Genomic DNA, 71721 nt, shown 5'->3' on the forward strand with positions numbered 1-71721 from the left:
CAGCTCAGTTAACCTGAAAGTGAAATAACTTTTTTAAAAGCTAAAATACACAGCAGAGAAATACAGGTTGAGAATGTCATTCTAATAATGACGGACAGCTGCGGCAGCAACTAACGCAGGTGTTCAGCGGTAAGTTAGCCACCTGTGTTAATTAGCCCGCTAGCTAGCTAACTTAGCCCCTTAGCTAGCTAACGCATCCAGACCAACTGCTCAACCACGACAAAACACAACTCTTCACAAGTCGCTGACTTAACGCACAACAAAACAACGCTATTGGTTAGAAGATTTATCTTCTTACCGTGTTTTACTCCAAGATCAACAGCAGCCAGAAATGCTACCAGTAGTGATGTCACTAGATGTGCCGAGGCTTCGAAGCGTCTGTGTGTGTGTGTGTGTGTGTGTGTGTGTGTGTGTGTGTGTGTGTGTGTGTGTGTGTGTGTGTGTGTGTGTGTGTGTGTGTGTGTGTGTGTGTGTGTGTGTGTGTGTGTGTGTGTGTGTGAGGGAGGGAGGGAGGGAGGGAGGGAGGGGGGGGGGCGTGTCGAGGCTTGCTTCATTTAGTGGCGGAGCCAAAAATGATGACGTACGAAGCCTCGCGAGCCGGTCGTACCGCGTGACTGGTTCAGGAAGTGGTTCGCAGGTTTGACGTGTAATTCAAAATATAAGGGGCAGCGAAACGCAATAGATTCCCCGTTCACATTTGTTGGATTTTTACCTGCTGTATCTTTGCATTCAATCGGTTTGAGACTCTTTTTTTTTAATATAAAACCAGCCAGAAAGAGAAGATTCTCCCCTGTCTGGGAACACTTTGACCTGATTTTTCCTAATAAAGTGGGCACATAACAAGTAAAGTGTATGGAAGCAAATCAGACTCATCAGATTCTGAATTTTAAAAGCTGCTGAATTTCTTACTTTGAATTTTTTTGCATCAAAATTTCGTATGTGAATTTTTTATGCCTGAATTTAGCTCCTCCGGTCATGTGACGCAGACGGTTCACCTCACAAGACCGGGGTCAACCACGGCTACGTGCATGAACGACGGCGCTTCAGTGAGTGTATTAATCCTTTTTGTCCTGTATGTGGTTTGTTTTTGTGAGAGTCAGTTAGCTGTAATGCCTGCCGTTAGCTGCGCTAGCACAGCGTTAGCCGCGCTAATACAGCGCTAGCACAGCGTTAGCCGTGCTAATACAACGCTAGCACAGCGCTATCACAGCGTTAGCCGCGCTAATACAACGCTAGCACAGCGCTATCACAGCGTTAGCCGCGCTAGCACAGTAATGAGGTCATACAGACAGCACGTTCTTCAGCTGGGTAGTTGAGTAACAATTTTATAAACGCACAAATGGGTGGAAGTGTGATTTATGCGCCCAAAAATGCAGTTAAGTCACAGAGCAGTAGGGTTGCCACCTTTCAGAAATGAAAATAAAGGACGCCCACCACGGCTCCTTGGGGCCACAGTTCAGTAAAATCGGAAAGATATTCACAGATTCAGAATTCCACCATCAATAACTCATTATAAACGATGCCTCTTTTCCATCGCTGTAAGGTAGACAATGTGCTACAAGCCTGGTTTTATCAACAGTAGCTGTCTTTCAAGCTGCAGAAACAACATTGGTGTCAACAGGAGCCAGTTGAAGGCTGCAGTGATTTTGGTGACACTACAGTGTATCAGAGAGAAGCTATTGAATATTTGTGTCTCTCTTTGCTGTTGCAGCAGTTTTGCAATTTGCACACGGTCCCTGTTCACTCCATAGACATCAATGGTATTCGTGCAGCTTGAAAGACAGCTACTGTTGATAAAACTGGGCTTGTAGCACATTGTCTACCTTACAACGGTGGGAAAGAGGCATCGTTTATGTTTTGACCAGTGTTGCCAACTCCTCAGTAAGGAAAGTAGCTATTGGCTGTCCTAAAAGTCACTAGAAGTCGCTAAATGATGTCATAGCCTAATTTGCATAATTTCCCGTTTGCATGTAATTGTAATCAACATTGTGGGAGAGACAAAAAGTGAGTTTAAAATACCCAAAATATGTTTCTGAACTAGAGGCTAAATGCAGTGATTTATTTTAGTGTGACAGTGAAGAAACATTTTCATTTCCATCCCGCTCTGTAAGCAGGACGGGATCTGCAGAGACTTTGATTCATCTGCCGTCTGGACATGGAGTGATGTGGGTCTCCTCTAATCAGAGAGTGGGATGCTGCAGGTCACTAGACTGACCGGCTGTGCTTTGGGAAGGGGAGGAGCTCACAGCGCCACCTGCTGCTTGTTGAGGACAGTAACTGCAGAACGATCCCAGCTTTCATGTCAGACAGGGGCGGATCCAGATTAATTTTAGTGGGGGGCGGGGGGCACGGGGGGTACAACAGATATTTTGGGGGGGGGGTTGTAAGTTTTAAAGCTGCTACCAATCTCTTGCTTTTACAAAGTTTTTTTTCATGTTTTTTTTTTTTTGGCTCTTTAACCCAATAGGAAAGCTGTATATGACCTTTTAATTTTGGACTGTTAACATTCAAATTATGATGGACTTGTTTCCTTGTTTATGTGAATTACAACATCATTAGGTTTTTTTCCCTGTTAAAAGGGTGTTTTCCTTGCCACTGTCGCCTTTTGGCTTGCTCTGGGGGTCAGGCATATGGGTTCTGTAAAGTGTCTCGAGACAATTTGACTGTAATTGGTGCTATATAAATAAAATTGAATTGAATTGAATTGAATTGAATTGAATTGAATTGAATTGAATTAGCTGCAACATCTGCCTGTTCTGTAAAACTGGTAGCTCAACGACAGCATCCTGAGGGCAATTAAGTGACAAATATTGTGCAAGAACAGCACTATTACAACCCTGACAATTTCCACTTCTTAGAATGTTTACTGCCAATTATCACACATAAAACAAGAAATAATATTCTGTACTAATACTTCTGTACTAGCCAATACACAGTGAATAAATATTATCTGAAAGTCGGGTTATTGTTTTTTATCAGCACAATACAAAAAGATTCATGTTAGACATATTCCAGTTAAGACTAGAATATCATGATTTATGTAAATTTACCTCAATAATATGAATATTTATTATGTAAGTTTAACTGATTAAATTTAATGACTGCACTACAATATTATTTATTATTTAGATTTACATCATTATTATAATATTTAGGGTCAGACTCTACAGTATTAAGATTAAGAAATCAAATATTCTATAAAATGTACATACACTGAACTCATTTGGATATATTTAAGTGAGACTCTACAATATTCTTTGACACAAATCTATCTAAATCAAAATTTTAATCATTTTTACTCCAAACATTTACTGATTTAAACATTAAAATCACTCCTTTCTAATCCTCTGCTGTACGTTCAAACCTGAGGCCTTAAATAGAAACACAAGTATCTGATGGAAGGAACTTCTGCAGAGTCCTGGTTCCAGAACATGATGATAGAATTATAGACAAACTTTAACAAAAGCTGCCTGAGAGTTTACAGGTTTTTATGTTGGATTTCTTCAGTAATTTAATGAGCGTTATCAGCAATAATCAAGTGTTCATTTGATGAACTTCATTTCCTAAAACATCCAGAATTGGAGCTTATATCTTTGGCAGCTGTAAAGTTTCTGCTCCTTCAAAGTTCACAACACAGTGAATGAATTCCTAAAACACTCTCAATGCTGGAGAGCGTTTGTGATGCTGAAGCAGTGATCAGTTTTTCTGTTTCTTCTCTGGAGATGCACAATGAGGGATGTCTGCAGTGACTGAGAAAGAGTCTCACCACATCCTGACATGAGGAAAAAGACTTTATTGAAGACTACAGTGAGAAAAACTATCAGACAGCAGACGGCTGCATTCAAGGTGAGCTCTGAACATTTGATCTGGAACAGGAATTCAGTCACAGCAGCATGAGCTTCATTTCAGTCTGTAGCTGCTGAATTCATGGATGAATCATCTGGCACTAGAGAGGAAGACCATCAAACATCCACGTCAGCTGATGGAGGTCCAAGAGTCTCACCAAACAAACAACCTACAGAGTGAAGACCTCGAATCTGATTGGACGGCCTCCTATTCAGCCACGTGTGAACAAATGCCTCTAAGTTGATTTGTTTTCTAAAATAAATCTAGTTTGAGTCCTAATCTATCCCTGTGTGTTTGCTTCTTTACACCGCTGTTAACAGTTTAGGCTGTTAGATTTTTCCAGATAAGACAAGTACAAGATTGTTCAGAGCCGTTCTACCACGAGCCTGACAGGAAGAACTCCAACAGCTACTGAATGTTCCTGTGGTCCCCTCAAGGCTACAGGAGGAGCCCTACGAGGACGAGCCGGTCCACCTGATGGCGGCCAGTCGCTGCTGTTCAAAGCCAACACCGACTACGTGGACTTCTACTGGACCACACGGAGGCCTTCAAACTGGACCAACAAGTTCACCGACTCCCCGACTCGTGGGTCTGAGGACGCCACCGAGCCTCGGTCCAGCCGGCCTCCTGTCTGTGGGTGTTTGAATGCTGAGAGGTTTGTGGATGCATGTGAACATGTCTGTGTTGAAACTGCAGCTTTGGACTCACTAACGCTGGGAAAAACCAAGAGCTCCTTTATTTGTGACTTCCACTAAAAAACTGATGAAAATAAGTTTGCCAGGGTTCTGACCAATGTTCCCTCTAATTTTTCATGAGTCTGAGCAAACACACAAACTCCCTGAGCGTCCCTTGGACCACTGTGAGCAACATCAGACGTGTGCACTGTGGTCACACCAGCATCACATCCATTCAAGTTACATGGTTCATTAAAAGAATCGAATTACAGCATTTACATTTCTGTTAAAACACTTTGTCAACAGGAGCCAGTTGAAGGCTGCAGTGATTTTAGTGACACTACAATGTATAAGAGTGAAGTTATTGAATATTTGTCTCTCTTTACTGTTGCAGAGGTTTTGCAAATTGCAGACGGACCCTGTTCACTCCATAGACACCAATGTTATTCCTGTAGCTTGAAAGACAGCTACTTTTGATAAAACTGGGCTTGTAGCACATTGTCTGCCTTGCAACAATGGGAAAGAGGCACCGTTTATGTTTTGACAACCTATATCTAATGAGTTATTGATGCTGGAAGTCCGAATCTGTGAATATCTTTCCAACTTTACTGAACTTGGGGCCACTACCACCTAAGGAGTGATATATTTAATTTTGAAAAAAGCATTTAGCCATACTTAAAGCTTTAAGTGCTTTATTAACACGGAACTAAAAATTTTGTATTGTTTTATTGTCACAGGTTCTGTCTGAAAAGAGGTGGCATCATTTTAAACAGTGAAATCAAACTAACAAAATGTAATGACCAACCAGTGAGCAATACTGGATTCTGCAAAAACATAAACAACTTTTTAAAAAATCTAAATCTTATCTTAACACAGTTAATGTATTAACTTATTTTTGTGTGTATGCATGTATTTATTGATTTATTTAGTACTGTTAACATATCAGAGTTCTGAGTGAATTTTTCTTAAGATAGGCAAAGGCCATGTATTGATTACATATAGGCTGTTAAATGTTTATTAAAAACTAAAAAGCATTTTAAATAAAACAATTCAATTAAATTTTATTTATGTAGCACCAATTACAGTCAAATTGTCTCGAGACGCTTTACAGAACCCATATGCCTGACCCCCAGAGCAAGCCAAAAGGTGACAGTGGCAGGGAAAACACCCTTTTAACAGGGAAAAAAAACCTCGAGCAGAACCCGGCTCTAATGTGGGGGGACCCATCTGCCTGCTGGCCGGGCAGGTTGACTTAGGCATTTATTGAGTCACTAAAATACTGTAGAGTACAGACCACATCAGCATGATTATAAGCATCCTCTGGTAAATTAACAACCAGATACTGATGTCTCTCACCATATGGACTTCAGGAGATGACTGGGGGATGATAAACTGTGACCTACTGGTTGGGTTCTCTCTGTTCTCATGTTTCTTACATGTTTGTCCCCTGACAGCCGGGTCCTAATGTTTTTTGAGCAACACACCATACTATGACGTTTTTACAATGATGGTTCTACTATGGAACCAGTTTGACATGTTCAGGCATTCTTTGTGTGAAAAATCTGAGATTTCAGGTATCAGAAGGTGGTTTTCAACTTTCTTTATTAACTTTCTGCTTCAACTTTAAATTAAATTTCCTTCACTAACCCCGCCCTCTGGACTTCCAGTAAGCTGTGTTCCTATTGGCTGTCCAGGTGGCTGCTTGGTGTTATCAGGAACACCTGAGCAGCTCAGTGTCTTCCTGCTTTATTTAGCTGCAGACAAACATTTCCTCTGCTTCCTTCACCAGTGAACTGGGTTTGGCTCCGTTGCTTCAGTTTGTTCTTTAGGCGTTGGCTTGCAGCTTCCAGCAGTAAAATCATCTTTAATGTGTTTCTTGGTGTGTTTTAGGGCTTTGTACTGGATAGTTGTCTTGGTAAATGTGGTTCTTTAGCCACAGTTAGCACATGGTGCTAATGTGTGCAGTGATTAGTGGATTTGGTGCAGCTGAGTTGTGTCTTTATCTTGGCTGTAGTGAGTCTTTAGAGGTTTTTGGTCAGACATATTCTGTATTCTTGTTTGAGAACCAACGTTGGTTGTCCAGAAGGTAAGAGTTCATGTCCTGATTCTCTGTTCTCAGAGGTTCTCTGGTAGGCTGTAGGAGACTTTAGCATTTGGGTTGTACTAGTTTGGTTTTTGTACGGTTTCATTTGGACGACTATCTTGAGGCCTCTCCATGTGGTTTAGTGAGGTTTTCTGCAACAGTTCTACAAAGCAGCCTGCAGCAGAAGAGACTTTGAGAGTTTTTAGGAAGTTCTGGAGACCAGACTTTAGAGCAGCAGAAACATTTGTCAGCAGTTTGAGCAGGAGAAGGTGAACTTCAGAGTAGAAATGAGACAGAAACCTTCTTGACCCGTGTGGTGAGGTCCTGTACCAAGAGTTTGAGCAGGTTGTGAAGAGTCTGTAGTTCTTTGGTCTGAAAGCACAAGAAGAGTCGACTCATTAAAGGAGAAAACAGGAGATATTGTTGGTTCTTCTGTCGCTCTGCAGTTTCCTTAGACTGAATATCAAGTTTATATTTTAAATGATTTACCATGTGAGCCCAAGAAGACTTCAATAAACTCCCTCCATCCCCTGGAAACAACATATTTTATTACCATGTTAAATCTTTTTATAAAAAATATGTTATTGAGTTTTAATCATAGTTTTAGCATAGTTTTTTCTCTTTGCTTGTTTAGTTTTGTCATCTGTGTAAAAGGTGCTAAACAAATAAAGTTGAATTGATAAACTGAATAACTGACTAACTCATGATTGTGGCAACAGAAGTATTTTCATTGTGATTTAAGGGTTTATTTCATTTTTAAGGTTGGGGTTAAAATCTTGACAGAAAAAGAAGATTAAAAAATAAACTACATAACAAAAAGCAATTATATCAAAGGAAAAAAAATTAATACAGTAGAACTTTTAAAAAGTTTTATTATTAAAAAGATTTAAGAAATTTAAGATGTAATTTCTAATTAAACATTTAATTTTTTAATTAAATGTTTTGTCTTTTTAAAGGTTTAATGATCCAATTAAATGTTTTGCATTTTTTAAAATGTTTAATATTCTTCTTGTTTAATTGTATTTTTTAAATGTTTAATTCTGGAAAATATTTTATCTGTAATTTTGAATATTTGTATTTTAAAAATTTTGTTTAATTTCATAATGACATGTATCTTGTTGAATTATCTAATTCAATATTTTGTCTGTTTAATAGAGTTAAACATTAAATACAGTTAAATTATATGTACATATACCACCTTTTAATGTTTAGTTTTCTTTTTAAATGCTTCATTGTATTTTCTGTTTAATTCCTATTTGAAGTTTTATTGTCTTTAAGATGTAATTTTCTAATTAAACATTTAATATTGTAATTAAATGTTTTGTCTTTTTAAAGGTTTAATAATCTAATTAAATGTTTTGTCTTTTTAAAGGTTTAATAATCTAATTAAATGTTTTGTCTTTTTAAAGGTTTAATGATCCAATTAAATGTTTTGCATTTTTTAAAAATGTTTAACATTCTTCTTGTTTAATTGTATTTTTTAAATGTTTAATTCTGGAAAATATTTTATCTGTAATTTTGAATATTTGTATTTTAAAAATTTTGTTTCATTTCATAATGACATGTATTGTATATTGCTGAATTATCTCATTCAATATTTTGTCTGTTTAATAGAGTTAAACATTAATTACAATTAAATTATATTAAACAGACAAAATATTGAATGAGATAATTCAGCAATATACAATACATGTCATTATGAAATGAAACAAAATTTTTAAAATACAAATATTCAAAATTACAGATAAAATATTTTCCAGAATTAAACATTTAAAAAATACAATTAAACAAGAAGAATGTTAAACATTTAAAAAAATGCAAAACATTTAATTGGATCATTAAACCTTTAAAAAGACATGACATGGGCACTTGTATAGCTCAACGGGTTAAGCGGGTGACCCGTGTACAGGCGCTGGTCTCTGATGCAGCGGCTTGGGTTCGAATCCCGCTCTTGACCCTTTGCTGCATGTCTTCCCCCTGATTCTTTTCCCCCGTTTCCTGTTTGTCTCTCACTACGCCTATCCAATAAAAAGCTAAAAAAAAAAAGGCCCCAAAAAAAAAAACAAAAGACAAAACATTTAATTAAAAAATTAAATGTTTAATTAGAAAATTACATCTTAAAGACAATAAAACTTCAAATAGGAATTACACAGAAAATACAATGAAGCATTTAAAAAGAAAATTAAACATTAAAAGGTGGTAAAACATTTAAAAAGAAAAACCTTAAAGATTTAATCGAAACATTAAATATTGGGAAAGAAAAAGAAACTCAAACAAGCCGATAAAGCATTTAAAAAAACAATTAAACATTAAAAAGACGAAACATTTGGAAATCAAATCAGACATTAGAAAAGAATAAAAGGTGAGAAAAGAGCAAAACTAAACGTTTAAGAAGAATCAAACTAAAGACGAAACATTTCAAAAGACACCAGTTAGACTTTAGAAGATCAAATTAAACAGAAGAGACAATAAAACGATCAAAAAGAGCAAAAACAGATAAAGTTCTTAAAGTGTTTTCTAGTCTGAAATGAAAACATCAAGTTGTTTCTTCAAACATTTCCTCTTTCTATGTTCTTGGTTTGATTGTGGACAGATTTACTAAGAACTCATTTCAGAAAACTGCTTTCCAGATAAAGTCTACTAGTAGTTGAAGGCATTTATCAAACTAATGTTACCTTCTGATCTCCACAAACTTTACTGTTCAGTGAAGACAATCAAAGTTTGTTGAGGATTTCTAAAAAACCCGCAGGTGAAGGTCTGAGAAGAACTCAGATTGATGGTCTAAATGTGAAATCAAGACTCATGGTCACAAGTTTTAAGGCTTCTGTTAACCAGAAAGTTCAAACTAACAGAGAAGTACTGAGAAACTTTTAAAATTTCAGTCCTCAGACTGTCTGAAGGTTCAAACTAACAGAGAAGTACTGAAGAACTTTTAGGTTTTCAGTCCTCAGACTGTCTGAAGGTTCAAACTAAAAGAGAACTACTCAGGAACTTAGAAGATTGTGAGCGAATAGCTTGAAATGAACTGCCCTAGACTGCTCTGTTCATAGCAGACCATTCTTTCACAGCTATATCAAGAGTTATTGTGCAATGATAGTGATAAATGCAGCCCATTTTTCAACCGTTTCCTGTTTAGTATGCGTAACCTCCTCTTAATTTGTTCTAAAAGAAATGTCTAATGAGGCAGTCTAGTCTTTCAGTCAGGTTAAGTCATTTTTCCCATTGGTGGTTTGCATTATATAGCGTTGTTTTCCTCTGTTCTAGGAACTATTGTTAATCATCTTTATGTGAGACTTTGTTCTCGTTTGGAGCATATTCTCGGACGCATGCCTCTGGATATGGACTTCTTAGAGTTCACTTGCACACAAGAACTTGTGTTTTTAAATGCTTTATCCAACCAAGTAGAAGTTTGCCCAGCTATTTTAAATGCACTGACACAGCTACACCATCTTATCAGCTCAGAAAAAGAAAACAGGAATCAGTGCATTGCAACTGTGCACTCAGAGAGAGGAGCAGCTGGGCGACAAAGAATGGTCACATCCCCAGAGCACCTGTACAACTTACTGGAACTTAATATGTCTGTCCCATGTATAGATAATGGTATCTGTGAAATATTAGCTGAGTATGTCAAATACTTTTAGATTTTTTTAAGTGGACCGTAGACCTAGTTTCAGTATTTTTTTTCTCACATTAAAATTTGATGCTATATATATTATATATATAATATCTCAAGAATAATTCGAGATAAAAGCCTGAAATTTTCATTTATTTGTCTTGCTAACATAAGTATATCCGATTGCTATTAAATACAGTGGTGGAAAAAAGTTTTTGGACATCTCATACATTTGTGAAATATTGCATTAAGAATCCCTCTGAGGTCTTCAAATGCCATTTCTATTAGTTCAGTCACAGCCATAATACGAAACAAATCCTAAAAAAGTCAATAAAAACTTGAAATTCATTGGTTCCTTAAAAATAAGAAATTTTGAGTACTGGGTCATTTTGGTAGAATTTAGTTTTGTTAGTCATGTAAACAATAAACAAAAAAAGCATAATTTGTGTCTGTCTAATGCAGTCACACCTTTTGAAACACAAAAGACTTTCCAACAAATATTTCACGATAATATTTGAGATTGTGGAAAATTTTAAAGGTGCCTGAAAACTTTTTTCCACCACTGTATCTGTCAAAGCATGAAAATTTGCCATTGGAAAAATGCCACTATATTCAGAAGGATATATGTGGTCATGGTTCCATTATGCCTATGTCATGGTAATGATTGGATGGAGGGCTAATTTACAAAGAAATTACACAAAACAACATGTCAGGTTTCGAAGACTGGACTTTTCATAGACCACTTCTTTTTTTTCATATTTCAACTCACCCATAATCTGAGATTATTTTCTCTACTTGTTCAGTATTATAGATTCTTCATCATTGTTCTGAGATAGTGTCATTCAAACAACCTCAAATTTCAATGTGCAAAAAAATGCCTGTTGAAGTAGGTTGACAGTGACAGGCAATTTAAAAATAGTATATATATATACACACACACACACACACACACACACACACACACACACACACACACACACACACACACACACACACACACACACACATATATATATATATATAGGCTGCTGTTTTGTAATATTGCAATGGATTTTCATCCCATTCACCAGTGAGAAAATAAAGTCAGTACAGTCCAGTTCATTTTTAACTCCTGCTTTAATGCTGTGATTGCATGTATTGTTCACCAGAAATATTCTTAACTTCAGATACTTTAAATGTATGGCAGAAACACGCATACTTGAGCCAGATAACCTGTCAGGTCAGTTGGGAGAACAGGTAGGGGAGGGAATCCAAAAGTGCACTTAGTTTTGTCAGTCAAGTAAAACTAACTAGAGAACAACACCTAACATATCTTGACTGGCAAGTGCAAATACAGGCCAGGATATCAGTCTTAAATGATGTGTAGTCCTTGTTATGTCCTGGGATGTGTAAGGTCTCATAGCAGGTGGAGGCTGTCAGGTATCTGCCATTCACTACTTCTGAGGAGAGAGTGCGTGGTAGAGTCTCCCATCCAGTCCAGAATTTCACCAGACTGGTCAGTTCAGACGGTGTTGCTATGGAGTGGATTAAAATTGATTAAATAAATGGCTACAACAAATGATCAAAAACAATCTAGGGTACGCATACTAAACAGGAAACAGATGAAAAAATGGGCTGCATTTATCACTATCATTGCACAATAACTCTTGATATAGCATGCTGTGGTCGGCTATGAACAGAGCAGTCTAGGGCAGTTCATTTCAAGCTATTCGCTCACAGTTGTAACTACTTTGACTGCACAGTTTAAAACCTTTCAAGATCAGGAGTAATTTAAAATGAATCAAACTAGGACCTTAACTTGAGCAGAAAACACACATAATAAACAGTGTTACCTGGACTAATTCAGTTTGCTGGGTGACCAGTTTCTTTACACTGCTCTGTGACTTAACTGCATTTTCGGGCGCATAAATCACACTTCCACCCATTTGTGCGTTTATAAAATTGTTACTCAACTACCCAGCTGCAGAACGTGCTGTCTGTGTGACCTTATTACTGTGCTAGCGCGGCTAGCGCTGTATTAGCGCGGCTCGCGCGGCTAGCGCTGTATTAGCGCGGCTAGCGCGGCTAGCGCTGTATTAGCGCGGCTAGCGCTGCTAAGGCTGTATTTGCTTCCATAAAAGTGTACTATGTATAACTGTGACAACACCACACACCGCTTGTTCTAATTTTTTTTTTCTGGTATTTTAAAAGGTGAAGTGTCTGTTGTGTTCCAAGGAGCTAGAGAAATATTTTCCAAAAAAAAGAATCCGCCTGTATCCCAGAACTGTGGAAAAATTTATATTTTTGAATAAAAACAAATAAAATGTTGTCCCTACGTTTGTTTTACAGGTTGTCATTGGTACCACACGCACAGTCACAAAACAAGTAGCAAAAGCACAATAAATTTATATAGCCCTTATTACAATTAAAAATATCAAAACACTTTACAGAAAGCCAGAACCTGAAATCAATCAAGCAGTCAAGCTACAAATCTCAAATCTCTCCCCAGTTTGTTTCCATTTCCCCCTCTGTCCCTGCTATCAGGAAAAGCAGACACTATATTAAGTATATTACTTGTTTATTGGCATTATCATTTAAGCACAATTCAAAGCTTCACCTAGCAAAGCTAGTGTGTCATTATAGGCACTATGTCTGTTTTACTTTTATTTGTCCAGCTGATGGCGCAGTAGAGCAAATGAAGCACCATGGAGCTTCGAACCATGAGTGAACCAATTGGATGGAAAGCATCAATGCTTCATGAAGCTTCATCTCACCATCACTAGCTACCAGACCTGCCGACCATAGATATACATAGACTAGATACGCTAGCGCGCTGTCTTCTATATATATCTCTATGGTCTGACCAATCCCTGCTCTCTGGCTCCGCCCTCTGAGAATCTTGCTGTCCTTTGGCTCCACACTTGCTGATGACCACTTCCGGTCTCAGAAAATTAAAAAAAACGGACTTTTTTTCGTTTCTGTCTCTTACTGATTTTATTTTTTTGTTATTCTAAATATAAAATGAAAATCAAAGCATTTTTTAAATTTCGTATATCCCTTTTTGATCATGAAAAGGAAAAATGCCTTGTATTTTAATTTTAATTTTTGTATTTTAAAACGAAAATCAAATAACCACTCGTTTTTTGTTTTTCAATACCCGTTTCAGAACGGAATATCCAATTACCAGATCCGTACACGGACCGATTTTACACAAATTGTTCTTGATATTATGTCCTATCTATTAAATGCATTTTCAGTTAAATTTTGTTGACAAAGACTAGGTGAACAGATCAAATTTTCAATACTAAGATGCCAGTGTGGGACTGAATTTTTTTTTTCATCTTGCTTTGTTCTGTTCATTCATTGATTCCCATTTATACAATCTGACATAAAACGAACACACTGTTCCTTGAGTTCCTAAAAAACAGCAATACAACTGTCTTATTTATGTGCCAAAACATTCCACTTAATAATAAGATTAAAGAAAATTTAATGTGCACATCCATACCTTTTTTGCAAATGATTTTATATTTTATTTATTTTTAGCAAGAACAGTCTGAAAGATAAAGATATGTCTGTTTTTCTTAAGAAATGCCTTCTTCGAGAAATTTTAGAGCGGCTTATCATTTTACACCCAAAATAAAGAAACAAAAAAACTGAGTTGGTAGGCTTGTTCTATCTTGTATGACCCAAATTAGCATCACTGGTCTCAGTTCAGTGTTAATTGTTGTTCCGCTCAAGTCTCTGATGAGTTTTCCGAGGGTAAACTGATTCCTGATCAGTGGCTGTAAATACTAATTAACGGTCTGTGCTCTCTCTCATCTCCCTCCTCCTCCAACGTCCAATCACTGACGGACTTAAATAAACTGACAGATGCATTAGCCAATCGGGCAGCTCTAAATAGAGTATGGGTGGGAACTCACAACATCAGGGAAGTAGACTGTTAAACTCAGCGGAGGCAAAGCAAAGGAATTATGTTTATGAAAGCCTCTTAAAGAAGCTAGTCGCGCTGCTCTGAAGTCCTGGTTGGGCTCCCAGGACTAGTATAAGTTGGCTAACCAGATGTTAACTCAACTCAAACGCCATTAGAATTGTAGGTACAGCGTTTCCAAGAGGAGGGAGAAGTATTACGACATCAAACCGAGCTTCCTGAACTGAAGTGACCAAAACCAGGAGCCGCAGAGGACGCCGAAGGTGAAAAACAGAGTTCAGGAAAAGGTTAACCACCGGTCCGACGTGGTGAGATATTTATAGTAGTCAGTTCGGATTAACTTTTGGTGAAGCTTACGGGACTTTGGCGATGTCTCTGGCCGACCAGGGCCAGCGGTGGTTCCCTACGAGTGTCCAGGTAACGGTGCATCAGGCTCGGAACCTGCGTGTCAAGGGCAAGAATGGCACCAACGACTCGTACGCCATCATCCAGATGGCCAAAGACAAGTTTTCTACCTCCGTGGCTGAGAAATGTGTCGACCCAGTGTGGAAGGAAGAGGCTTCGTTTGACCTGCCGCTCTTCCACCCGGGAAACGCTGAGCGCTGCACGCTGTATATCACTGTAATGCACCGGCCTCAAGTGGGGCTCGACAAGTTCCTGGGCCAAGCCGTGATAAACTTGCTGAATCTCCATGACGACAAGTCTCGTAAAAAGACAGAGTAAGTGACCAGTGATATGTTCCTTGTCCATGCATAAAAATACACAGCCTGCTTGTTGTATTGTTTAAGGCGTCCACTCTTAGTTTGGGGTTGTGACTAAATGTTGCACAAAAGGTGTCTACTAGTTTAAGTAAAGTGTGAATGTATAAATGTAAAGTATTGTTTCTTCTCATAGTACAGTTTCAGCCTTGATTACAATGCACACACACAGAGCATAAGTAGTCCATGAAAAAAAACCTTTATTTCATCTTATAATGTAGTATAAACAACACCACAAAGCTTTAAATCCATACTAAATTGTCATCTATCATGAAACAGGTATGTAAACAAATGCTAAGTTGCTTTAACTACATGCCTCCCTCATGCTGGTATTCATTTAAATGTATTTCTTTACATTATTTTAAGCTGGCATTGCTTCTTCTGTTTCCTTCAAGAGTTTTATTTCACTGAATGGATAGCCTCCATATTTGTTATTTTGTAATGATTATCTTGCTTGTCCTTTTGTTGTCTCTGCTTAGCCTTGTCTAAGACGGCATTAACAAAGCTTTGGTAGTTTACAAATACTTTCCTGCTACTCTCCCATTTATCAGCTTACTTTATTCCATTACTGATTTGTTTTTTTCCATAAGTGTGAGTCATTTTACCCCTACTGTGTGAAGTCACCAGCAGTAGTTAAAATGTTGTTGATCAACAGAAAACTGTTTCATAACATTCACTGTTTCTTAAGTTGGAGTCTCATTTTGCGGAGTAGATCAACTGTGTGTAAATGTTCCTAGTAAGAAATTACTCAATATTAAATTGTGCAACAATACACAATTCACAGACTTTATATGTTTAAACTGTGAAACCTACTGTGAATTATACATTGAGTTCACTCTGTTTCATATTGGAAAAATAGATACATAAATGAATAATTCAGTCTTGTCACGGCACCTTTTTTGTGCATAGAGATATGACGTCATTAAAATAGGTCATTAAAGAACCACAAGCACGTTGATGGACTCGTTTTCCCCTCCTCCTTTTATTAGTGTCTGTTCAGAGAAGCACTGAACATTGAGCTGCTGATAAAAGACATGATTCCAATGTCTGCCTTGTCTGTCTTTGCTGTCTGAGACTTTTACTTTGTAAATTGGTGTCAAGCCAAATTTGTCACTGCCAACTCGATGGCAGACGCCTCTTTGGAAATCATCTTCTCACTTTGGTGCTGGTAATCCTGCTCATTTCTCAAGGCTGTTAGCTGACTTGTAGTACGTTTACTCACACCCAAATGCGTTACATGAATCGGGATGACATCTGTACTTTGGACGTAACATGGGCGTAACGTGGGTGTAAAAGGAGTCAAAATAAAACATCGCATTAGTGTTGAATTAGGATACACACACCCTCTTATGTAAGTGAAATGTTAAAAATACAAATGGTTTAATATAGACTCTGTCGTGTTCGTTCCACTCTGGTAAACCCTCGTCAGCATGGCTTTTAATTTGGAAGTGACCTTTGGTAAAAACTGAGTGAGCGAGAGGTTGTGAGTTCTCAGTAATCACTCAACCAAGGGCAGGCTTGATATGGTGCCAGAATGACTTCACTCACACAGTTATTGTTCCTTCATATCTGATATGCTATCTTGTGTTTGCTCTGCAAGTTCATACATGTCCTTGTCAAAGTTCATTCCTTGCCATTTCCTATGTTTGAGCTCCTTCGTTCTCTTTGCTTGTTTTGTTCTCTCCGTCTCTTTTAAGATCCACTATGTACACAGGGTATTGGATGTTGCTGTTTCTGCCTGAAGTAGTGGTGTGGTGTTAGATTACTATCCAGCTTTCCTGCGGTGCTGATATGGCGTGTGACATTGAAGACTTTGTTTTCCAGCTGAAAGGGAACGCTACAGTTGCCTCTAATACAAAGGAGTGAATCTGAGATGAAATGAGGTTTACAGTGGCCCATTTTAGTTGTTCAGAGTTGAAAAGTCAATTACTCTCACAAATAATCACGCATTAAACCTTATAACTATGTAGTAATCATATAATTATGATCTACTAATCTTTTCCTTACGATTTAGGATAATATTTGTTGTCTTAATGAGTCAGACTCTTTGGGAAAATCACATTTATACCAGGAATTTATTAGGCTTCAAATAAATAATATTTACATCTTTGATTAAACTACAGATGATTTTCCTGATTATTGAATCTGTAAAAATTCTTCTATATTGTGTTTCATGAAGCTACGTTATGAGGAATTGGTGATGCACAGTAACATTGTTCAGTATTACAATGATGATATGATTCGCCATAGATAAATATTAAATCTTTTAGTTCCTATATCTTTTTGCTTCAATAGGTACACTGCTCACATAGACCCCAACAATGTACTAGCCTGTGCCCACTAAATACAGAAATTAAATAATATCTTTTCAACATGATTTTTCTGAACAAATTTCACATAAATTCCTAACCGCTTCAACTGAAAATCTAATTTGAATATGACATTATAGATATAAGAAAACAAATTTCCTCCTCCTGCATCCTAAAAGTATTTCCTTCTAAGCTCAACAAGACATCTTTTGATCTTTATCCTTTTTCATCTTACCTTCACAGTCTCATTAAAAGCAGTTATTATGAGGGTAGCTGATGGTTTACTGGAGCTTCGTCTGATTGGTCAAATGGTGTGAATGCATGGTGCCTGTAAATATTATCATTTTTCTTATTGACTGCATCATAAGCAGACTTTTGCAATGTGGTTTCTGTGCCTACTGTCCAAAATGTGATATTTATAAAGAAAAGCAGAAAATTCTCACAATTTACAAGCTTAAATCTGTAAAAATGGCTTGAATCATTATTTCAATATGTAAATCAACGGATGGCTACAGCTGTAGATTTGTTTTTCCTCATTTCCTTCCCCTTCAAAGACAAACTGTAATGTTGCTGTAATTTGTTCGTCTCATGGTTCACGTCATAACGTGAGAAGCAGTAAGGAGGAGATTTGCAGCAGCTACATTTTCACACCAGGAACCTGAGGTCAGCCACAACAGCAGAATGCCTTTCTTCTAGCAAGACGTCATAATATTGGTGCAGAGCCAGAGAATTCATTTGTCCAGACACCTGAGACAACAATATTTATTTTGTAAACAAAGAGCACAGTGGCACTAAGTCGTTTCCCATCCTCAACATTTAGAATTACCTTCAGTCAATTCACACTGACCTTTCCAGGTGTGACAATAAGATAATTTTAAATGAGGTATTTTGATTTGATGATCATTGGAAACCTTTGAAATGTTTTGGTGCATGATGTCAGAGCGTGCATGACAATACCATTTTGATGCAACTCATCTGTCGTGCTCTCTAGTTGCACCTCATTAATATGTTGGCTGGACTCGTTCTGGCATCTACTCACTGGATAAACACGGGCGCTTTTGTTAATCATTAAACATAAAAGAGAAGCGCCCTTGACAGTTAACACAGGAACCTGTCCAGCAGGACCAGTGAGCACATACATCAGGGGCACGGCTCTCTGTTTCTGTCCAGACAATACAGAAGCTGAACTCCCTGACAGCGTGTTAATAAGCACAGAGATGCATTGTGTCTTCATTAAAGTGCACACCCTGCTTTCAGACAAGAACAACAAACCATTTCTTGATTGGCTTGAGAAAGTGTTATCTGTCTGTCCTTGGTTTTGCCCTGTGGTTTGTTTTGGTTAGTGACTGTTTGACTTCGTTTAGGGTGGGAGAGGAGGAATGTTTGAATCAGACTCAGTGTAACTTTCGTTACATCATGTACTGTACAGCACCTCCCTGTGTGTCTCAGGAATGTTGGTTCACTCCCATGCTTGTTTCCTGACTGTTATCCCCACAAGGGCCTGTCTTGATGTCTGCTGCATGGCAGGAAAATGAATGCTGCAACAGTAAACTCTAAACGAACTGCAGATAACTGTCTGGTTACTACCACACCATGTTTCATACAGTATACTTCACTTTATCTCTTCCAAAGGCAAACAGAACCTTAATAAGCTCCACATATTGTTGCACAAAATGATCAAAGAAGCATTCAAAGGGACATTTGCTTTAAGTGAAACAGTTGGAGGACTCTGATGTGGAACAAAAATGTTGAAAAGGTGAAAGGCTTGCTTCTGCTACCATATTAGTACATCTAATAATAGCAAGGCTTGAATTAGGAAGCCGAAAACACCCGTACGTAATGGCACTAATTGCTTGTTTTGGCTTGCTTTTAGATGGGGCTCTCCAGAACACTCTTACCTCTCCCTTGCAGACAATAAGTGCTGATCCTGTACAACAGAGAGGACATGAGGGGGAGACCCGAACAAAGCTCTAATTGTCAGGCTTTATCTACGGTTGGCATGGTAGTCCCAACAGGAACTGAAACAAGCTGTGTACTAGTTAATGATACTTATCAGTCTTAGGTCTAACAAGACAGAGCAAAGTAATGCCAAGAGATCTGAAGCATTTGAAGACGATGTCATTAGGAACCTGGTTATTTTTGGTCAGAATCCACTTACTTTTTGTAGATTGTTTTTATATTCATTTTGTGTGCAGTCTCTCATCCCACCTGAAGCGATCCTATCTTCAATGTTATAGGACCCACCCAAAGTCAAACTTGTGTCTGCAAGAGTAAACTTGTGACTAAGACATAGTTCTCTAATGAATAGTGCAAGCCTATAAGATATTTAAAATATAGTGATATACTGTAGATCATTTGTTAAGCTGTAATATGATCAACATTACTTTTCTGTTCATTTGCTAATTGTTTAATCCATTATTTTTTCTCACAATTACTCCAGTGTTAATGAGAATCTGGGTAAATGGACCGAAAAAAGAATAAAAAATGCAATTTATTTCCTATATTTATAAACAAATTAGTTTTCAACAATAACTCGTGAATAATTAACCTGTTAATCTATCTCAAAAAACTGCTCATCATAAGCTCTAACATAACTGCAAATCAGAAAGAAATATGAAGCAAATTATTACATTTGACATTAAGAATAAAACACGTGCATTTCTGCCTGATTATTGGATGAAATTATTCACGTGTTTCCTTGGAAGTTTGATGGATTTATTGTATTAATGTAATCTAAAATGTCCTTTTACATAACAAAAATCTGTTCCATGTTTTCAAATCTTTGTGTCTCAGATATTGCCACTTGAGTTTAATTGTTTCATGTGTTTTCTGCATAATTGAACTTCTGTCGTGCAATTTTTGAAGATGTAATATTCCTCCATAGCAAGGCAGCGGCTGACACAAAACTGCATTCACTAAGGACAAGTGAAAGTCTCAATTCTGTTAAGTAGGCCTTGAAGCATGACTGGGAAACTAAATTACCTGATAAAATGTGGGGTTTTTTTGCACATTATCAAAGTTCTGATTGAAAAATCCATTATTAACTCTTGAGAAAATTCCCGCAATATTCCAAAAACTCAATTTTGAACACCTGCTTGTTCTTTCTTTCATTTTCAGATGGTTCAAGCTGGTGGACAAGTCCGGAAAAGAGGACAAGGCGCGAGGGGAGGTGCTGCTCGATATCCAATTTATGAGAAACAACATGTCAGCTAGCATGTTTGACCTTTCTATGCAGGATAAACCACGCTCCCGCATCTCAAAGCTGAAGGACAAAGTCCGTGGGAAGAAAAAGGATGGTTTCTCTGACTCTGCTTCAGCTATTGTTCCCCCTGTCAGCCAAGTCCTCACCGACAGCGAAGGAGAGGCTGATGCACAGTCGCTCAATCATTCTCCAGGAGCAAAAAAGAAATCCAAGCTCAAAACCCTCTTTGCCCCCAAATCTAACTTGCAGCGCAACATCTCACAGTCCATGTCTACCCTGGGGACACTCCCTGAGAAGAATTCATCTCTCAGTGGCAGCCGCTCATCTGGCCTCAATGTAGACTCTCCTGACGGTAATTTAACCTTCTCCGTACTCTTCAGTGTGTGTTGACAGATCTGGTTTCCCTTCTGCTGCACAGTGCAAGTTAAATGGTGGTGTTTTGCATCTCAACAATGACATCATGTTTCCCTGTTTCTCCTCCCACAGTGAAAAAGAAATTCAAATTTCTGGGGCACAAGCGAACGGGCAGCTCTGACAGCAAAGTGTCGCTGGGTCCTTTCTCCCTACTGGGCCGCTCCAAGCAGAGCAACAGTGACCTGAACAACCTGTGCATCAACGGCAGCCACGTGTACACGGAGGAGGAAGAGCCCAAGAGTGGATCTACACTCAGTCTGAACAGCTCGGGCCAAGGTTCTGTGGAGGATGTCCGCAAACACACTTCTGATCTTTCAGCAGATTCCTTTAAAAGTGTACCTGTCCCCTCCCACAAGCAGGAGTCCGCAGACAGAGCTTTACTAGAGCAACAGCGCCATCAAGAGGAAGAGGAAAGAAGGCAGGCAGAAGAACGGCGCATAGCAGAGGCAAGGAGGCAAGAGGAAGAGGAGAAATACAGGGCAGAGGCCAAGAGACTGCAGGAGGAAGAGGAGCGCAGACAGCAAGAGGAGCAGGAGTGGAAGAGACGCTTCCTCGAGGATGAAGCAAGGAGGAAGAAACAGAAGGAGGATGAAGAGAGAAGAAAGCAAGAAGAAGAAAATCAGAAGCTCGAGGAGGAGCGTCGCAGGGCAGAGGAGCAGAAACGTCAAGAGGAGGCATCCATGAGTGACAGACTGTCAACTCTGTTTGGAATGATCAGAAAAAAGGAGGAGAAAAAGGAGGAGGTGCAGCAGCAAACTAAAGAGGATCTGCCCACCCCAGCCCCTCGCAGTGACTCGAGAGATCCGGATCCACCTGTCTCCCACCGGTTCACCAACCCGTTTGAGGATGTTCCTTTCAGCTCAGACCCTCCACCAAGCAGTAGTGAAAGCATAACCGACAATCAGAAAACCAGCCGCAACCCACAACCCCCCTCTGCCATGGTCTTCCTCAACCGCACTGCTAAAGTGTCTGCAGTCAAACCCAGGTAGGCCTTTTCTCATTTGGTTGCAGTGTACTCGTCAACAAGTTACTCTGCACTAATGTTATGTAATAATGTTGCTGTTACGTCAGTGTTATGATACTCAGGATGCTTTTGTTCGCTTGTAGTCACACACTTGCTTGACCGGAATTTGAATATCCACTTCAATTGTCCTGCAAGTGAAGCTGCACATACATTCACATTTGGGTAGTGTCTGCATTTTCTTCATCTAAAAGAAGACTCCACATTAGATGCAAAGGGGAAAAAAATTGGGTTTTTTTGCAACTGATATGAGGTACATATCAGTTTGAAATGCTATTTAAGAAAACCGAAACACTTGTTCTTGATTATTTCGTTTTTCTCTGCATCATGGCTGCCAACACTGAAACTTGAGAGTTCCACATCTTTCTGTCCTGCTCTGTTGTCTGTCTCGAATTACCAAAACTGTAAATTCCATCCGACGGTTGACGGACCTGTTGTACCAGTTTGTACAGATGAGAGTCTGGGTGTGGCTTGAGTTTGCGAAGATTTTGTGAAACAAGTTGTGGACTGAACAGAGCTCATAAGGAGTGACCGAGCCATAGGGCTGCTTTCTCCGTGAGTGGCCAGGGTGATTGGATTTAGTTTTTACATATTTTTTATAATTGTGAGTGGACTAGATTGAACTGGAATCATAATGGTAAGGAGAGTGTGCTTGTCTTTGCCATTGATCTTAACAGCATTTGTTGTGCGACAGGAGTTATGACATATTGCAGATTAACTGTCAAAGTTGTTTGTATCATTTAGTTGTGATAATATTTCTTACATTTTGGCGCTATATTGGTCTAGTTAATATGACCTAAGAAGAATGATCTCATTAGTGTGTACAGTCATTTCTTAGTGTGAGCAAGTCACAGCTAAAAATAGACACCAACTGCAAGGCATGTGAATATTAGACGTTTTGTCTGGATGTTGGCCATTGATATTGAACAGCAAAGCATTTTATGACCAAATTAGTTTTACATTTTTAATGGAAGGCCATTGTAGTGCATGAATGTGGTGCTGATCACAGATTATGCTCTATTTAAACGATTTGGGAAACTTGTTAGTGCCATTAGTTAACTAACAAATAGCTACATTAAGTGAGGTTGTAGGTGGGAATTTATTAGAGCTTTTATCAACTTGTTCACATGTAATATGCTGGTTAACTGGTGACGGGTTGTACATTGGTGAAAGTGACTTCGGGCAATGTTGCGGTCACACTGACCTGTAGGCCTTTGTTTTCACTCCTTGGCAGATTTACTCAGTCTTTGGAGTCTGAACCTGCTGACTGCCAAACTCCCAGCAGTCAGCTGTGTCCTTCCCCAACCAACTCTGAGTCTACCCTGTCTATTGTCCCGTCTGAATCCCCCGATACTTTCTCCAACCTCCACTCATCCCTGGCTCCACCACACATAAGTGAAAGCCTGTCTGGTTCTCCTCGTGGCAGCACAGAGGATTTGTCATCTGTGGAATCTTCACTCATCATGGCAGATCAGAAGAGAAGAGCGCTTCTACCACCCACATACCCTGCACAGGGGACACAAACTGGCGGCAGTCATGTTCCTAGAGAGATCAAGAACCCTGCATACGTGGAGGTTGATGGATCACAGCAAGGCAAAAAAATGTCTCTACCGCTTCCTGATTATGAAACCCTCTTTCCTCAGAAGAGGCACGGAGTGCAAGGGCAGACTCGGTGGGATCACATAATTGCTGAGGTGAATCAGAGGCATAGGGACTCTCCCCCTGAATTACTGGGTCCAGAGATGAGTGTGGATGCCCCAGAGGAGCTTAGCCCAAGTCCTAGGTCTTCAATAACAGAGGAGAGTCCTGCTGTGAGGCAATATCAGACACAACCTCGGGAGACCAAACCTGTTTCTACAAAAAAGGTAGCGGCCCCTGCTCCCCCTAAACCAGTGAGATCCCCATCCCCTCAGCCAGTAATAGATTTAAGTCAAAGACAAAGCCAGGCTGTTGCTCATCAATCTTTCACGAAGCCTACTCCCTCTGCAGTCCCAGCATCTGCAAAAACTAACACGTCAAGCAGAGGGACTTCCAGAGATGCAGCAAGGAAAGTGCTGCACCCTTCACCCGCTGCCACACCTGCACCCAGACCACCTAGCCAAGTGGACTGGGCTTCAACCCCATCAGATGAACAAGAAAAAGCACAAGTCACCATGAACAAGGAAGCACCCACAGCTAAACCCAGGCAAAGAAATAGTGGCAAAGAGCCAACGAAGGAAGAAGAATCAGCTGTGAACAGTAACACACAAAAACTGTCTAGTTTAGATACGAGCAACATGGACACAAAAGACAAGCAGACAAAGGAGAATTTTGTAGATTTTGACCCATTCCCCAGTACAGAGCTCCTGTCCAAAGACCCATGGGGACAGCTGAAGCCGATCCAGGAAGTAGACGACTTTTTTGTTGGCAATGTACAGAAAGAGCAGAAACCTGAAGATCAGGGAATGACAGCAGATGATCTAAATAAAATTTTTGATCAAGAAACACCATCAGACCCCTTTGCTAATTTTACTCGCAGGGATTCAGACAAACCCAGTGAATACAGGAGAACAAATGAAGATTTGAAGCAAGGCAGCCCTGTGTTCCAAAGAAGGAATTCACAGAGAGGAAAGAAGATTCCTCCAACTCCATCTCACTCAGAAAACAAGACTTTCATGTCTCAACAAGAACCAGCAAACAAAGTAGGAACAAGCTTACCCACAGCCAATCAAGAATTCTCCTTGATAGATGTCACTAGTGGGCCAGTCACACTGCAGCCTCAAGCTGAGGTGAAAACACAAAACAGTTTTTATGTCGCAGAGGATCCATTCGGAGCTGAGCCTTTTACTGTCCCCTCAGCTGTGACTTCCTCACAACCCATCCAGGTAGTTATGGAAGAAGCAGCATATCAGGCAGGAGGCTTGTCTGGGGGAAAGTCTCCTTTGCGAGCATGGGTGTCCCCCTCTGAAGTTCAGGCTGTCAGTACTCAGAATAGCAATGGAGGTGGACTAGCCGTACCTCCACGCAGGTGAGATTGAACAGGCAATTTACAAAGTCTATTCTTGTGGTTTATCTCAACTTGCATATGAAAATGCTGCGTTGCTAATGGTGCTGTTACATCGGGAGGTAAATAAGATGTTGGGATTTATCTTGGGTTTGACTATTTTGAAACTTTCTTGGCTACTTTCCTCACACTGGGTTCAATGGAATCATCGAAGATTAAAAAAAATAAAAACCCACTACATTACATGGTTTAATCCTTTTCTCCTGCTTTTAACCTTTCTTTATTATTTTTTGCGAAGGTTCTGTACTTATTTTTCTACTTACCTGCTGTGAGCTTTGTTGTCTCCTTGTGGGCTTAATAATAATGCTTACCCTTTCTTCACAGGCCTCATCCTGTGAAGCCCATGAGCTCAGCTGAGAGCCAGCATCCCATCAGCACGCCTGCTGTGAAGGAGATAAAGGTCCGTGACATTGCATCAGGGAAGACAAAGGTACTGTCATGTTGACATCTTTATATATATATATATATATATATATATATATATATATATATATATATATATATATATATATATATATATGAAGAGTAGGTTAATTAGATTGTGCTGAAGGAGGAATTGTGGGTGAGATAACTTACAATATCTTTTCAACCTGTAGCATAATCTACGTCATGCATATTTAGAAGTGGTATCTTTTCTGAATGTGTGCCAGGAGTAGCTCAGACTGGAGGCATTCTTTTCAGGCTATCTGTATGTCCGTTTCACTAAACCACTAAACACCATTCACCATTCCACTAAACATCACTAAATATCGTATGAATGACTGGAGGGAATTTCTTCAAACCTGGCACAAGGTTCACATGGACTCCGGGATGAACCGTTACATTTTGGTGGTCAAAGGCCACTGTGACCTCAAGCCCATCCCATTCTTGTGAACACGATAAATCAAGAAATTCGGGATGAAATTTTTTACATCTGGTGCAAACATTTACTTGAAATCAAGGATGAAGTGATTTGAGGGGCTGGTCTGAATAGCAATTTCTGGGCTCCAGATATTCGGGCCCAATTAATGACGAATATCCGAATATTTAGCTCATCCGGGGAGGGGGGTGCCGGGGCTGGCATGTAACGACAGAATATTATTCATTTATTTATATTATTTGTTTCTTTATTTACTATTACGGTAAAGGGCATTTAAACAAACTCAAATACAAATTAAATACTACTTTTGAAAATGACACATTTACCTAATGAACTATATCACATTAACAATATTAATATTGATATAATATATAAATAAGACAGGTCGTGCAAAATGATAGCCTATATTTACAAGAATGGACATTTCCATAAATTAAATGTAAACAAGAGAAGTAGTGCAATGAAACAGCGACATATATTTACAAGACTGGACATTTCAGTAGCCTACCTACACTGTCGTCATGTTATATACCAGGAAGATGAGCAGATCTACATCCGAGTATTTGGATCTCAAAATTAATATTCGGATACCACCACGATGACCTAATATTCGGATATTCGGGTCCAGCCCTAGTGATTTCATTTTGAGATTTAAAGACCACTGTGACTTCACAAAGCACATTTTTTTGCCTTAACTCAAAAACTTATACACTAATTGTGACAAAATTACACACAAATGTCTTAAAAAATGATGAAACAGTCAAAAGTTGAGTTTGGCCAGACAGAAGTAAATTGTAACTCGATTAGTTGGTGAAGGCCTACAAGCACAAAGCAGCAATTCTAGTTTGAGTTAAACACCAGACATTTTCCTCAAAGTGTTAATTTGATGAAAAACAATGCCAGTTGGCAGCTCCGAAGCCACTAATTTTATGCGTCTGAAATCTTGTGGCAGTCTTGTGGCAAAAGAGACAACGGTCCACTTATCTTGCTTTTCGACTCAGCAGATGGCGTTATGCTCAGTTGTTAGAAACTGAGAAAAATTCCATCTGCTATGAAGGCAGTAATGCGTGGCTTAGAGCTTTGGAATAATAAGTAGCTGGGCGTACTGTAATTAAATATTTAGTCAAAAGTGTAAATATGCAAATACAGTAAATACGGTTATGAATGTAACCCTGTATCTGTTAAAAAAAAAACAAAAAGTTTTACGGATTGTTTTCTCTTGGGGCAAATCCACACTGTTAACATTTCAGTTCAATACATAACTAAGTTTTAATGAGAATGCATTTGCTGTATTCACTCGTCTTCATTCCCCTCAGGTGGGAAACTCAGCGGAAAGTGGCCCTTACACTCAGCTGACACAGGAAGAGTTGATCACGCTGGTGGTGAAGCAGCAAGCTGACTTGTCCAAGAAGGACGCCAAGATCGTTGAGCTGGAGGAGTACATAGACAACCTGCTGGTGCGCGTTATAGAGGAGCAACCCAGCATCCTGCATGCCCTCAACGCTACCAAGCCAGTGTGAGATAACGTCACCTGGAAGAAGACAGCCCCACTAAAGGACTCAGCTGTATTTCTTGTGTGTGTGTTTTTACTGTTGAAACACAATCTTCATGAAGGTCTTGGAGCAAATGCACTTTTTTAGTTCCAGAGTCAAACAGGTTTGCTGGAAAATTGTCTCTGAAGTAATAACATTTGGTGATCCATAACACGCTAGTAGGAAATCTTTATATAAGCAAATGAATGTATTTACTTTGACACTAAGGTACTGCAATTTGCTTTAAAAGCTTATTAGGTGATAATATATTTAGAATTTTGATTTATATACCATACTTGATGAAACCTGGGTTGAGCTTTATTTAATATACTTAAAATGTGTAAAGAAGTGTTTGTTTTTTTTTAAACTATTTTCTGGCCTTTTTACTCTTTGTGTAGTGTATAACTTCATGCTGTGTGGTGAATGATCATATTTAGGATGTCGTTCAGCCACTTGACGTTCATGGATCCTTTCCCCTGCCACTTAAGTCTTATTTTTTAATTTTCTTTGTGCATGTATTATTTTGACCACATAATTAAAATGTATCCTTTTGTGCTCACCACAGTGGAATGTCACCTAATCTAGTCCTTAAGAACATATTGTGCCTATTGTTGCTAGATAAGGTGGTATTTAGATAAACCAGCAGCAATGACGAAGAGCTACCTGCTGCTATTTACTGTACATAGTTTGAATAATTCGTTACTGCATTTCTTTTCCGTCTTCTTGTTGTTTTGTAGTCTGTGCACAGTTTTAAAATATCAAGCGAGCAATAGTACAGAATCCAGTTCTTCTTAAATGAATGATTTTGATCACTGTGATATTTGTGTTGCATTTATGAAATAAAAACCAAGCGATAATCAGAAGCTAAGGAACAGTAATCAGCTCAGTTTCAGTGATAGCCAGCCTCGTCTTTGTATTTGAACTACACTAATGAATGCCTTTGCAAACTAAAGCTGTTTAATGTCTTGGCAGAAATTATAGCAATATTAATCCTCAGAATGTACAGACCTGTGCCTTCAAACTCACTTTTGTGACTGTTATGTATGGATTGCTGAATAAAGAGTTGTTGGATGCCTCATCATAGAACAAGCAGCCTGATTTATCGGGTGTGACACAAAATCTATACTCAGTTGATGTGTAAACGTTTGAAAGCAGAGATGCTGAGCGACATGGGTTTACGTATTTGAAATAAAGACTAGTTTTGTCACCAGGTGCTTTGTATAAGTGGTCATTTACAATTATGCATTCAGAAAGAAATCTACAAACATACCGAGATGAAAAATTGTGTACATAATAAGCATTTGGAACGCAAACAATCTATATTTCATTGACTATTTCAGCTGAATCTTTAGAAGATATGTGTTTTCACACTTCTAGCAGTTGCATTTTATAAGTTTCTTGTGTAATATATACAGTATAATCCAGGGCAGCAAAGATGGTAAACACATGTTGCCATAGAAACATACATAGCATGTTTTATTGTACACATTGGCTGCTTTTCAGGCCAAGTAGCAATACATTAGAATATGTTTTTTCATGTGTAAATGACTGGAAACAACATTTAAACAACAGGCTGTCAAATACAAATGTAAATGAGGCTGTATCGCAAAATGCGTAAAAGAAAAGCATTTCATACATTTTCAGTCCTTACAGTGTATAGAGGAATAGGTGGGCTACATCTCCTTTTAATGGAAAAGCTAATGCAGTACACTATTGTTGTGAATAGAATATGTTCAAGAGCCTATAGTTTTTATTATTTTCAACAAATCCCATTTGTATGTTTTGAAAACAATAAACCAATAATGAGTTGAAACATTAAAATATTTTTTTCAATGGAGTTACCTCATATGAAAGAGGCATATCAAAGATAAGTCACATGGTTTATAAAAGACGGACTTCTCAAAGTGATTGCATCTTCACGTACACACATGGCAGGCAATGGTCAGTCAACTGCATTGGAAAATTAAAGTGAACTCCACAGATTTTTATTTATTGTTTTAACTCAATATGTGTTGAGATTACTTGCAGATATGTGTATAAAAAGTTGTGCCACATCTTTCCATGATCTTAAAGGAAGCAAAGTCAAATAAACTGCCTCAAGTAATGTAACCAGACGTAGTGCAGACTGAGTCTAGTGGCTACAAGTTTGGAAATTAAAAGGCTCTGGTTATGTGGATTTAAAACTAGACCTCTGCAACTGCTGTGTTACAGGTTGATCACTGCAGAAGCACAGTGCATAGACAGTGATTCTACACAGTGAACATGAGCTCTGGGGAACAGACTGCAATGCAAACTGCTGGAATCAGGCTCAGCAAGGTCAAGAGTAATGCCAACATGAAGAGCACTAAAAAAGAATATCACAACCAGTGTTCATCTCCAATATTATGCAGGGAAGCTGTTAAAATATTAAGATTTATAAACAGGTTTTGCTATGTTTGTCAAAGCAACAGCGCTTCTGGTTCTGGATCATGAGGAATATATTCATTTCTACCAAGTTTGAGTTCAGTAATTGGGAGCTGTGGTCACACGCTGCAAAGATTTGTGGATGAATCTTTTAAATCAATCATTTTAATGAAGTGATTCTAGTGAACTGCTCACTACATCAGCTTTGCTTGAAGGACACATGAACAGCTGCTAGTAACACACCCAAATCTTTGACCAGATTTTGGTGGTTGAGTTCCCTTTGTTTCCAGATCTCCCCCAAATCACCTCAGCTGGCTCCTTTTGACACAAAGGAGTTCCCTAATGGATATCAGAGCTTCTTACCCTACATCTAAGCCTGAGCCCACCCTACAAAGGAAAACCATTTCAGCCACTTGCATCTGATCTGCATTATCATTCTATCTGTCTCCACCCAGAGTTCATGGCCATTGTACAGGGTTGGAATGTAGACCGACTCCTAAACCAAGAGCTTTGCTGCCTTGGCTCAACTGCACCAATCAGTCTGTCCATCTCACATGCCATTTTGCATCACTTATGAATGAGATCCCAAGATACTCAAACTCATTTGTTTGTGCCATCGGCTCATCTCAACTCAAGGCACCAAGATTTGGTAAGAGGGAAAAACCCCTCTGCAGCACAAATCTAAATCAGTGGAGTTCTCCTTTAAGCATAATAGTAAATATCAGGGGAAACTTTCTGACATGTACTAAATTATTTTACGTAAAAGCCAGATCACCATGCAGCAATGGTCACATTATCCTGTGATGAGTGTGTTTTTACAGCATAAAACACGGGAGCTTCACAAAACCACGCTGGCTGTTGCACAGTTGTTGGCCGAAATGCCAATGCGACGGCGACATGTGAACATTTTGCGCAGCTCAGCACGGAAGCGGCCATGCAGCCAGGCGTAGAGGAAAGGGTTACAGCAGGATGAGCTCATCGCACACAGATGACACAGCAGCTGAATGAGCAGAAAGTACCGCTTGTCGATCAGATCAATGTCAATGTCACGCAGAACATTGAACACACTGATGGGCATCCAGCAGATGCCAAATGCTGCCACCACCAGGCTCACCAGCCGGAAGGTCTTGCGTTTGCGCATGCGCTGGGCCTCGGCCTGGCTCTGGGTGTGGTGTCCAGGCACGACACAGTTCCGCAGTTTGACAGAGATGCACAGGTAGGAGATGCAGAGCGCTGACAGAGGCAGAACGTAGGTGATGAAGAGGGTGCTGTAGGCGTAAGCCAGCCGCTCCCTCTCCTGGCCCATCCAGAACTCCTCGCAGATGGTGAAGCCTTCCTTCTTGAACTCCACATGGTAGGTGTGAGCCACAGCCGGAGCCACCAGGCCACAGGACAGCAGCCAGATCCCAGACAGGAGGTAGGTGCACGCCAAGACTGAGATGCGCTTTTTCAGAGGGTGCACTGTGGCATAATATCTGCGAAGAACCACAGCAAAGCAGTTAGACGAGATGGATAGAAAATGGTGGAGTGAAGCAGAACAACATTCACCAGTAGTACACACAGACTGCCTAATGTAATCAGTGATGAAGTGGCAGTTTATATGTATATCATAATCAGCTAGATGAATATTAAATCCAGTTCAGCTCTTCCAATGCATCCAAGGGCAACAAATAAAGCAGGATTTGTGCTACCAAGCAAGAAATGTATTATAGCCTAAAAAATATCATCCTTTCTGTGCTTCACCCAGACAGATTTACACTTAAACTCAAAGGACGGATTAGTGCACAATAACACTTCAGAGCAGCAGAATACTGTGAGCAGCCACTAGAGAAACACTATTAATCACATACACCCTTTGAATCTTCATTTACAGTCTTGGAGCGCAGTAAGAAAAGCACCTCAACATTTATTCACCTTGAAACATCTCAAACATTACTTAAAGGGATGTCACATAGCACTGTTCAGCGCCTGTATTAGAGTGAGATTTTAGGGGGAAATGTGGCCCAATTTACTGAGACGTGCTCAGAATGCAATCACAGATATCTTCTGAGCTGGCCAAAGAATCCACTATATTCAGGTGTTGCTTCTGCAATCATATGCAATTTTCTTCAAGTGGCAGTGACGTTCATTGTGAGATATTCTGCGCAGCATAAATTCTATATTTAGGTGTAGTTTATAAATGGGTGACTAAAGGTGTTTGCATAAATGCCGCAATCTGAAAATCTTCCACTTCAGTGCTTTTTTGCTTTTCTGATCATTCATTATGGGATATGTCAGCAGGAAGTTAGATGCATGTAAATAAAGTTCTACAGAAATCCTGTACAAGTTTACTTACAGAGTTTATCGACAGTCCTCTGGCTCTCTGCTACTTACCTGTCCACACCGATGGCAGTGAGAGTGAAGACCGACACGTACACCGTCACCGGCTGGATGAGGTACACCAGGTAGCACATGAAGCGGCCAAAGACCCAGCCATGTGGGTTGAAGGCGTACGCCAGCGTGAAGGGGACACACGTGGCACACATCAGCATATCAGAGAAGGCCAGGTTTCCAATGAAGAAGTTGGTGACATTGTGCATCTTGCGAGTGCGGCAGATGACATAGAGGAGCAGATAGTTGCCAAAGACGCCCACCAGGGCCACCAGAGCGTAACAGGGAATGATGAGCAGCTTGAAAGACTGCAGCAGCTCCACGCCCACAAACTGGGAGCTGCGCTTGGAGGAGCCGTTCTGCAACGCCACCTCAAACACCTGACCGCTGTCATTCCCATTCACATCAGGCATCACATATGGGGGGGTGAGCTCTGCTGCCCAGCCGCTGCCTGTGTCCTCCATCCCAACAGGACGGCGTCAATCTGGAGAGGTGAAATTATCCCCATTACAAAGTGCAATGCACAGTGGAATATCACACACTGCCAAGACAACAATATGCTGATGAAGTAACAAACAGGGGAATTCGATTCATTCATTTCTGCAGACGCATGCGTGCAGTTTGTTAGAATTCAATTACACTGGTTGGAATTTTTCCTTTTATTTTAATCCTTTGTGACTTCAGATAAGCCAAACAGTTTCACGAGCCAGTTCTTCTGTCCAATTATGATTCTTCTATCTGCCATCAAGCGTTTTTCAGTCCTCAGGAGCTCTAAAAATGAAACACAATGTACTAACAGTAACTGTCTTTTGCCAGAATACAGCACAATTATCTTGGCCAGCTGTCTGTAGACTCTGCCACAGAGACGTGTTTTTCTTCTAGTTTAAAGCCTTAAATGAATGGGGGTTATTAGTCTAGTGTAATTCTGATTTCAAGCAGGCTTAATATCTTCTACCTGCTTCTATCTGCTTTTCTCACCTCGAGCCAGGTGCGTTTCAGTCATTTCAGAAAAACTTAAAGACTGAATTTTATAATAAATGTTGCTGCATGACTCAGACCTGCTCTGCACTAACACTAACACACTGCACTAATTTATCCATACACTGTACATGTGCAGTGACAACACGTACAGCACAGGAGGTGTTGCTTCCAGCTGAATCAGTCCCATTCAGCTATATTTAACCCAACTGAGGAAATTCAGAGAACACATAATGATAACATAATTGCACGGCAGCATGAAACTACATTCAGAGCTGCTGGTGTGTTAAATATCCTCAGCAGTGACACTTTTGGCCCAAGCTTGTGTTTTGAGTGTCTGTACAGATCTGCTGAAGATACTGATTCAATTTAAAACCTGCTATGCAGTTTGCAGAACTTATGAATTGACTTGAAATATTGATCTCTGTGCCAAATGTGGATGAGATAAAACTGATGAAAAATGACTTTCTTATCACAGCAACTGCCAGAAAATATCAGTGGAGAGACAGATTCCCCCCCAAATGTCCTCAAGTGTCACAGTCTTAGCAATAGCAGCTGATAAAATACTTGACATTACCAGTCCAGAACATCCACTGGGTATGTCTCAAAAGAAAAATAGAACACAATTCAAACCATTTAACCATTTAACTGTTACAGCTTGTAGATTTTGTTAGATGTAAATTTATTTCCCCAGTATTTTTCAGTGCTATTTGCAGCTGTTGCCTGTGTTATTTTCAACCCCATCTAAATTCTGATATAATTTCAACCTGTAGATGCAGGCTACAGGTTGCAGCTGGATCGACACCACATATTATCAGCCTAAATGCTCATGAAGGCAAATGAAAAAGAAAAATAACACGTTCTTTAGTGATTTCGTTCATTACTGATAAGAACGATTCTGAAAGAAGTGCATTTTTGATTGATTGATTACGCAGGAAAAATGCAAAATAAATATAGGTTAAGTATGTGATTTTTGGATCCCAACTCATCTGATCTGCCAAGAAGAGAATATTTGTTTCAATCTGTCGCCGTAAGGAACACTGCTTCCTTGCTGCCAAGTAAAATTAATACATATCTAGTGTCAGCGCTATTGTGATATCATATAATGACATTTCAGTTTAACATTTCATATTATTGCCAAAAAGAGACTGGGGCAAAATCCCACGACGCAAATAGAAGCTTGATCAGGTACAGAAAGTGTCTGACATATAAAGAGCTATTTAAAACCCTCTACAGTCAAGTAACTTTAAAGATTTAATAGGAGAGAGAGACAAAGAAAAAAACCAAACATTTTGACGCGCGTCCGCATCATTTCCATCTTTCTCTTTTCATCTGAAATCCTCGATGTGCTGACTTTTAGTTAGGTTTCAGTAAAATTATATAACGCACAAATCTCGCATCTCGGACGGCTGACAAAGTAGCACACTTACCCGACGAAGATTTCTCAGCTTTAAGATGCGCAGTACGAGCGCAGAGGATATCCAGCGCGGAGCTCCTGTGCGCCTCTGGAGAGATGCGCGCTGCTTCTCACACAAATGAACGCGTGCAGGTTTGTGAGCAGCAACTGTAGCCATGCAGCCGCCCTCTGAACCTTTCATCAGTACGTACAGAGGTGCGTTATAATTACTAATATGACTGTCTTCGTTGAAAGCAGTGTGTGTGTGTGTGTGTGGGTGTGTGTTGCCAGGTTATCAAAGGGGGCTGCCCGGCTGGAATTACTCGCCTTTATTAAACCTGACTGACAGCTCTGATCACTGAAGGAGCTCCTGACACCAAGTGCCTCCGTAGAAGGTAGTTTAACAAGTAAATCCCGAAAGAAGTCATGCACAGAGAGTCTCCTACAATACCTGCAGCATAAAGAGAATTTACAGTTCCAGCTTCTCGAGTCCAAGTTGGTGCTAATGATTGCTGTTATTAAGGATTGCCATTTTAAAAAATCACAGTTATAACTCACAAGTGAAGCAGATTTTTTTTTTATTTTTTATGCCCATTCACAAAAGGTCACACTCCAATCAGGATTAATGCCACACAACTGCCACAGTGGCTCTTAATGCTTGAACCGTCACCCTTTTTATGGTCACAAATATTTGTAAAAGGGACACAGGGGCACAGTGATAAGAAAGTGACGTAATGTCATGTTGAGAGGCCTTTGTGTGGAGGACAATCAGAGATGGCGCTCTTAAGGCACGGGGCTTCATTTGTGCAAAATGACTCGCTGTTCTTTAATGGATTGCTTCTGAATCATCAGCTTAGCGTGAAGCCAGATGACCAGGCCTGGTAGTGGGAGGAGATCCTGATGTGAAGTTCATTTTGGATGTTGTATACAGTGAGGTTTTGCCATGTTTCTAAGAGTTTGATTGTAATCAGTGGAGGTAAGTCCTCCTCAGTTTCTGCAGGAGACGTAACTTCTTGACCCCCAAACTAAGGTCTGAAGAAGCCTCTTGGATGAGAGGTGAAACATCTTCAGGAACCTACAGGAGAAGTCCAGTTGATTTCTGCTGAAGTTCCTATGGTTACCATTACCTGAATGACTAAGAATCTACACAGACAAGGAGCTCTGATAGAAATTTTCAGGATTTGTTGTAAAACATTGGGAAGGATGCAAGTACAAGAGAAATGTACAGCTTGACATTGTGTTATTGTTCAAAAGACTTCTCAAGGTGAATTTCCAAGGCAAACTTCCGTGTAGCAGACTTGAGGCTCCTTGTTGAGTCGATAGGACGCACTTAAGGTGGGGAGACAAAAGCTGAGGCACATTTCAAAAAGAAACTCTGCTCAGTTTGATCACAAAAGGTTTGGATATTTGTCTGACATTTCTAGCATTTGTAAAGGGCTTTACTGGGTTTTCAGTTGAGAGAGCCTTATCCAGTCAAGCTGTGTACAGAACAAAATCTCACAGTGAGAAATAACAACCTGCATTCGTTTTTTGCCGCTTTTTGTTGTCACAAACTAAAACTTATTCATTTAGGTGGGAACGACACTTTAGCCAACAGCTGGTGGGCACAGTAACAGTATACAGTAGCAATAACATCCGTTGCATTTTTAGGACTGTGCATTTTTTAGACTGCTTGTCTCTGAGGCCAGACACCAGCGTGAGGAAAACTAAATTTCAGAGTCTGAGCAATACAGAAGAAGATGATGTGATGAGTCACTGTGGTGCTTTTCACCAACCTGCTGACAGACTTACATTGCAGACAAAACATTCAGCCTTCAAACCCTGTGGACTATAGGTAACTATTGATCTGATAAAAAATGTATGAGAAAAGACTTTCGGTGTATTCGGACATGGCCCTCATTGTCATGTAAGTCATCAGTATTACAAAAGGACAATGATCATTTCATGAATGGCAGATCCAAACATTAATGCTGAATTTTCGAAGGATACAGAAACCAGTTTGTTTCGAACTAACATGCAGTATGAATTACTTATTGTTCCACAACCTGGATTTATTTTTTCTGTGGCTTTGTTTATAAGTTAAAGGAATTCTTGTCAAGGATAGGTGAGAAACACAGACGTATCAGGCAAAGTGTATCAAAGCAAGTTTATTACAAGAATCTTTGGAAATGCTGCCCACAAGTGAGCTTAGCTGAGGATTGGATTAGGAAAGAGAACAGGAGCAAGAACTTCGCTGAGACCTGGGAATTCAGGGAATCCAGGCAGAGGCTGGGATGAGGACCTGGGCTAAAGCTGACTGGGTTTGCAGTGGAGAACCTGGCAGTAAGTGAGTCCAGAGAGGGTTTCCAGGGCAGCAGCAGGGAAAAAAGAGGAAGGTCAAGCAAACCGCAAGCCGAGCAAACAGGAGATAGCAGAGAATAATACAGAATGTGCAGATGGTTGGACTGTGTGTTGGCAATGAGTGGAGATGTGAGCCGGGCTTTTATGGCAGATGAGGGTAGTGAGTAACAGGTGACCTGAACTCTTCCACTGCTGTTTCCACCCGTTCGATTAACACACCCACTCACAGTAGAGACTGCCAGGTAGGCAGAAGAGGAAGTTCTCCCAAATCTGATTCTGATTTGTAGCACTCTCCTGCATATACAGCATGATGAAATAACAACATGAACTCATTTAGTATGTATTTAATAATTAATTACTCCATTTTTTAGTGACACTTTCAGACATGGATAGCAGCCCTCCTAGCCAAAGACCTATTTGAAGCATTTTTTTTTCTTAAACGACTGCTCAAGGTCTCCTTGAATATTCAAGGCAAGTTTCGGTGCAGCAGAATTGAAGCTTTTTGTGAAGTCAATAGGAGCCTGACGGCGGTGAGACAAAAGCTGAGGCACATCTCAAAAAATACCTCTGCTCAGTTTGATCACAACGGGTTCTGATATTTGTCTGACATTTCTTAGAATTGTGAAGAGCTTGACTGTGTTTTTATTCAAGGCAATATCAAACAGAGTTATTCAGTCAGTCTGTGTACACTATAAAAATTTCAGAGGACCATTTCATGACAGAAAAAAAACTATTAAAATGTATTAGTTTTGGGGGGTTTTGTTGTCACAAACTACAAATCTGTGACTTGTTCAATCCTTTTGCTCCAAATCATACAATGTATTGTCCAGGCAGAAATATCTCACCAACTGCTGAATAGATTGCAATGAAATTCTGTACATCCATGATCCTCAGAGGATAAATCTTGGTGATTTTGATGATCCTCTGACTTTTTTCCTAGTGCCATCATTAAGCTGGCAATTGTGATTTGAAATGAACTGTCTACTATTGGAAATATTGCAGTGACATTTGGAAATATACAAAAATTAGCCCTCAACTATCATTTGATCAATGTTTTATTATTTTTGTTTATTACCAAAAACTACTTTGTGTTTAGAGCTACACAGCTAATGAGAAAAGGTTATCATTCTAACACTCTAAATTAAAAAGGTGTATACGGCAAACAGTTCACCTACAGAACACCGCTGTGGTTGTGAGTGTGAAGTGATTTGCATGCTGACACACAGAGTACCACTGTTAGATGACATTTACAGGCCAACTAAACAAGTCATGACTCTTTTGTGAAGGGCATTCAGGCTTTTCATAGTTTAGTAGAACAGCTTGCACATACAAAATCATTGTTAATGCAGAAGATGATGTAACTCAGTTAATTTCTGTGCTGTTTCTGCTTCACTTGAAATGATTGTTTTGTTGCCATACAATCTGACAGTAATTGCCATTCAGACTGTATTATTTTCTCTTTGGGTTTGAGGTTAATTGTCCACTCCAGAATTGGACCAGGGGAACACCTGACATCAGTTTCTCCTGGTTTTGAAAGGCTGCTCTGTGGGATGCAGTGTGGCCCACATTTACTGCATTGATTAACATCATGCTGTGACATTTTAGTGCTCAGACAAAGTTCAATAAACAATTAAGTTGACTGCTACAATATCTGGTGTGAATACCACAGTCAGGGTTACAATCAATGTTGCTGCAAAACACTGTATGTATTTGTGTATGTTATTTTATAAACAAGGGGGCTTCACCTTGTATTAATAAGGAAGTGAGGAAAATTTCATTGTCTCATTAGAAAGAAATCATCTTCTTATTTGGAGACTGATCTCCTTTCTGTGAGACAGCAGTGCTAATTACTGCACCGCTGTAGCCCCCTGTGAAGCTATCATAACACACCAAACATTTATTAGGATGCTAAAGGAGTATGAATAAAACTTACATGTAAACAAAGGTGCACTGAAAAGGAAAATAAAAAAAAACATTTGCCAAATATGTCAGCAGTGTTTCCTCTACATTTACTCATCACATTAGCAACCTCCAAGTTACACCGAAAATTAACAGAACTTCCTGCAGCGCCGTCTGTCACAGTCCACTGCTCATCTAAACTATGTCAAACTCTGCCCAACAGTAGATCTACCAAGTCTGATGAGATACACAAAGAGAAGCAACATATATACAGAGATTTGTTTATGTTTTAATGAGATTTGCAACAAATCAATGGAAAGCTGAAGTTGTGTAGATTTTAGAAGTGAGCCAACTCTGAAAACAACTGAACTTCAGTAACAACTGAAAACTTGAGAATTGAATGTGATGGCTGAGATCAAACTGATATTGTGCGGGTATATTTATAAGCTGGTTAAGTTTTCTTTTGGATCATACTGTTCAACCAGATAAAGGTCAGAGTGAGTGAGAGAGAGAGAGAAAGAGCATTTTAAGATCCTAAACTAGATCTGACTGAGACCAGACGGAGGCTATTTCATCAGGTGAAAGAGGATATCTTCGGATTTCCTCTGAGTTAACATTCATTATTACATATTAGCTAGATGTTTGAAAGTGAGAAGCCATCATGGATGTGAGTGTCCCTGTTATGAGTCACACCTTAGGATGGCTCACATTAGAGATATGATGTCTTGTTTCTGCTTGCTCAGGCAGCACCTACAATAATCTGGAATCAATACAGAGAAAATTAGCATGGACCTTGACATGAAATTTAAATTCATGACGTGGTTTTGCATTTGGTAGTGGTGGCTGGAGTAGAGGATACTGAAAAAAAAAAAGGTTTCCATGGAACACAGAGACATCTTGTTCTACATATCTCTGTAAATACATCCTGGCTTTTCATGACTGCATTCAGTGTGCACATGCACCTGCTGTTTACAAAACAGCAATTTAGAAATCATTAATTTGTCATTCCTGTAACCACTAACCATAATTAATTTGACTGTTGCCATGAACCAGATTTGTTCCACTGTCAGTCTGTCTACTGCAGACTCAAAAAAGTGAGCATTTCAGAGATTTTTTTCATTTAAAATGTCAAATATATATGTAACACTTTCATTTCCAAAGAGAAAAAATAATTTCTTCATCATTTTGTTTTCAGAAACTTGGATGTAATGAATACACCAGACAGTATCCTGTTTTTTCAGTTAGCAAACTCTGATTTCTCAAACCCAGGAAAATGGCTCATCAAGATGTGTGAATTATATAGATACAATGCTTTCAAACAAAACTGAGATACTTAGAATAGAATAGAATATATACTTTATTGATCCTTAATAGGAAATTAATGTGAAACAGCAGCATGCTATCGTAGACAACAGGCAACAGAGAGCAGAGAAGGAGGAGTGAGGTGAGGTGAGACTGAGCTGACGAAGGTCCCAAAGCTGGTGGGGGAGGCGCAAGCTTGAGAGGATGGAGGTAGAAGTTTGGATTGAAGAGAAGTTTGGGTTGGAGGAGTATGGCGAGAGGAGATGGTCAACTTGGTCTCTCCAGTCTTTGCATGTGCAGTAGGAGGAATGTAAACAACAATAGCAACAATCACAGTGAACTCCTGTGGCAGATAGTATGATTTCAGACTAACTGATAACAGTTTAATGTTCCTGCTACAGAACTGCTCTTTAATGGTAGCGTGTGCAGAGTTACACCATCTGTCATTCACAAGCAGAGCAAGTCCTCCACCTCTCCTCTTACCGCATGGTATGGCGCTCGTATCCGCTCCTCATAATACAGTCTTTCAGCCATGTTTTGGTGTAGTCTTTGGCTCCTAATGAGTGTCTCAGGCTCCTCCATCTTATTACCCATAGAGCGAACATTTCCCATGATAACAGATGGAAGAGCCGGTCTATAAGCGTCTCTCCAAACTATGTCTCCCTTCCTCCTGTTCCTTTTTACTCCAGCTCATCTCCCTCTACGTCTCTTCCGTAGAAATTTCTCCTGAATATTATGTCTCATCCCGGCAGTTTTGGAGAGCTCAGCGAGATCAGAGGCTCCTATCGGAGTAAACATTAGCTAACTGGCTCTGTTGCTCCACAGGTAGAACTCCACCGAGCAACGGTAACAACAGTCTTTTCCACTCCATTTCCTCTACTCACTCCTCCAAGATAATCAAAAAGTAGAATTAAAAAAATCGCTTAAATTGCCATCCATCCATCCATCCATCCATCCATTATCTATACACCGCTTATTCCTCACTAGGGTCGCGGGGGGGGCTGGAGCCTGTCCCAGCTGACTCAGGCGAAGGCAGGGGACACCCTAGACAGGTCGCCAGTCTGTCGCAGGGCCACATACAGAGACAAACAGTCACTCTCACATTCACACCTACGGGCAATTTAGAGTAATCAATTAACCTCAGCATATTTTTGGACTGTGGGAGGAAGCCGGAGTACCCGGAGAGAACCCACGCATGCACAGGGAGAACATGCAAACTCCATGCAGAAAGATCCCGGGAAAGCCGGGACGCGAACCAGGGACCTTCTTGCTGCAAGGCGAAAGTGCTAACCACTACGCCACTGTGCAGCCCCGCTTAAATTGCCAACAAATTGTAAAAAAAAACCACACAAAAAAAACCAACAACAACAACATTTGGCATCAAGAAAAAAAGCACACTAAACTAAAAATCACAGGACTAAAAAGCTGCCATAACTGGCTGCTGCATCACCTTCGCCCTCTTGTTTTCTTTTAAAAACAGCTTAACACATAACTTAAAACCCTATCAAAAATTAATTTCTAGAGAAAGCATTAGTAAATAATTCATGAACATTTGAAAAGTCTTCTGCAATGAAAAAAAATTGGTAAAGGGAGCATTCCCTGGAAATAGCACTAAAAAATGCCTTTCCAAACTCCTGGGTGTTGATGTCTGACTATTTTTTAATCTATAACTAAAAAGACAATCATTGTGCACTGATACATTATTAGCACCACCCAGTAATTAAATCCAGTAGCAGTCCAAATCTGAGTGATTCATGGAAGAAACTGCTGGAAGGCAAGCAATACCTTTCTACCATTTACTTTTAGATTTTGCTGCCTACACAACTTCTGTGTTCATTTTAACATTTGTCTTCAGTCTACCTCTTTCTTTAGGTATGACGGAATAACTGCATGTGTAACATTAGTATGTGTGTAAACAACTACTCACAAACTGAAAACCTGTAATATTAGTAAATATCTACAATGTGTCCCTTTGGGCATACTCACATGTAAATCAAACGGGTCCTGCTTGGACCTAATGGCTCAGGCTCTGTATGATGGTGCATGTTGATTATTTTCTCATTGTTCATCCAGGGTCACTGAAATAAAAAGACTGAGCACACTGCCTCCATTAAATACCTTTTCGCAACCTGCTTGTCAGAACTAGACAGCATGCGGTGACAGTAATGGCATATCTCACGAATATTTAAAAAAAAGGGTTCCTGAGGATATAAAGTTAGTCAGATAAAAGCCGTGTGTTTTCTAAAAAGGTATGTTTTTCTTCAGCAAAACTGGAAAATAACATTCATTTTTGTATTGTGCAATTACTGTCACGCAGATGTGCACGCAGGGGGATGGGATTGCTCCCTGATGTTTCCAGATGACCAATTATTTGCTGTATAATACAATCACATAATTTATAAATATCCTAGCTGAGTGGAAATTAAATGCCCTAGAACAGTATTCAGAATATAACAGCTCAAAATAATCCAATGCAAAAAAAAAAAAAAACTCTCTAGAGGAGCTTTCTTGAACCTGTTACATCAAGGAAATTATTGGAAAATAATGTGATTCAAATAAAAAATGATCTGGCTTCTCTGTTCTTAAAATAGGATCTTTCTTGCATGTTGGCAGTCAGATGTGATTGTAGGAATTAATAGTGAAGAAGTCGGCAATATGAGGCAAAAGATTGTCATGCTGGTTTGACTGAAATCTAAGCTTACGTATGAATACATGTTACACAAGCGTACCTCAGGATCACGTTAAGGACGCACAGTCAAGGTTGCTTATTCAGCAAAGCCGGAAGAATTATAAAAGCGGCCGAGATATGCTTTGTACACACCATGTCCTTTCAATAAATTTGTAAGTTATTTTTCTGACTCATGTTCACAGCAACAGCAATGAATTCATGAAGATGGGCGAGTATCCAACAAAGCAATATATGGTTGCGTGTACTGAGCTCTGCTGAGTCACAGGACAGCTTTTGATTGAATGCTGTTGAGACTGGATGTCATGTGTACATGGTGCTGTTTCGAACAATGTGCAAACACACAAAGATACTACATTGTCCTGATGTTTGAAAAAACACATAACCGCAGTGAACACGCAGTTTAATATAACATGTCTCATATACATTCATGACATCTTTCACAGAAACATGTTTACGACTATACCTGAGGTCATACATTGACATGATGGGAAAGATAAAAATATGATGAGCTTGTTTGAGAAGACTGATACCATTTTAATACTTGTCCATTGAATATCACACATATGAGGGTACTTCCAGAAAACATTGCTGAAGAAAGGTTGTTCTTGCATTTTTTTTCAACATTCCATCTTTTAACTTCAATGCACTTCCGCTCATCGTCCACCAATGTTCAAGCTTTGCTATGGCCTCCAGAAGAAGGTCACATCTTGAGCCTCCAGATTCTCCTCAACAGTATGAATGACCTTTTCATCACACTGAAAATGGTGACCATGCAAGCATGATTTTAGTTTGTAAAACAGATACAAGTCAGACTGTGCAGGTTGGGTGAGGAAGTGTATGAAGCCTCAGTTCAAAGCCACGTTTGGCTGCTTCTGCAACCCGTGCTTTTTGGACGAATGCATTGTCTTGGAGCAACAGCAGCCAACTCAAAGCTTCCACCTCCTTTTTTCTTTGATTGCTTCAAACATTTAAATTTTTGTGGACAGTGATACAAGGCTTTATAATCTATAGTTATCCCCCAGAATGGGAGTTATGCTCCTTGTGTCTGTGTGACGTCGAGAACTTTTCCTTGTATTACATATTACATTAAAGGTCTTGCTAAATGAGTTCACACAATGCTGATCAAGTCCGCCGGTGGTAAATCGCTTTATGTTTTTGCAGCAAGTTTCAAATCTGGTTTATGTGGCTATATTCCCACATTGGCAGACAAGTGGCAATGTGTTTCATGTCAGTCAAATTTTAGTTTTTTTTTTTTTTTGCCAGAACCTAAGATGGAAGCAACAGTTGTGCAGAAACAGATTAGTCACACCACCTAGGAGCATGGCAGAGCCTATTACAGAAAAACCTAGAAAGCATTCAAGAAAAATTTCTGATCCATCCATCCATCCATTTACTTTGGCTTATCCGAGGTCAGGTCACAGTGGCATGTCATTCCAGGCATCTCTTTCCCCAGCAATATTTTCCAGTTGCTCCTGGGGGATCCCAAGGTCTTCCTTTCCAGATGAGCTACATAATCCCTCCATTGAATTTTGGGTCAAACCAGAGGTCTCCTCATATTTGGACGTGCTCCAAACCCCTTTAGGAAGGCACCCAGGAGGTACCTGATCAGATGCCCCAACCACTTCAGCAGGTTCCTTTAGACACGAAGGAGCAACAACTCTGATCCAAACTCCCTCGAGATGTCTGAGTTCATCACCTTATCTCCAAGGCTAGGCCCAGCCATCCTACAGAGAGCACTCGTTTAAAATACTTTCATCCACAACATCATTCTTTTGGTTACTACCCAGAGCTCATAACCACAGATAAGGGTTGGAACAAAGACCGACTGGTAAATTGACACAACAAAGTTCCGGTACAACACCTGCATGACTGCTGATGCTTCACCAAGTCATTTCCCCATCTCTTGCTATGTTTTACTCTCACTTATGAACAAAATCTCAAGATACTTAAACTCCTTTGCTTGGGGCAGGAGCTCAACTCCAACCTGGAGTGAGCAATCCACCAGCTGCCAGCAGAGAACCATGACTGTAGATTTCAAGCGGGATGACTCTGATGCTCCAAGAAAAAACAAAACTCAAAAGAAAGCGACAGGAGGCATACGCCATAAGCTCACACTGACGGCGCTTGTGCAATTACTCTTACTGCCAGAAGGGTGCAATAAAACTTCTGCCTGGAAGGTTTAAAAAAGAAGCCTGCTGTCTTTTAGCTTAGCGTAGCATAAATTCAAGCTAAACCAGGTGGCTCTTTCTTAAGGACGAGTCCGTCTACCAGAATTTAATTAAAAGGTGATATATGTTTATTCTGAACAAAATCTAAGACATAAAAACAACAATTTTCCTTGTTACTGTCCATTCCAGAAATAGTCCAACACATCATCCCTCTTACAATCAACAAAAGATGTTTTTACAGTTGGCTTTTTCTGGTAGTATGTATGTTGGTAGAAGGTGCGAAAATGTTTATGTTATGTTCACATATTTGAAGTGTGAATATATAAATATTCACTTGAATCCAGTCTTTAAGCAAATGGCAGTGTATTACTACAGGCAGAAGCAGATTAAAGAACAAGTGCAAACACTCCAAAGGTGTCCACTGCTGTTTTACTTAGCACGGCTGACCTACTGCATTTACTACACACAGGAAACATAAACACATCTTTTGAGCAAATGTCTTAAGAGACGATCACAACCTGCTCTCTGTTGTGATAACTACTGTACAAATTTCTGTTGTGAAACATCAGCAACAATTCCAGAATCAGTCATATTACGGGCTAAACCTTTTTTGTGCATTTACCAGCATAAAAGCGTATACTTTGCAACAGATACAACAGTGAACTAGAAAGTGAACATTTCACAGTAACACATAAAAGCTTTAGTCACAATGCATTTCAGTCACGCTGAGAAGCTCCTTTGATGCAGATTTTAGATCCTGATCAAAAGCTACATGGTCAGAGTGACGTGTTTAGAGCCAGGCGAATGGACTCTGCTATGTAGTCCAGGTTGCGGCTGTTGATTGCACTCACGTTGACACAGCCACTGGGGAGCAGGTACACATGTCTGCAGTTTGACAGAAATTCTACTTGCTGCCCTAAAATGGACAAAGAAACCTTCACAAGTAATACAGTAAAAATGTATGAGCAGGTTATTTTCGATAATATCATGACTTTTGTTGTGACATAATGATAGCATACAAAAATGTTCATTTGGCGAAAGAATGAATCTCATCTTTAACAATCTTTTGTTTTCTGGCCCTTTGATGGCACCAAAATCTGACATACATGAAAGTGTATTTAATGAACTGTTGTTCTGGTAAAGGCCTGTAACTTTACAAGCATAAAATGGACCAAGCACATTCATAACTGCTTACAAAGTGCAGAGAACCAGGATGTCAGACTTTGACTCGGTTCATGAATATATGAAAATGTACTACAAATTCCAATTAACTGTTCCAAAGGACCATACAGAGGAGGACCAAAAAGCAAGAGGTAAGGAAACTAATATTAATTCTCAGTGGTTTATTTTGTCCTTGTGTGCTGTGAATCATTTGCATTTCATGAATATGACAAAAATTGCTCTGGAAAAGTTACTGTTCTGTATGTTTCTCACCATTCAATCCTGTACAACAGAAGAGTCCACCTTGTTGAGTCAGGTGGTCCCAGCAACCTGGAGTTCCCAGCAGCCTTAGCTTTTCTCTCAGAACAGCTCTGATCAGCATACATCTCTTAACAATGCGCTTAACTTCTCCCTGCCTGGAAACAGTGGACAAACTTTTGGATGTGTGGCATGTGAGGCATGTAAGTACCTGCAAAATATCTAAAGATCCTATGTGCAAAGGGTGCATTTTCTAAGCTTAGCAATCTCTCGAGGCATCTGTGCCAGTCACACTCTTTAAATACTAAAGGAATCCCTGAAATGAAGCATGCCTCACCATTCAACAAGATGCGCTGAGTTACTGAGCACTGTGGCGACAACACGTGCTCCTCCTGCAGATGGCTGGGCCCACAGTGATCTCACTATTTTGTCAGCCTGTGACTGCATCGATAACAAGAGGGAGCTATGCTTTAAGACGCACAGGAGGTGTCCAACAGCTTCACCTAGCGAAGGGAAGAAAAAGATGAGCCTGGTGTGAAAAAACCCAATTTTCAAGCCTTATGGTGACTTATAAATCTAGAGCTGAAAATAAGTTGTAAAAGGACACTTTTGCATTGAAACCAATCATTTCTAGATGAATACTGAGCCAAACAGAAAAAAATAAGAAGTTAATCTGACTCATAGTGAGTTAGCTGATGTTGACACAAAGCAGTAGAATATGAAGGGACCAGAACACAAGACAGACAGCTCAGTTGATGATGACGTCTCTCCTGATGAACAATAATTAAGGCAAACATGAATACATAGATGCTGTTGTCTATTGTGTGTGAGGCCAACCCAGTCTGACTGCACAAAGGAGAAGAGCATTGAGTGCAGATTGACTTGATGTTTTCCTTTGTGAAAGAAGAACAGCTCCAGGCTTTACAGTTTGTTGACTAGACTCATGGATTTCAGTCAAAAGCCTTGAATATATTCTGGTCTAAACACGCATATGGACATCTGTGGACACAGTTGTTATTATGCTACTTTTGCAGCCAATGAGAGTCCACTTGGAAGGTGAGCATGTGCACTATTGGTCCTTGTAGCGCGGTCGATGCCAATTTTAGGCTGAATGCAGACATGTGCGCAGGGTTTCATGCAGACTCTCGTAAATATGCAGAGAAGATGAAATGTGGAGTGGACGCTTGTAGACATGGGAAGTATAACATTGGCCTTAATTATACTGTCTCTGCAATGTGCATCACGGCCATGTTGCTGTTGTTATGCTAATAGACCACTGTTGACTGAATGCACTACAAGGGCAATGTGTATGTTTAGCAGTAGTGTTTATAGATGTACATTTAAATACACTCTAATGAGGATGTGTGTAACAAGACAAGAGAAACAGTGAAATCAAAATAACCGTGCATCCTCGGGTGTCAGTGTTTGCGTCCACACAGAATAGATAATCAAGGCTTTGCTTTCCATGTCTGCAAATAGACATGCATGACGTAGATTTCCTCCTCTATACAAATCTGTGACCACATAGAACCCTTCGTCCAAAAATTTGTCTCTGCATGGCAACTACTCTTCAAAGGCATTTCTTTTCAATTGGTGTCCACTGTGAGGATATCTGAGATGTTGGAGGACCTCATTCAGTACATGCACAGTAGGTTCTATCTACAGTCATGGAAAAAAATATTAGACCACCCTTGTTTTCTTCAATTTATTGTTCATTTTCATGCCTGGTACAACTAAAGGTACAATTATTTGGACAAATATAATGACAACAACAAAAATAGCTCTTAAGAGTTTAGGAGCTGATATTTAGACAGTTTCCATGGTTTTCCTGATAATAACCAAAATCACTTAAGTTCTTACATCAATAGCTAGGCCATTGTACTGCCAAAAACAGAGATTTTAGGCATTCCATGTTTTCTTTTCTGTCTGTTTTAGTCACATGATACACAGGAGTGAGTACTTGATTGCATAACCATTGTTTCTGATGACTGCAGCCATGCATCTTGTCATGCTCTCCACCAGCTTCTGACATTGTTCTGCTGTCACAGCAGCCCATTCCTGTTGCACAAATTCAAACTAGTTTGCTTTGTTTTTGGGCTTGTGGTTCTCCATTTTGTGTTTGATGATTTTCCACAGGTTTTCAATTGGATTTAGATCTGGTGATGGAGCAGTATAAGGCATGGTTCCAATGTTCTGGTTCTCCATCCAGGCTTTAACTGACCTAGCCATGTGGTAAGGGGCATTTTCTTGTTGGAAAATCCAGTCATTGGAGGCAGGAAAGAGTTTTCCAGCTGATGGAAGAAAGCTGTTTTTCCTGACCTGGTTCATTCGCCCTTCACACAATTGGATTTGCCCTGTTCCACCCATACTGAAACAACCCCAGATCATAACTGATCCACCCCCATGTTTTACTGTAGACAGTCTGGTTTGTAGGCTTCTCTAGGTTTCCTACTAACCAGTAAGTTGGCTGGAGTGGGCATCAACTGAAAAGTGGATTCATCACTGACGAGAACCTCAGCCCAAACATCAACAGTCCAATCCTTGTGATCCCCAGCAAAGAGTAACTGGGCTTTCCTCTGCCTTTAGTTGATGAAGGGCTTCTTCCTGCCCTGTGTGACTTCAGACCAGCTTCAAGAAGTTGGTTTTGAACTGTCCTTGCTGAACAAGTCACATTTCTCCCCAGTGCCCACTCATTTTTAAGGTCCCTGGAGGTCTGATGACGATTCCTCATACAGAAATGGATGAGTTCACGGTCATCTCGTGGGGTAGAAAGATGTTTCCTGCCACGACCAGCTAGCAGTTTGGTAGTACCATGTTCAACTTGTTTTTTCTTGGTGTAATGAACGGCTGTCTTGGAGATCTTCAGTTTTTTCACTCCCTGTCTCTCATTCATGCTAATTTCCAGCAGTGCCAAGATGGCTGCCTTTGTGGCTTCACATAATTCTTTTGTTTTAGGCATTATGTGAGAGCTGACAGCTTCTGAGTTGTGCTATGGCTTGAATGTAAGCAGGAAAGCACCCTAGGCTTTTGCATGTGCAGTGCTGCTAATGACATGAAATGGCCTCTTATATACCCTGAGAATTCAGTGAAGCTTAAGCATGTCAAAGAGGACATGAAGTATTATGGAATCAGTGGCATTTTTTGTCATGTTCATTGTATTCTTCAGGTAATATATCTTTGGTGGTACGATGCATTGAAATGAACAAGAAATTGAAGAAAACAAGGGTGGTCTAATAATTTTTTCCATGCCTATATGTAGTCCACAGATGCACATGTGCACAATTACCCTCATATTAGGTGTCGCGTTGATGCAAATTTTGGGATGTACATTACAATTTCTCAGACTCTAATGGACCCTCTTGGATGCTAATAGTAGAACACTTGCCTTAGTTTGTAGTATGCCATTTTTGACATTTGGATTGTCTTTGGTGCTCGTACATTTTTGAAATATTCTTAATGTTACTTCCTCACCGTACAGTCCAAAGCAATGGGAGAATGACTGAGCACAGAGGACCTCGATTCCCTGCGATGCACAGTACTGTACAGGCCAAGCATCTCGCTCTAAATCTCCATAGCAGAGTGCCTGTGCAGGCAGAAGGAGGAAAGGGAAAAGTCTACGCCTCTGTTGAAAACAGTGCAGAGACAGGAAATAAGGATCTGAGTAAGTAGGTGGGAAAAGCTACTTGTGTGATAAAAATAATTTCAGCCTCTGGTAAAGAGCAGAGATGTACATGTCATTTACCATGATGAGTTGTGTAATCACAGCCCATTGATTCTGAGAGAGGTCTGCTCCGGTTGGGTAGTGGGCCGACGCTGACAGAACAACAACACTTCGCTCTGGAGCCCTCTCCAAATCTGCCAGAAGCTTCTCCAAACAAACACCCCGCTGCTCATCATCCCAGTAATAATACTGACGGATATCTGGGATCCCTGCTGCCTGGAAGATACTGGCCAATGAGCCTGCAGGGAGGATCAACACAAAACCTTATATTAGATGCAGTAAAGCAGTACAAACGCCTCAAGATCTATGTCGTCTTCATCCCCAGCATGTAATTACACAATGAGGCTCTGCTGATACACTTTTTTTCATTGATATTGTAGTTCATTCTACAGGTTTCAGCCACTGTCTCTCTCATATACAGTACATTTTCACATTTTGATATATTTTATTCTGAAAAAATTCAATTCAATTCAATTCAATTTTATTTATATAGCGCCAATTACAGTCAAATTGTCTCGAGACGCTTTACAGAACCCAAAAAATGCATTCAAGAGAAAATGAAAATTTAAAGTGCACCTGTACTGCATCATATTGTCACTGCACATTTTAAAATGTATTAATGGACATGTTTTGCAGGCTGTACATCTGCGCAGCGCTTCACTTAATTATTTTGCACAGATTTTAAAAAACTAATCTTGACAGGTTTTCTCTGTCATAAGCTCTTTTTTCAAACTTTTTCCATTTATGTCCTCCACCATTTTAAACTTAAACCAGATGCAAAACGCACCATTAATAACATCTCTGAGTTGCAGAATACACATAAATTGACTCAAATATAAAGGGGAGGCAGATCTAAACAAATTTCAGAGGAGCTTTGGAAATAAATTTTATGCTGAATTTGCTCGTTCTCCATTTGCCCTAAACATGTGGTAGTTCAGTTCCAAATTTTGCATGTATTTTCACTGTTCTAAAGCAAGACTGTTCAACATTAAAGCAGATCTTAGCTAGATCTCCTAGCTGGAAGAATAATATTACTGAAATGGAAAGAAACACTACCATCCTTAGATGGCGGTTTTGTACTATATTCAGCTTGAAAAGAATTGGTATTCTATAAAGAGGTCAGTTCTGACATTCTATGATGTCTGGAAACCTTTTAAAAAAAAACTTACCCATGAATATAGATAAAGAAAAAGAGTTTTAGTATTACCTATTATTGCTATTAAGACTATTTATATTTTTGTCTATGTGTTCTTACTGTAGTGGGGTGGGATAAATAAAGGGGAGGAAAGGAGGGACATTGTGTCAAGAATGGTGTATATAGTCTTTATTCTTGCGGCATTAATAAAAAGAAAGGCCTTAATCAAAAAGTCACCTACATCTGCAAAAATGATGTGAATATTCTTTATCTGGGAGATGTCCCCTGTCTTTTATGTAAGTCAGCTGGGATAGACTCCAGCTCCCCCACCACCCTAATGAGGATAAAGCGGTGTATAGATAATGGATGGATGGATATTTTAAAAGTGAATGTCTGACATGTCTGCCAAAAGGTTTCTATGAATAATGGCCTGTAACAATCTATTCATGGGCAATACTTGAGATTTCTTCTCATTTGCCATAATAAATTCTTACATATCCTGTCAGATGTACACAGCAACTTGTGTTGCCATGGACACAGTTGCAACCTATTGCTTGCAAATTATCTCCTTCTTTGTTATTTTGGTCTACTTATGAATCATTCTTTAGTTACACTAGTAATAGGAAGGACAGGTAGTGTATACAACTGACTCCTTCACACTGGGATTTTGAGCCTCATTATTTATGATTTATCATCCAAAGGCATAATTCAATGTGCCACAACATTTTAAAGCCAGTAAACTGGTGGTTGTATGTTTAGACGCTGTTATTTTATTTACCATCACAAGGGACAGAGAGGTAAACTGGCCCACACCAAGCAGCACTGACATCATACCAGTGTTTCAAAAGTTCAGCTCCAAGGCGCACAGCAGCGTTAAAACCAGGGGTTTGGACACCGAACATCTGCAACAAAAGCCAGGAGTTGAGTTCATGATATGACTCATTTTTAAACACTTGAGTCCTGGTGATTTCCTCTGAAGCTAAAACCTGATATAAATCCACAACTGTGTAATTACAGATCACTCTCCACCATGCTTCCAGGTATTGACAGTGTCGACTGACTGCATGATTAGAATGACTAGCTGCAGGCTACTGCTTCACCTCTGTGTGTGTTGGTGTGAAAAATAAGGTGTGAATGTATCTCGCAGCTATATAATTAGTTACAGTGAGTATAAAGAGCTAAGATTACCCGGTTCTCTGCTATAGTCCTTGAGTTCCTCCCCAAAGCGACCTGGGTGGCTTGTCGGATGAATTCTACCAGACCACGAGAAGATGGATACTCTGGATGAAGAGTGGGATCAGCACTTATCTGTTGCTTTATTTTTCCAACAAGACGCAGTTCAAAGGTCTTCCCTTTCTCGCTGTAATACTCTGTGAAAAACAAAGGCTGTTGGGAAAAGTTTGCTGGAAAAGGTAGAGGTTGGTCATAATTACACTGTCAGAATGGCTATCATATAATCAAAGAACTATACTGTTTCTGTGCATTCAGATTTGATGTGTGATTTGTAATTATCGTGTCATCTAGAAACAAACAATTAGGTAAAAGTTTGAACTAACGTGGCAGCACCTTCAGGTACACATCCTCTCCTAGCAATGTGCTAAAGAGGTTATTGTCTTCATAGCCAGTATTACATGGCAAAGAATGATTGAGAAAATGATTGTGCTGTTCTGTTCTGTACTGTACTGTACTGTAACAAGATAATAGGGAGGTAACTGTGGCAATTTTAAAAACCAGTTTGCTCTCAGTTATTTCAAAAGACTCAAGAAGCAGTGGAAAGGAAAATTCAAAAGAAAATCTCTTCTTAGACCAGCCATTTCTTTCTGCATAAATGGAGCTCAATTTAAATTAGCATGGCTGCCCATTTTCTCCTACTTCTTAGAATAAGCTTATCTCAGCTTGATCCTACTTCAGGATCCTAAAATGCATTTTTTTTTCGATCTTTCACATTGCACAGACCTTTATTTATTTGATATGACCAGCTCTTGAGATAACAGCAGGGTTCAAAATGAACTTGACCGGCTTATAAATGATTCTGCACAATATCAGCAATTTGCCTCAGTTTTATTTCATCAGTCCTCAAAGCTGTCTCACTTCTTAGATTTCCATAGTTTGTTTTGTTATAAATCTCACAAATAAATGAAGGAATCTCTCTCTGTGCATGTGTGTGTGTGTGTGTGTGTGTGTGTGTGTGTGTGTGTGTGCGTGTGTGTCTGTTCTTTGCATATATCGACAAATATACACTACCAGTCAAAAGTTCGGACACATCTACTCATTCAGTACTTTTTATTTAATTGTATTATTTTCTACATTGTAGATTAATACTGTAGATCAGGAGCGCCCAACCAGTCGATCGCGGTCTACTGGTCGACCGCGGGCTGATCCCAAGTCCACAGCAAGGGTTGTAGGAAATTTTTATTTTTTTTTAAATAAAGTTGTTTTTTTTTTTTAATGTGCGACTGTATGTTTTGTTGCGCACCCTATCAGTCTCTTAAACACTTCCACATGGAAAAAGTATTTTAAAAAAGGAGAAAAAGGTCACAAAAGTAGGTCACGTTTAACCTATGGTAGCGCGTGACATGCATGACAGGAAGTTGACAGCTGTCAACAGTAGCTAGCAGCTAGCAGCTAGCAATCAAAGCGGTCACGTACTCCTAAACGTGAACATGGCCGAAGGGTAACGAGCCAAGACCTGTCATTTTCACCCTGAATGGGAGGATGATTATTTGTTTGCTTACTCTCATTCAAAGCCCATTTGTTTGATATGCAATGCAACGGTGGCGCTGGCAAAGAAAGGCAATCTGGAGCGGCATTTTAAAACACTACACGGGAGCTACGAGAAGGATTTCCCGACAAAAACGCCTTTGCGCGCCACAAAAGTGCGAGATTTGAAAGCGCAGCTCGCTGCACGGCAGTCAGTGTTCACCAAACCGAAGACCCAGGGTGATATAAGGCCGCAACTATTGCTTCCTATCGCGTCAGTCACGTCCTTGCTAAACACAAGAAGTCCGTGCTTAGTTGGAGGAGAATGACGCTGAGCACACAGACCTGCTGCTTCACACGGATGTTAGGTGGTTAAGCAGAGGTACAATTTTGGCAAGATTTACGGAGCTGTTGCCTGAAATCAAGGACTTCCTGAAGCTGTCAAAACATGTGGATTGCCATAGAAAGCTAGAGGACCACCAGTGGCTTTTAGATTTATCTTTCCTCACTGATCTGACTGGTGAGCTCAATGAATTGAATTTAGAGCTGCAGGGTAAAGATGTAGTCAACACGATGAGTTCAGTGAACACGTTTAAAAGCAAGCTACAGCTGATGTCCAGCAGGCTGCAGCCTGGTAACCTGCACAACTTCCCTCACATGCAAGCAGAACTACAACGTCAAGGTAAAGGTGTGACACAGCTTGACAGTGCACGTTATGAAGAGCATGTTCAGAGCATCTCCTCAGAGTTTGAGAGACGTTTTACTGACTTTGCATCCATCGAGACTGTAGCCAGCTATATGTGTTATCCATTTGGTGAAAGTATTGATGTTGGTGACATTGCCGCCAAAGTCAAATCACTTTTTGACTTGGAAAGCTCCGCTCTTGAGGATGAGACTCTGACATTGCAAAATGACACTGAGATCAAAGCCAGATCAACATCCGCTCAACCTGGAGAGCATGTGGTGTTCTGGAAACTACTGGTGGAGGAGAAATATCCCAATCTCAGAAGATGTGCCTTGAACCTGACAGCTCTTTTTGGATCAACTTATTTGTGCGAGTCTGCTTTCTCGCACATGAAAATCATCAAGTCCAAGCACAGATCAGCAATGACAGATGACCACCTTGCAGCCTGCCTACGCCTTGTAACCAGCTCCTACACTCCTGACTATGAGAAGCTAGCCTCCTCCTCCCAGTGCCAGGTCTCCCACTAAGGTAGGAAGGGATTTCCTTTTTTCAAACTCAGAGATCTACCTGTTTTGTATCTCGTTTATTTTTCTGTTTATTTCAAATTAAGGTCAGTTATGGCTATTGCTCACCATGCAGATTGGCATGTGTGTGTGAGAAAGAGGAGCAGAGAGAGTGGGTTTGTGCTACAGCACACTATGCAAACTGGCAACTGTGTGAGAGGAATTTGTGTCTGTGTGTGTTTGAGACAACAAGAAAAAATGTTGTTCGGTTCTTTACTGCAGGCTGGAAACGATGTGTGTAGGTTTGCGATGTTGACACTGGACTGGTAGATCTCGGGAGGTTGGCTACTTGAAAAGTAGATCTTGGGTAAGAAAAGGTTGGGCACCCCTGCTGTAGATCAACACTTTTTTGTGTACAACATAATTCCATAATTATTCTTTTATAGTTTTGATGACTTAAGTAATAATCTACGATGTAGAAAATAGCTAAATCAAAACCACTGAATAAAAAGTGGTGTCCAAACTTCTGACTGGTAGTGTACTCAGACGTGCCTTCGAATCCTAGGATTGTTTTTATTTTCATGTCATCCCAAAATGCCTCATTGAAATGGTACCGATTCATCTGTGCTGCATTTTGGTTTTATGGTTTTTATGGTGTTGTGGTTTTATGTTTTTTGTGGGTTCTATGGTTTTATAGTAATCCAAATTGCATCGTTTTGTTGTATCATGCTGCTGGAAAGCACTTTGGTCTTCTTTTATGTTGTTAAAATATTAAATATAAATAAATATAAATTTTGATTGATTGATTGATTGATACATCCAAACTACTTGGAGCTTGGCGGGTGTGTTCCTGAGAATCAGAGGAAGTGCAGTAAAGTGTGAATTTAAAGTCAGTTTTTCAGAGTTTAACCACTGACTGTAACATTTCCTGATGCTATCATGCCTAGGACAGCAGAAAATGCACTCGTTTTGTTCATTTTCTATCACGTTTCTACATAGACGTGGTGGTGATGCTCTCAATGTGATGAATAAATATAGAGGAAACACTGCTGGTATGTTCAGCACATACTTCAAAATTACTTTTCCAGTGCACACCTCATTCACCTTTGAAGTTTCATTTTTCTGTCTTTTAAATTAAGAGTCTGTGCATTGCGACAGCTTCACTGTGCATGATGGTGGTGCAGTGTTTAGCACGGTCAGCTCATAAAGAGAAGGTTGTGGTTTTGAACTTGTTATGTTAGTGAGGAGTTTTCATCTTCTGTCTGTGCTGTTTTCAGGGTCGCTAAACTAGAGACTCTAAATTGGTTCTAGCTGTGATTGTGAGTATAAATGGTTCCTTGTCTCTCTGTGTGTCTCGCTCTTTGATTCTCACCCAATGACAGCTGGCTTTTTTCCCTTTCCTCATTTATATATTGTAGGAGACGCCTGTGGGCTCAGCAAAACAACTGCTCTTCATGTTTCTCTCTGCAATCAGTTGTCTTAAAATTGCTGTATTCTTTTGGTGTTATTTCTCCTAAGGTGGGGTTTAGGGGAAAAGGTTCCAAATTCAGTAACCTTCAAATAAGAATATGATTTCATTTGGATAAGACAAACATTTTCAGCAACATTTTCCTCGGGGGAGCCTCCAACCTGCAAATAGCTCTTTATGGTGAAAAGAAACCTTTAGACCAACACCTACTGATGCAATCACACAGACATTTTATTTCAGTTTTCTATAAAGAATGGACACAAATCCCAAAGCTGCTGCCAGAACCTATAGGCCTAGTTATCGATTCTGTCCATCAAACTATATAACACCTTAAAAAGAAAAAAAAAAGAACCACCAGAGTGAATACACAGTAATTCACTGTAAATGGATCATAACTGAAGATAAAACGTTGAATAAGAAAAAAAAGTGACAAGGCTATTTTCATTCTTTGATTTCTACTCATGCACCATGAGAGATAAACTACCAGTCAAAAGTTTGGACACACCGACTCATTCAATGCTTTTTATTTATTTGCAATATTTTCTACATTGTAGATTAACCCTTGTGTTGTTCTGCGGGTCAAAATTGACCCGTTTTAAAGTTTGAAAATGTGGAAAAAATAAATATTTTCACAGTGAAACTTCTGATGTCCACATTTTCAACATTTTTGGGAAATATTTGAGCATTTTTTGGTGGAAAAAAAAAGAAATGGTGAAAATGTTTCTTAAGAACATTCACAAAAAATCCAGCGAAATTCGCTGGATTTTGGTTGATTTTTATGTGAATGTTCTTAAAGAAAATATTAGAAGTTTTACTGATATATATATGTAATCAGTTTAGATATTTTTAGGATTTTTCTGGAAGATTTTTACTCATTTTTTGAAAATATTTACAAGAATTTTCTTGACAAATTTGTGGGATTTTTTTAAAATAAAACTTTTAAGGGAAACTTTTACGGAATTATTGGAATTTTCTTCCTGAAGGTTTTGCAAATTTTCAGAAATTTCAGGATTTTTTTTTGCTGAATTTTTGGATTTTTTTCAGACAAGGAAGCAATTTTTTTGGTGCCCGTAAATGAGGACAACAGGAGGGTTAATACTGTAGATAAAAGTATTCTTTTATAGCGTTGATGTCTTCAGTAATAATCTACAATGTAGAAAATAAGTAATAAAAATCACTGAATGAAAAGGTGTGTCCAAACTTTTGACTGGTAGTGCATGTTCATGCTATATTACAGGTTTCTGTGCATTATTCTGTGACACTATTTCTCTTTTCATCCTTGCAATAAAGAAAACCTGTAACAACAAATAATAATTCCACAATTTCAACAAACAAAAAATGTTTTCCTCTCGTCTTGTGTAAAAGCAAACAGTGACAGTGACTCACCTCTCCCTGCCAGATAAACTTCCCTGGTCTGGGTGTCTTTCTTGAAAGCGGACAGTAGCCTTGTGTCGGTGCTCAGTGCTGCGGTGAGAGTATTGCTAAACACGGACAGATGACCTCCCGGGTCTCCATTTTGGTTGACCTCTTTTTCATCAACGCTGCCTCCGGGTCTGCTCATCTTGAACCCAGCCAGACAAATCAGCCCGCTGCCTGCGTACCTTTTGTTTAGATACTGTTGCTAAGCTGCAGCACGCATTTGGCCACTGTCGCCCCGGCAACGGTGATAGATGAGTTTGTCGCTCCCTAATTTGCGGGTCTGGTGAGTTTACTTTTGCCATCGCAGTGGACTGCCATCAAACAGACTGAAAGGAGTGGTGATCAGTTGTGGTGGAGACCTCAGGTGTGTTGCCTCCGACACTGACAGAAAAACACCTCGATGGGGACCCACATGTGCTCATTAGGGTTTGTCTGGGGGGTTCTTCAGTTGGCCTGCAGCCGAAGTAAATTAGTCAGACCACAACAGACCAGAAGTTGTGCCTCTGTGTCTGCTCAGTGCATGAGATGGACACATTTTTGCTGAGGATTTCCTGCATCCGTGCATAATACATGAGTTTTCTGAGACCATTTCCGGCCATCCAACAACCTTTACCTCTCAGAGTGTAGTTAATTTATCATTAAAATAATTTTCTCTATATGTGTGCATCAAAGCACATTTTCCTGCTTGGAAATCACAGCTGTGTGAAGCTCTTTCCACTGCTTCTGGAACATATTGGTTTTTTTTTTTCTTCCCAGCAACAGGCATTTCAAGAAGGTGAAGGGGTGGCCGTGAAGCTCGCCATAAATGAAAAACCAGGATCAAAGTAAACATCTTGCAGCTTTTATCTGAAGGAGAAAATAAGTGAGCCAGGCTTTGCAGCTCACTTCATGGGGCTGGAGAACACAAATTACTGCACTAGGTGGCAGTAGATGGTCAAATCAGGCAGTTATCCATGTCAATTAGCTTGACCAGGAGTAATTTCAGAAACAGCAGTTTTAGAGACGAGGTTTTCTGCCAGTTCTTAGAGAACCTGAAAACCTTAAGAGGATAATGGGAGCATTATGGTGTTACACTACACATTCTGAGTTTTTCCAAAGAGCAGGGACTGTTACATCCTTTCACTAAATGGAATAAATGCCTCAATGTTGGAGTGTTGGATTCTGGTCGATTCGCAGTCGTCAGAACAGAAGCTTCTCACTTTGACCTCTGTGACTGTCCAACATCACTGGAGTCATTCTGAGTGACACCAAAACGTTTACATGTGAAGCTAGTTGGACATGAGATCCTCTGGCTGTTGACGTATTTGTGTGATGTCAGGTTATCTGTGTTTGTCCAGTTGACCTCTGGTGTCAGACATGTTACAGTTCCACAGCAGAAAGGGCCTCAGAGACAAACTTTGAAAGCAAAATAGAGAAGTAGATGCCATGATGTATCTCAGTCACATTAGCATGTCCCCAGGTGGATCTAGGGTTAAAAGCATTTAATCAGCATTATTGTTTCATTGTCACATTTAATAGAAAACACACTAAACACACACAAAAGCTCATTTTAGCAAACCCTGAAGTCATTACTTCCCAACAAAAAAGTGGGATTTTGTTGGTTTGAGCTGTGTTTAGTATTTAGTATATTTCATTATTATATTTTGTCTATGACTCATCATTACTATAAGCACATGATGCATCTCTGGTTGTTAAAAATTCATTTAGTTTCTATCTTATCACGCTCTCAGTTCTACTCAAAGTAATGACTTCTCTTTTATTTTCCCTCCAAAATGTTCATTTCGCATAATAATCTGATTGTACTAAAGGAAAACAGTAGAATTTTACTGGATGATGTTTCAGTCGTCACAGAACCTGTCTGGCAGAGATAATGCTGGTCGCAGTTTGGTTTCAGATGTCTCGCATTCCGTTCTGGGTTTATTTTGCTCAAACAGTAGACGAGACAGAAAAGTTCCAGAGGGTGGAGATTTACTCGAAAAAAACATTTTCCCCTTTTTTGGGAAAAGTAATGTATACTTTCACCTGTTCTGGCTGTAAAAAATTTTAAAAAAACTTAAATGAAACAACATTACGAGGAAAAAATTCAAATTCACACCCTGAAGGCTCAAAAGTATTGACAATGCTTTATTTTATTATGAGCCCAAAGGTTTGGGAACCACTGTCACAGAGAAAAATGTTGGCCTGATTGATGACTGTGGTGTGTGGAGGGTGTGAAGGCCGAGAAAACTTAAATAACTGAATCTATAGGCACCGACAAAATCAAGCCATTACTTTACATGTAGCCTGTTGTTGGCTGTCAGTTGGTCACCCTGGAGGAGGTGGTGGAGCAGAGGATGCTGACCAAACTGCTGGCCATCATGAACAACGCCTCCATAAAATTGTGGACAATCTGAGGAGCAGCTTCAGCAACAGATTGATTTAACCCCTGCTTCTCCAAGGTCATTCCTCCCCACTGCAATAAGACTTTTCAATATGTCTGCGTCTGGTAGATCACAAATGGACTTCACCACTCTGCCTGCTGATGAAACCACTCTACATATTGGACACTTTACATTTTAAACATCACTCATTATATCTGTAAACTCATTTGCACCTACTTATGCCATTTGCACATCCAAGCAGATTCTCATTTGCACATTTCTGTATCACTCTTGTATATTCTGTTATTTATTTTCTATATTATATTTTCTATATTTTAATTTAATTTTACCTTCACTTTATACCCTAATATTCTTTCTGTCTTATTGTTAACTCCTTTTTTGAATATCCACGCTGCTGTATTTATTTTCTATATTATATTTTCTATATTTTAATTTAATTTTACCTTCACTTTATACCCTAATATTCTTTCTGTCTTATGGTTAACTCCTTTTTTGAATATCCACGCTGCTGTAACAATTTAATTTCTCTTCTGGGATAAATAAAATCACCTAAGTCTACATCATTTTGTCTTTTTTCTTCACCACAGTTGTGGTTTCACACACAGATCACAGATTGTGACTAATGCAACACGGTTTGAAAATATTTTATTTCTCATTGCGACAGACGATGCTCTGTAAGTAACAACACACCACCAGGTGTCTCAGTACAACAAAATAATGAATAATACGCAGGAAAATTTTCCTCCATTAGTCCATTATGTTTCTATAACTGGACATTTCAGGGTGCATTATTGAACTTATTCCACTGCCACTTACCAAAGTAAAAAAGATTTTCAACATTTACCTGCAGATTTTATCCTACTGTACCTTGTACAGTACATTAATGGTCATCTTATTGGCCAGAGTTATATTTATTGTGCACCGAACAATTTCTTGTAGTCATGGCATGCGTTAACATAAATTCGGGGATTGAAGTAACAGAACTATTGTGCGAACGCAGAGCTCAGGCTCAAAACAGAAACATTAAGACTTTAAACAGACACAGAGAATTGAGAATCTCAATACGCAGCTTTTTTCTGGTTCCAGCTGATAATTCACAGATAAGTTTATGTGATGAAAATTGTTGTACAGTGAAGACAGCCTTTCCAGATTTAGTCAACTTTTGTACTCTGCTACAGATTCAGTGTATCATAAATACATAACTTAACAGGTAATATACTTTATAAAATTATTTAATGCTGACATTTTTTAAACCACAGGCCACATACTCTGTATCCAGTGGTTGACTGGAATGCATTTAAAGCTCGTCTTAGAGTTGTTTTTGTGAACAGTATGTCTGTCAATCACACTGTGAGGTTCATCAAATGTCCATCTCCTGTCCACAGTAACAGTCACAGTGTTCAGACCAAACTGGCTGTTTCTCTGCAGTCAGTCCAGTCATCCTATTGGGACTGGCTTCATTTGGTTGTGTTTTTTCAGGGCCCACAGCTGTACTTTTCTCAGCTTGTCTTCAATGCTGCTTGGTCCCAGACTTCACAGCAATCACAGCAACAACTGGAGACAGTCGGTCACTTCAGTAAATTGACATTTGTCAGTTCATCCGTCCTTTTCCTGCAGTGTTAAACTGAAAAGAGATGGACATATTAGCATGTAGAGTTTGTCTGTAAATGAATGCTTCCGTTACAAAAGACTTGAGCAAATGTGATTAACATTTTAACATTTCGGAGCCACATGAGGTGATGTCACATTGGGAGGAAATGCCACTAAAATCACATTAAAATTTCTAAATGTGTTTTTTAGCCTCTTTTTTAAAGGTGAAAAAAAAAGTCAGGTGAAGTCAGCATTATTTATAGAGCATATTTAAAGCAAAAGCAGTAGAGCCAAAGTACTTTCCAGAAAAAGAAATAAGACTGACATTAATTAACCAAACAAGTTGAAACATTGAGGTTAAGACCCTACAGTGTTGTCCGTGATGTGAATTTGCTTGAGTAATTTCAATTTTAAAGATTAAACCTCCCCTCCAAAAAATATCGAAAATACAACACAGTAGATCCTGCAGTATTATTAATTATTGAAATTAACCACACTAATATAGAACTAAAGTTACAACCCTGCATAAAGATACACAAAAACCCAATAAATCCATTTAATTTACCCTAAATATTGAACACATGATCTTTTCTTTAGTCTGATTTGTCTTCATTATCACAGAAAAGTGCCTTACATCGACACCAGCTTTGTGAACTCATTACGAACCTCATTATGTCTTTGATTTGCTGTGCAGCCCTGTGAGATGTGACCATAGGAACAAATTATTTTTTTCTCTGTGTTGCTGTGAAACTTGTTGGTTTGGGCTGGTCACACCCTGAACAACATTTCAGTTTCTATCTGATTTTAAAAAAAAAAAAAAAAAAAAAAAAAGCTCCAAGTCAGCAGCAGCGTTTTGTCATCTTACAGGTTATTTCTAAATATGTTTTCCGGAAAACAGGCAACATATCATTGCTGCACCTCTTCCTTTTAATACAGAAAGTCATTGCATAGTTGCCCTCATCCTATTTTCCTTTGTGAAACTCTATCCCTCCACCCCAACAAGACAGGAATTCTGATGCTATCGCCTCCACTGGACTTGTCTCCACAGGAAGACATAAACTGCATCGCAGAAATGGGAATGGATATGGGAAAAGTTAACAGTTGACAATGTACAATGTAAAATGTATAATGAAAAAGTGAAGACCTGCAGACTTTAGATAGGGTGATTTCAAGATGGTACATTTGTATGATTTAAAGAACAAAAACTCCTAGAATGATATACTGTTATACGTTCTGTTGAGTCTCACACTTGAGTAAGTGAATCATTTAAAACTACAAACCACAGACTTGCGTGCACATATTTTGCAGTTTCCACTCGAGTGAAGGAGCTGAGCTCATCGAAATTAAGGGAAAACTCATCCATCATCTGTATTTTTAGTGTCTAACCATCCTGTCAAAGGAGGAGGAAGTTCACTGATGTAAGCACTGCAAATACAACTTAATTATTTGATCTATTTTATATATTTTCAGTGATTTGTGGATTTCTGCTTGGTAGTTGTTTGAGCTGTTGTGCTTAATATCAAAATATATTAAATTAAATGACAAAGAGTCTGATTACAGAAACTACTAACTAAATTCTGTTTGTGATTTATTTTTGTATGGAAATGTATTTCAAAGTAGGCATGCCTTGACATTAAACCTAATTTATCATAATTTCCGGCATTGTGAATCTCTTCCTGAGCTAAATGTACTCATCTAAATCAACTGAACCTTAGAGCAGCCATCTACAACCACACTGAACTAATCATGCAAAAACTGAAATGTATTTCAATAAATGTAGAAAAACAAGCCAGCATGAGAGAGGAAGTGCTGTATTATAATATATTTCAAAATATAGGCCTGTATATATGCTACATTTGTCATTATATAGGTTTTAGCTCATGTTGTTCAGCTATTATATTTATCTGAGTACAGTTTATCACTACACTAGAACTAGGGCTGCATTCATTCATTCATTTCAGATTTTTCAAATGGCCTGAATTCATTAAATGTTAACAGGAAAGATAAATGTTGACTATTGTTGCTGTTAGTCCAACACAGACTTATTAATAATGAGGGTGTAAATCACTGAATTTAACTGCTGTTGTAGCGATGGAGCAAAATAATATCCAGTTATGGTTTATTGCTGTTTTTATCTCTCCAAACCTTAACAATTCAGAGTTATATTGTTCTTGAGTGTTTGCTCAACTCCCGGATGCGTCCATTTAAAGGCCGTGATGCGGTGTGATTGCTTCTGATATCAGGCTTTAGAGGCGATGTTGGAGGGTTCCCACAGGTCACCACAACCATGTTTTGCTTTAATCCGCTCCTTGTTTCGTGCTCTCTGGGGCCAGACCTCGCTTTTAAATTAACTAAATGCACATTAAGGAGGCCAGTGTGTGAAGTGCAATTAGCAAAGCGTAAAGTTACAGGGTTCACGGGGAAAAAAGCATTAGTGCGCGTCGACCCTTCTTGCAGGGCATTCAAGTTTCCCTTGTGTGTGTCTAATGATATACACTCATGCAGTACTTCAGCTTGTTACACATTCAGGCTCTTTGAAGTGACGTGGTGCTGAAAGCTGCCACACTGCTGCCGCTCAGCACAGTGAAAAGCTTGTCAATCACTGGTGGAACATACAACACAGCAGGAGTAACTGTTTCCATAGTACTTTATTTACCACTCGCTATGTTTGTACACTAACAAACTGGGCATTAATAAAACAGTGGGTGCTCTGAGAGGATACAGCATGGAAGTGTGTGACATGCAATTATATCTGCATATTTAGCCACCATAATGACACAGTTTGTTCCGTTTACACACAGCTTACAGTGTAAACCTGAGATGCCAGGCTTATAAACACACTGTGCTCTTAGATTTGTTCTTATGAGTTGTCAACTCATACGGCTGACATATTTACACAATCATCTGGAGTCATTAGCCACTTGTAGTGATTTAAGTGAGCTGGTATTTATACTGCAAATGTCATTCTCCACCATCTCTCTTGGCTGTGTATAATGTCTGGTTATTTGTGCTTTATTAGCTTACCAGTCCACAATACACATGCTGGCAGTAGGAACATATGTTCAAATATCTTTCATCTTTTTCCGTGTTATGAGCAGATTGTTGTTTTTTTTTAGTTGTTTTTTTCTAGCTAGTAATGAAAAAAAATCTATTCTCAACAGTAGAACGGTGCAGACGCCATCAGAAGCTGCTTTGGAACAAAATCAGTTTGGATGAGCCTCAGTGTGATCTCAACATTATTTTAACAACACTCATCTTCTGACAGTTTTAGCAATTGGTGTGCATTAGTTTTCTCAGTAACATGTTGACAAGTTGTTCTTTCGTGTGCACCTCTTGATTCTTTAACTGTGATGCAGCAAGAGCACACAGCTTGTTTCTGCAGACTACGTATCAGCTCAGCAATAATAACGGTGTTGTTCTGTGCTCTTCGATACCTGTATGGCTCCTGTAATGTGACTCTGCAGGTATATTTGTCATCTGTCTGTACTTCAGAGGAGAGTTCTGATTACATTTCTAAAGCAACCTGTGAGACATCTAACAGAGATTCTTCATTTCTGCTCACATTCACCCTGCAATTTAGTCCACAGCCTCACTGGCTGCCGCTCTTTGAAATGTTCCGCTCTCTGTTAGCTTAATTTTGGTGTCCTCAATCATGGATAAACTGTGCTAACAAACTCCCTCTGCTCATAACACACAGCCAGGCCTTTCAACTACATGCAGATTTTTGTCTCAGATATCTCCAATACAGATTTGAGCTCTAATTTTAAAAGCAGCGTGAAAGATGAAAACAAAAGGAAAACACAGCTAAAGTCAAATGAGTTCCATTCATTCATTATACAGAAATGCTAAGCAGGGAATCCATGAGAAATAGTGCTTGTCATAGAACATGGTGCATACGTGACAGAAACTGGAGGCTGCTCTGCATGTTGATGAGGGCAGCACTGATATGCCAGCATGTATTATATGAAAACACAGCAGCTATTGATGATGTCTGCTTTGTGCAGTGCAGTGAAGCCAGTCTTCCATAGTAACCATTCATCTCAACGGCAGCACTTCGCTTTTTATCAGCTTTGCGATACATCAGCTCCTGTCTTAACCAACCTCGCTGTCACATGTTGTCTCTGAGTTCAAGGGAAATCTGCTGCTCAATTGCTCTTTTGTGTTTCTACTTAAAGACATGAAAGTTGAAAAGCGTTGACCGTGGAGGACCGCGGTAACGTTCATTCTCTGAAGCAGCAACGTCAGCATCACAGACTGTATCTGGAGCAGTTTGTCATGCTCCTTCACTGAATCTGTCTTCAGGCCTCAGACCTGTCAGAGTCATTCCGGGGCAGCTGGTCTCACTTAAGTTTGAAATCCTGCTCAAAGCGCAGGGAGAGTCGCTGAGTTTTCTGCTTGGGGTGATTTACTACAGAACACACCAGGCTCCTTTTAAGGAAGACTTTTATATGCTCCTAAATGTCTCCTGCTTTACAGCCCCATTGATTATGTCTGTGAAATTCCACTAAGGGAGTGTCATGTAAGGAGAAGAGAAAATGATGTATAGAGTCTAGAGTAAATATCAAAGACAAAACATCCCCCCATCCATAAAACTGGGCTGGGAATGAGTTAGGTGAATTTAAATTTTAGATTCTAAAATTGAAGCTTATTTTAATTTGTGTGTACATTACTTAATAAAACATGCATTTTAACCTAAATTGTGTAGTTTCAAGCATTTGGTGATATAAATTCACATGCAAAAGCTGCGATTCTGAATTTCACTCAAAACCTCTCAATTTGTGTCACAAACCTTCAGTTTTAATGTGTGATGGAGACATTAAATAAACACAGTGATTAAATATTAGTTGGCATCAAAAGCTGTTACACTTTGAACAATCTCATTCAAGTTTTTTCTTGTGTTTGTTTTATCTGGCTGTTCAGATTACAGTTGTTAAAATGTCTGGAACTGAATAAACAGAAAGCTATTAGTTAGAAATCTAGTGGAATATTTGATTGTGTGATGACAGTTGTTTAAAAATTAATACATAAATTTAAATTTACATCACAAAATTCTAATATACAGAAAATATTGCCTTCAAGTTATGTAAGTGGTACAATTTTCACCCAACAGATAAACAGCATTTTACTTAGTAAGTCAAAAAAAACTTTCTAGAACCTGCCATTCATGGAATAACTTAGAATTTCATCTGTAGTATTTTGTAACAGGCCTGCTGTCAGCTTGTGGTTATGAATCAACTATTGAGCTGTCCAACACGAGCTGACCTGCATTGACAAGAGAGTCCTCATTGGCTGTCACTCTGGTAAACAGTCAGTCATGGGGGAAGTCTTGTGCACAAGTGATAAAGATTTATCTGCTGCAGGGGTTGTTGGGCAGGGCACACTGAGGCCCACTGAAAGGCAGACAGACACTGAAATGTCCTCAGATGAGCCACGTACTTCTAAGAATCAGCCGTCTACACATCACCCTGTGGGTGTGTAGAGCCGCTTCACAATTACATTTATCACTAAGAGACACAGTTCTCTCAGACACTAGATGATACAACTGACAAAAAGCCACAGTTTATAAAACACAAAATGAATTAATTACATTAGCTTATTAAATATATTGTACTCTTTTTAAGCTGTTATCAACGTCAAGCCCATTACCAACATCTGTGCTGTTGACATTAGTAAGTTATTTTTACTTTGTTGATGTCATTCAGACTCAAAGACTGATTACAGGTAACATTGTACAGTGAGTGATATAGTTTCATATAGTTTAATGAATCATGCATAAAAATCCAAATATTTAGTTTCAATTTTAGTGTAAGAGCCAACAGCTGCCAGTACCTAAGAAATTATTTAATTTTCTGAACTGTTCTACTAAGTATGCTTTACTCCTGGACTGCAGCATGCAAATGTACTAAATAAGGATTTAGATTTGTATTAAATGCTCAAAACAGCAGGTTTCTGTCAGACTCCAAGTTTCGAAAATTTGATTTGTACTCCTAAGGCTATTTTAAAGCATATTTAAAAGTATTTAAAAGGTTTAGTATATGTCTTTACACTGTGAATAGCAGCATAATACAAGAAGATGTTAAGAGTTGGCTAAAGAATTTTTTTTTTTGTTGGAAAAACATTATAATTTTTTTGTAAGAACAAACAAAGTTAAATGTGATAATCCTATTCATAAAATCAGTTTCACAACATTTAATGCATGCTTCAAATATGTTTATAATATTTTCAAACACTAACAATTCCTTAAAATAAGAGATTTTTTGCGACAATAGTGCCTTTTCACAATTTGTTATCTGCATATTGGAAAAATAATCACTATAAAATTCTAGCTTAGCATTTTCTGTTTCTTTCTTGTTGGAACACTTGTCAAACTGAAACAAATGTGTAGGCGTGTTTTTATCGTTGTGGAATATTTAACCTGCGTCAGACGTCCAAAAGCAGTAAGTGATTTCAATTGTGGTTTAAATCTACATTTTACACTCTCCTCTTCTGCGTCTGCTTCACAGTGTCAGTGACTCGCTCACATATTAGACTACGGATGTAAGAGATGCAACAAGAATAGACAAAAGAAGAAAAAGAAATCTGCCAAAATCACAGAGTCCCTGATAAACCTCAGTGTCCTTTCAGTTTCACAAAGATTTGATCAGAAGTCTGATTATGCAGATGCATTCAGATTTCATAATGCAGTACGTGTGCGATTATAAAATGTGTTTCATTCATCTGAAATAAAAAAGTAAAGCACTTTGTGTGACTTTGCTGTAGTGCATGTTAATGTTGTATTGATCAGATTAGTGTGCTGTTCTTAACTGTTGTGCCTGAGAGTAGGTGTATAGTAGCAGCCAGGATAATACACATCATTGCCTTCAAACTGTGGCTACACTTTTAGTACTCATGGACTAGTATTTGCTGTATGTGTTGGTCGAAAGTAGATTTTAAAAGCTTTTATCAAATAAAAAAAATAACTACACGTTGAAAATAATGAGACAAAGGAACTTACTATTTGGTTTCTGGTTCAGAAAAGTCACTGAACTGAGTGCTGCCGTTGGACTGCAGAGGACCAGGTGAAACCTCTTCGCTCTTGCTGCTTCCCTGCGTACTGGCCAGACTCTCAGTGCCCTCAGCGTTACTGGTGGAAGACTTATGGAAAGAGCTGGCCGTGCCTGACTCAGCCTGCCACAGAAAACAGGAGCAGCGAGTTCGCAGTTCTTTATAAAAAGCATTGAGCCACAGCGTGGACACCCACGGGCAGCCCAGCAGGTTCTTGAATGCTGTACGAAACTCTGGACTCCTGCAGTAGATGATGGGATTGAGGCCGGAGTTGATGTAACCCAACCAGTTCAACAGTCTGAAGAGCCACTCTGGCGGAACATTTCTGTAAAAGGCATTGATGATGTTGGCCACGAAGAACGGCAGCCAGCAGACAGTGAAGGTCCCCATGATGATCCCTAAAGTCTTTAGAGCCCTGTGTTCTTTGACCAGCATCAGCCGTGATGGCCTCCGCTTGCTGCTTTTCCTCTTTGCTGCATTGTTGATGTTGCTGGAGCCTGTACACGCTGCTGGCAGGATATTGTTGACGTGGGGAACAACTTGGATCTGTGCTGCTAGACAGTCATTTTGAAAGCGCATCCGATTCTTATCTATGAGCTGGACCTGCCGTGTCGCTATGACAAAGACTTTTGCATACACAAATATCATTATGAGCAGCGGAATGTAAAAAGAAACTATAGAAGATGTAATAGCAAAGGCCCCGTTGGTCACAAAGTCACAGCATCTGACGTCGTCGTAGCACTTCATGGCTTCAGGGACATCTATTGCTCGCCAGTACCCTTTCATAATTGGCACAAAGGAAATTAAAGTGGACACAACCCACACTAAACAAACTATTACTCTGGCACGCCACTTACTGAGCAGAACCTTGTGCCGTAGCGGCCTTGTAATGGCTATATACCGATCCACGGATATGACACAGAGTGTCTCAATGCTGGCCGTCACACAGAGGACGTCAACAGAAGTCCAGAAGTCGCAGAAAGTTTTGCTGAGTTTCCAGTCACCTGTCACCACAATAGTGGTCCCCAGAGGCACCACAAATACCCCCATGATGAGGTCTGCACACGCCAGGGACATAATGAAGACGTTTGTCGTGGTTTGTAGCTGTGAAGTGCGCGCTATGGCGATAATGACCAGCATGTTTCCCACCACTATGATCAGAATGATGACAGCCAGTATGATGAGGATCCAGGGTCCCACTGGCTCATGGTAGGTCCCTGTTGTGTTCACCACAGGAGGTGCTGTAGTGCTCAGATTGTCATACATCATTCACATGTCAGTCACAACCAGTTGAAGGTGACTTGTTTTCACATCAATGTGAACACAGCTGAAGACTCTTCACTTCTTACAAGCATCATAAACATGAATCTGCTCAACATTAATAGCTGATGAAGTTCTTCTCACTTTGCAGTTATTGCTTACATTTCACACCTTCATGCAGTCATCAGAAGGGAGTAGTGGCTCCATATTTGCTTTTGAAGGTTCTTGTAGACAACAACATGTTTTCCAAAAAGAATCCAAACTGTCCACAAAGTCGAAACGATATTACTTCACAGAGCTGGAGCACTTCTGCAAATCCAATAAAAAATGTTTGAATATCAAACAGGAAAACAAAGTTTTGGAGAAAAAAAACTCAGCCTCGTCCATTTGAAAAAGTCCGCTGGGATTAGTTTTTTCGCTGAATCTTGCATGAGCCACAATGGTACAGTTGGACTGTTTGGAGATCAAGCAAACAGTGACGCTGTTTCAAGAACCACCAGAGTGCACCAGAGTGACTGCCCACTCTTTCTTTTGGTCTCTCTCTCTCTCTCTCTCTCTCTCTCTCTCTCTCAGTGCAGGTTGTCCAAGATTGTATTGGCTGTAATCACACCCCGGCTGAAGGCAGAGGGGAGGAGTTGAAAAGTGTGCCTGTGTGTCGAAGCCGTACGGGGATCAGTACCCTGATAGAGCCACACACATGTGAACAATCACACACAATCACACAAAGAACTACTCCAGCACTACATCATGTAAAATATTTGTCTAAATGTCACATTAAACTGCAAAATCTTTGAGGCACACAGTATTTAATTCCTTTAAGTTTGTGATGATCTTCACATGGTGTGTTGAATGTAACAGCTACACTAAACTTGTTAATCCATTAACCATATCCGTCACCTGACTATGTCAACAGAATGACAGTCTTTTCCACTGCTGGCTTCTGTTCTTATTGTCAAATGATCCTGGATTCGGTCAAATAAACACCTCCAACACTCCATTTATTTTAACAGCACTTTGTAGAAAACATAAATACACTGAACCTTCACAAGTTTTAACTGTTTTATTGTGATTGTGGGTCATTATCTCCTCTTTATTAATACAACTGTAAAGGTCTCTGAAGGTTTATTTATACAACAGTTTGTGGTTAAGTTTAGCAGACCACAAGGCTTGAGGCACCCCCAACTATACAGAACAGGAAATAAGTGTCCTCTCTTTGACTCAAAGCAGTAAAAGAAAATAATAGATCATAATCTTGCTGTTAGTCGAGGCGGTGCGCTGAAGAAGAACAATCAGATGAATGCCTCTCATGCGATTCTCTTCAGATATCCAGCGCTCTGCTGTGGTGCTGAGCTGTTTGTCACCGAGCAGCTCCTTCTTTGGTCCGATCGTCTCTACAATTAAAGTTGTGATTCCCACGTTATAGTTAACCTCCACTTAATAAGGATACACGTTTACTCATGTAAGATTGTACATTGTTGTTAGCACCTACATAATTTCAATGACTTCTACTTTATTAAAATTTTACTGTTTCTTCCATTTCTTCTTTAAAGTCTTAATATTGTGAGAAATATGCTATTTTTATATTAG

At 39.5% G+C, this 71721-nt stretch overlaps 4 protein-coding genes and 2 long non-coding RNA genes across 10 annotated transcripts; 3 read left to right on the forward strand and 3 right to left on the reverse strand.

Moving 5' to 3' along the window:
- Positions 1-1004: 1004 nt before the first annotated feature.
- LOC129349169 (uncharacterized) lies at positions 1005-4125 on the forward strand. Of its 2 annotated transcripts, XR_008602067.1 has the most exons (3): positions 1005-1046; positions 3723-3846; positions 3910-4125. It is a non-coding gene; the product is annotated as an uncharacterized LOC129349169 (long non-coding RNA). The 2 variants fall into 2 exon arrangements; XR_008602066.1 differs by lacking the exon at positions 1005-1046 and having other exon boundaries at positions 3276-3846.
- Positions 2420-2961, forward strand: LOC129349168 (uncharacterized). The gene is made up of 2 exons (XR_008602065.1): positions 2420-2559; positions 2739-2961. It is a non-coding gene; the product is annotated as an uncharacterized LOC129349168 (long non-coding RNA).
- A 10002-nt stretch (positions 4126-14127) lies between the features above and the next one.
- rab11fip1a (RAB11 family interacting protein 1 (class I) a) lies at positions 14128-28474 on the forward strand. 4 transcript variants are annotated; one of them, XM_035955844.2, is made up of 6 exons: positions 14128-14845; positions 20311-20747; positions 20882-21794; positions 23065-24837; positions 25198-25273; positions 27049-28474. In XM_035955844.2, exons 1-6 carry the CDS (start codon positions 14496-14498, stop codon positions 27250-27252), a joined length of 3753 nt encoding a protein of 1250 aa, XP_035811737.2. In that variant the 5' UTR covers positions 14128-14495; the 3' UTR covers positions 27253-28474. The 4 variants fall into 4 exon arrangements, with proteins under 4 accessions (XP_035811737.2, XP_023143023.2, XP_035811738.2 ...); XM_023287255.3 differs by having other exon boundaries at positions 14129-14845; positions 25198-25303; XM_035955845.2 differs by lacking the exon at positions 23065-24837 and having other exon boundaries at positions 14132-14845.
- A 20-nt stretch (positions 28475-28494) lies between these two features.
- prlhr2a (prolactin releasing hormone receptor 2a) lies at positions 28495-34709 on the reverse strand. The gene is made up of 3 exons (XM_023287258.3): positions 34446-34709; positions 32041-32521; positions 28495-31142 (listed from the first exon to the last, which is right to left on the reverse strand). Exons 2-3 carry the CDS (start codon positions 32499-32501, stop codon positions 30506-30508), a joined length of 1098 nt encoding a protein of 365 aa, XP_023143026.1. The 5' UTR covers positions 32502-32521; positions 34446-34709; the 3' UTR covers positions 28495-30505.
- Positions 34710-43025: 8316 nt separating this feature from the next.
- got1l1 (glutamic-oxaloacetic transaminase 1 like 1) lies at positions 43026-58198 on the reverse strand. Its single transcript, XM_023287276.3, has 8 exons — positions 57827-58198; positions 52273-52454; positions 51863-51986; positions 49971-50188; positions 49700-49850; positions 46566-46731; positions 46244-46386; positions 43026-45725 (listed from the first exon to the last, which is right to left on the reverse strand). The coding sequence occupies exons 1-8, from the start codon at positions 57999-58001 to the stop codon at positions 45586-45588; spliced, it is 1299 nt and encodes a 432-aa protein (XP_023143044.2). The 5' UTR covers positions 58002-58198; the 3' UTR covers positions 43026-45585.
- Positions 58199-60868: 2670 nt separating this feature from the next.
- On the reverse strand, positions 60869-70659 carry adrb3a (adrenoceptor beta 3a). The gene is made up of 2 exons (XM_023287275.3): positions 68825-70659; positions 60869-61864 (listed from the first exon to the last, which is right to left on the reverse strand). The coding sequence occupies exons 1-2, from the start codon at positions 70141-70143 to the stop codon at positions 61837-61839; spliced, it is 1347 nt and encodes a 448-aa protein (XP_023143043.2). The 5' UTR covers positions 70144-70659; the 3' UTR covers positions 60869-61836.
- Between the last annotated feature and the right edge of the window lie 1062 nt (positions 70660-71721).

Source organism: Amphiprion ocellaris, chromosome 6 (genome assembly GCF_022539595.1).
Source record: "Amphiprion ocellaris isolate individual 3 ecotype Okinawa chromosome 6, ASM2253959v1, whole genome shotgun sequence".
Lineage (NCBI taxonomy): Eukaryota > Metazoa > Chordata > Actinopteri > Pomacentridae > Amphiprion > Amphiprion ocellaris.

Coding starts and splice junctions, on each gene's coding strand:
- rab11fip1a (XM_023287255.3), top strand. CDS start 14,496: ATGTCTCTGGCCGACCAGGGCCAGCGGTGGTTCCCTACGAGTGTCCAG. Junction 20,748..20,881: donor CAATGTAGACTCTCCTGACG/GTAATTTAACCT, acceptor CTCCTCCCACAG/TGAAAAAGAAATTCAAATTT. Junction 21,795..23,064: donor GTGTCTGCAGTCAAACCCAG/GTAGGCCTTTTC, acceptor ACTCCTTGGCAG/ATTTACTCAGTCTTTGGAGT.
- prlhr2a (XM_023287258.3), bottom strand. CDS start 32,501: ATGGAGGACACAGGCAGCGGCTGGGCAGCAGAGCTCACCCCCCCATAT. Junction 31,143..32,040: donor ACTGCCATCGGTGTGGACAG/GTAAGTAGCAGA, acceptor GGTTCTTCGCAG/ATATTATGCCACAGTGCACC.
- got1l1 (XM_023287276.3), bottom strand. CDS start 58,001: ATGAGCAGACCCGGAGGCAGCGTTGATGAAAAAGAGGTCAACCAAAAT. Junction 51,987..52,272: donor GGACTATAGCAGAGAACCGG/GTAATCTTAGCT, acceptor CTTTTGTTGCAG/ATGTTCGGTGTCCAAACCCC. Junction 46,732..49,699: donor CCATTGCTTTGGACTGTACG/GTGAGGAAGTAA, acceptor TCCCTTCGCTAG/GTGAAGCTGTTGGACACCTC.
- adrb3a (XM_023287275.3), bottom strand. CDS start 70,143: ATGATGTATGACAATCTGAGCACTACAGCACCTCCTGTGGTGAACACA. Junction 61,865..68,824: donor TCTGAACCAGAAACCAAATA/GTAAGTTCCTTT, acceptor ATCTCTTTTCAG/TTTAACACTGCAGGAAAAGG.